General features: G+C 47.2%; 1 long non-coding RNA gene across 1 annotated transcript; it reads left to right on the forward strand.

Moving 5' to 3' along the window:
* The first annotated feature begins 22,795 nt into the window (after positions 1-22,795).
* Positions 22,796-56,391, forward strand: LOC139275797 (uncharacterized). The gene is made up of 3 exons (XR_011595757.1): positions 22,796-22,866; positions 27,316-27,372; positions 56,369-56,391. It is a non-coding gene; the product is annotated as an uncharacterized lncRNA (long non-coding RNA).
* The last annotated feature ends 15,698 nt before the right edge of the window (positions 56,392-72,089 follow it).

Here is a 72,089-nt window from a genome sequence, read left to right on the forward strand (position 1 = left end):
TAACCTGTCCTTGACGGCACCCCTTCGCTTTGGGAGAGGGGTGCACCAGGGATGCCCCATGTCCGGCCAGTTATATGCCATCTGAGTGGAGCCTTTCCTGCGCCTCCTGCGGACGAGGTTGACAGGACTGGCTCTGCAAGGGCTGGACGTGGAGGTCGTCCTCTCGGCTTACACCGATGATGTGCTCCTCGCGCTGACCTGCGGAGGATGCGTGAGTGCCAGGAGATTTACTCGGCCGCATCCTCTGCCAGGATCAACTGGGAGAAATGTTCCGGACTCCTGGTGGGTCAGTGGCGGGTGGACTCCCTGCCGGAGGAGCTCAGGCCTTTTGCCTGGAGCACGACCCATCTCCTCTTTCTGGGAGTCTACCTTAGCCCCGACGAGGAAGCCTGGCTGGCGAACTGGCAGGAGCTGGAGGCCAAGGTCGCCGCTCGCCTAGTGCGCTGGACAGGACTGCTCCGAGTGCTGTCCTACAGGGGTCGAGCGCGAGTCATAAACCAGCTGGTGGCCGCCATGTTGTGGTACCAGCTGGTCACTTTGACCCCTCCCCCTGCGTTTGTCACCAAGATACAGAAGAAGCTGGTGGACTTCTGGAACAACAGGAAGCACTGGGTCTCTGCCGCGGTCTTGAGTCTCCCGATTGGGGAAGGCGGTCAGTCGTTGGTGTGCGTCAGCACCCAGCTCGCGACTTTCCATCTTCAGACCCTGCAGAGATACCTTTACGTCGAGCCCCCTCCTAGGTGGCGTGCTCTGGCGACGTATTTCTTCCGCCAGCAGCACGGCCTCAACTACGACACGCAGCTCCTGTTTGTGAGCTTGGGGGGCATCAGGACCGCATTCCAGGAGCTGCCTGTCTTTTACAAGGTACTTATCAGGGTCTGGAACAAAGTCTCCACCAAGCGCAGCTCTCCACCGGCTGGAGTGGCGGCTGTCCTGCAGGAGCCGCTGCTCGTGAATCCGTAACTCCACGACTGAGGTTTTAGGTGGCGGTCGGACGAGAGGGCTGTGGCTGGTGAGGTGACCAGAGTCAGGGACTTGCTCGATGGTGGAGCAGCGGGCTGGATGGCGCCAGACGTGGTGGATCGGTGCCTAAATTCTGCCAACGTCCGCCGCGCGGCCGATGCCATCGAGTCGCTAAAAACAACTTTGGGCCCCGACTCCGTTAGGTGTGTCGAGGAGGCTCAAGCACGTGGGGAAATCCCATCCAAACTGACCCCCGTCCGGACGGAATTCCTCATCGGCGCCAAACCCCGGAACCTCTCTCGGGAGCCGGGGCCTCGCAACTTGAGCCGACGCGAGGAAATCCCCTCCGTGCCTTTCAGTTCCGCGCGGAGGGGTTTCCTGTACGGGCTGCTCCTGCACACTCTCAACTTTGCCATCCTCGCCGGCCGTCCGGACACGCCATGGCGTACCAGCTTGCCGTCCGGAGAAGGCGGGGCACTCTACGCGGGAGTCCTCCCACTATTTATCGGGGACTTGGCCTGGAGGGTGGTGCATGGAGCAGTGCCGTGCAATAAATTTTTTAACCGGTTCACGGGCTCCCAGGCCGCCTGCAATTTCTGCGGTCTGGAAGAGTCCGTGTTCCATGTTTTTATTGAATGCACGAGGTTGCAGCCCCTGTTTTATTATTTAAAGGGGCTGCTCCTGAAATTCTGGCTGCACTTCAGTCCCACACTCCTGATCTTTGGACACCCTGTGCGGAGGGAGTGGGTAAATCCGAGGGCCTCCTCGTAGGACTGCTCCTGGGCATGGCCAAGGGTGCCATCAGCCGGTCCAGGCAGCGGGCGGTCGAGGGGGTCATTCAGCCTGACTGCCTGCCTCTCTTCCGCGCGTACATCCGCGCCAGGGTGTCCTTGGAAATGGAGCACGCGGTGTCCACCGGTACGCTCGCGGCCTTCCGCGAGAGGTGGGCACCGGAGGGACTGGAGTGCATCATCACGCCCGGCAACCAAATTTTAATTTGATTTTATGTTTTAAAGTTTAATTTGTTTTAATTGCCAGTGTTTTTAGTGTCCCCCTCCCCTTTTATAGGGGGCACATGGAGAAAAAAAATATGATGTTAGTGCCCAAAAAAACTTTAAAAAAAACAGAAACACAAAAAACCCCCCCCAAAAAAACACAAGAAAAGGGCCTTGGAAATGTTTGGTGTGACCCCAGATCGGGGGGACATGATTTTATGATTTAATGTTTTAGTTTCCTCCCAAAAGAGTTCTGTGGACCAATGGTGGAACTTTGGAGGCGTGGCCTATTCACTTGGAGCCTGGAGCAGAGAGAGAAGGAGCTACCTGCTGTTGCTCCTGCCTGGAAAGCCTTTGTGAGACCTGTGAAACAGCCCAGGAAGAGGAGGAAGGGGCTTTCTACAATTCCAATTCATCCAGAGGGAGAGGAGGAGTGCAGAAAATTCATCAACTTTATTACTTTTACAAAGAGTTGGAGAGAGGGGGAAAAAGAACAACAACTATCCAGTGTGGAAGGAGGGAGAAACTTCATCAACCAAAGGTGGGTGTGTTTTGGTGCATTCCCCTAAAGACTTTGTTGTATCGGTGGGAGGAGGAAAGACGACCATTTCGAGGGCCGGAACATCGCGGGGTGTGTTTGTGTGTGGAAGTGTGTATGGGGGTCTTGCTAAATAACTAGGCCTCACACACCACTGAAGCACCCCTCCCCCATTGCCTAGCCTAGGATAGCTGGAGCTACCTGGCTGAAGAATGATTAATTACCCTATTTAACATCGTTGGGAGTGTGTGCCTGGGTGGCTCCAGCTACCCCAGGTGAAGAGATCTTCTCCCCCCACCCGAAGACCATCTACAAAGACTGTGTTTTTTGCCATCTGGGGAGTGCGCCCCAAGAAACACCCACCCATCGCTGTGAGGGGAGACCTGCCCTCGCAGCTTCCCTCTTTCCCACCCCCCATGCTCTCTTTCACTTTCACACTTCTCTGTCTCTCCCCTCTCTCTCTGAGAGCCCTTTCCTCCTAATTGAAAACACAATTAAGACATCTGAGCAGAGGGAGCAAGGCCCCTCCCCAATTGTCAACCAGGGGAGAGGTGTGCCTTATTGAGAGCTCCTCTGCTCATACACTTAAACGAGGCCAACTTAAGAACATTAAGGCCTGTGACTTTGGGGTGGGTGTGGCCCTTAAAGGGACCCCGTGATGGCGCCCCCATCCACGCCGGTGGCAGGGCCAGCAAAGACATATGCACAGGCGGCGTCCACATCCACAGCGCCTCCTGCGCCTCCTGCTGCTCTGCCACCTTTCAGAATAATAACAAAGAAACACGGGGTCAAGAGCTACACTCACCCCACAATGAGCATCGAGGAGTGCGTGCAGGCGATGGCTGGGGTAGTCGGCCCCTCGGCCATTGTCACAGCCTCCAAGATGTCTGGGAAGGCTGTATTCTTCCTGGGGTCGGAGCGGGTGGTGTCCCTGGCCCTTGAAAAGGGGCTTACGGTGGGCGGGACGTTCCTGCCGGTGGACCCTCTCGAGGCCACCGCGCAGAGGGTCATCCTTTCTAACGTCCCGCCCTTTGTTCCCACTGGGCTCCTCCTCCCTCACCTACACCAACTGGGGGAGGTAAGGTCAAGGATCAACCCCATACCGCTCGGCCTCAGGGAGAACAGCCTGCGCCATGTGTTCTCCTTCCGCCGCCAGCTCTTTGTCCGGCTGGCGCGGGAGGAGACGACGGAGGGTAGTTTTAATGTGGTGCACGAGGGGACTGCCTACCGCGTCTTCTGGACATCGGACGGCGTGCGGTGCCATGCCTGTAGGGAGGTGGGGCATGTTAAACCACCGAGGGCGGCCAAGGCTGGCGCCGCCTCCACCCCTCCCCCTAGTAGCATCCGCGTGCCAGGAGCTGTGGGTGCGCGGGCTTCGTCGGGGGCCTTTGTTTTCACGGCCTCCGGCGGGAGGGAGGGAGAGCGTCCGATCGGAAAGAAGGCGCGGAGGAAGGTGAAACATCTCGAGGCGGGTCCCCTCATTGCGCCAGACAATTTGATCACCGCGCTCAGCCCAACCCTGTCACCGGCGAGCGCGGGGTGCCCTGAGCCCGTGCCCGAGTCCTTGACCAATATCACAGAGGGGCTCGGGCGCGGGCAAGATAAGAAAAAGGGGGCAGTGGAGCGGGAGGGCTCGGCAGACATGGAGGTCTCCGTGCCTCCGCGCCCCCCCAGGAACAAAAGGAGGCGCTGCTCCAATGAGACGGAGGGGGAACAACATCCCTCCACGGAGGAGTCGGTGCCCGCCGCGTGTCCCGCGTCCCCTACCAGCGCCCCCAAACTGCGCTGTAGGCGAGAGGAGTCTGTCCCCGGGGAGGGTGAGAGAGTCGAGGCTGCCCAGCCTCTGCCTCCCGGGGATGGCGTGGAAGATCTGTCTGTCGTGGGGGACGTGAGGCCAGTGACGGAATGCGTAGCCGCCGGGTCGAGCGTCCCGGGGACTGAGGCGGGCGCTGCCGAAAAGGCCGAACCTGAGCCCGCCAAGCTATTAACCAACTTCCCCCGGGAGTCACTCGACCCGGAAGAAACAAAAAATGTTAACAATTTTAATGATTCTGTATACGCTGGGCTGGCGGCGGGAAGGGGGAAGAACAACAACCCTCGCTCCCTACTTTGGAGCTGGGGTACTTGGAGGACCTGGATAATTTCTTTGACCTGGTCTCTCCGTGTTCCCTGGCTCCTGGGGCGGAGGAGGAACCCCTTCCGCTGTCGCTTCCTGACCCAGCACCGCTTTTAAAAGAGCCCAGTGGGACTCCTCTGCCGACGATCCTGGGGGTGGGATCGGGGCAGAGCCAGGGTCGGATGGAGCGGCCGGGCCGTTTGCCGTACGTCGTGCGGTCAACGGGCCGGCTGCTGGCGACGACCTCCCGGAGGGGGACGGGAACTCGGTGGGGGACGAGGGAGAAGATCTCGAGTCCATCGCCAGTGAGCGGTGGATCTCCTCGTGCCCGTCGCTGAGTCTCCCCTGATTCCTGCAAAGGAACGCCGGGACTTTTTGGTCCAGAGCCAGGGTCGCCGCAACCGAGACCATCTGGCCCTGGAAAGATGGTCCGAGCCGGGGCTGCTCATCGCGTCCGTCCACGCCGCCGCTAAAACCATGGCCGCGGGCGGGCCCTTATCAAAGGCGCAAGGCCTTGAGCTGCGCCGGCTCAAAAGGTTCCTCGCTGGGCTGCTGAAGGAGTGGAGGTCAACAAACGACTCCACTCCCCCGCCACAATAGGTTAGGTAGAGGTTGCACCAAGCTTTTGTCATGAAGATAACCATAGCCAGCCTCAACATCAATGGCGGCAGAGAGGCACGCCGGAGATTTAACAATTTTTCGCTCTTGCGGGAGGGGAAATATGCGGTGTGCTTCCTGCAAGAAACCCACAGCGTTCCGGGAGACGAAGCCACGTGGCTCCTGGAATGGCAAGGAGAGGTCCGCATGAGCCACCTCACTACCACTTCTTGTGGGGTGGCCATCTTGCTGGCCCCGCATTTTCAGCCGGAGATCTTGAGGGTCGAGGAGCCCGTGCCAGGCTGCTTGCTGCACATCATGGTTCGACTGGGGGACATGCCGCTCCATCTCGTGAACGTGTACGCCCCTCAGCCCGGCCCGCAGCAAATGCGCTTCTTCGAAGAAGTGTCCACTCTTCTTGGCTCCGTCGATGTCGGCGACTGCATTGTCCTCGGGGGGGATTTTAACTGCACCCTCGAGGCGAGGGACCACTCCGGTGCCCCACAGAGCATGACGGCGATGGAGAAGTTGAGGGACCTGGTCGGGTCCTTCGACTTGGTGGACATCTGGTGAAATCTCCATCCCGACTCCAGCGCCTTTACTTGGGTGAGGCCTGGAGTAGGATGGTCCAGAGTCGACCGCCTTTACGTGTCTCGGGCGTACGTTTCCTGCATCCCGGCGGCCTCCATGCGGCCGGTGCCATGTTCGGACCACCACCTGGTGTGGGCGGAGCTCGCTTCACTCCGCACGAGGACGGGGTCCGCGTACTGGCATTTTAAAAACCAGATGCTGGAGGACGTGTGGTTCCAGGACTCGTTCCGTCGATTCTGGGCCGACTGGAGAAGGAAGCAGGGGGGCTCACGTCCGCGTCTTCTGTCAAGAGTACGCGAGGGGGTCGACCAAGAGGCGGGCGGCCAGGGTCGAGCGCCTAGAAAAAGAGGTGCTTGACCTGGAGTCCCGTCTCGGTCAAGTCGCCGAGGACCAGGCCCTGCGGACGGTGTACGAAGCGAAGAAGGCTGCGCTGAAGGACCTGCAGCTCGTCGGGTCCCGAAGCGCATTCGTGAGGTCGCGGATCCGGTTCCTGCAGGATCTGGACCGCGGCTCACCCTTCTTCCACTACCCTGGGGGGCGACTACGCGCAGGTCCTGGGGGAAAGTCTGGCGACCGGGGAGATCCCCTCTCTTGGCGCAGGGCAGTCATCGTCCTGCTGCCTAAGAAGGGCGATCTCCGCCTCCTTAAAAACTGGCGCCCGGTCTCACTCCTCAGCACGGACTACAAAATCTTCGCCAGGGCGATGTCTGCTCGCCTTGGCGCCGTGCTGGACCACATGATCTACCCCGACCAGTCCTACACGATCCCGGGCCGGACAATCCACGATAACATCAATCTGGTCCGGGACCTCATCCATCATTCCCAGGAGGCTGGTCTGTCGGTCGCCTTCCTCTCTCTCGACCAAGAGAAGGCGTTCGACAGGGTGGATCACGACTATCTGCTCGGACCTCTGTGCGCTTTCGGGTTCGGGACGCATTTCGTCGCCCAGATCCGACCTTTGTACGCCGCCGCGGAGTGTCTGATAAAGGTTAATGGGTCCTTGACGGCGCCCCTTCGCTTTGGGAGAGGGGTGCACCAGGGATGCTCCATGTCCGGCCAGTTATATGCCATCTGCATGGAGCCTTTCCTGCGCCTCCTGCGGACGAGGTTGACGGGACTGGCTCTGCAAGGGCCGGGTGTGGAGGTCGTCCTCTCGGCTTACGCTGATGACGTGCTCCTCGCGGTAGAGGATCCCGCTGACCTGCGGAGGATGCGTGAGTGCCAGGAGATTTACTCGGCCGCATCCTCTGCCAGGATCAACTGGGAGAAATGTTCCGGACTCCTGGTGGGTCAGTGGCGGGTGGACTCCCTGCCGGAGGAGCTCAGGCCTTTTGCCTGGAGCACGACCCATCTCCTCTATCTGGGAGTCTACCTTAGCCCCGACGAGGAAGCCTGGCCGGCGAACTGCAGGAGCTGGAGGCCAAGGTTGCCGCTCGCCTAGGGCACTGGACAGGACTGCTAGGAGCCGCTGCTCGGGAATCCGTACCTCCACGACCGAGGTTTTAGGTGGCGGTCGGATGAGAGGGCTGTGGCTGGTGAGGTGACCAGGGTCAGGGACCTGCTCGATGGCGGAGGAGCGAGCTGGATGGCGCCAGATGTGCTGGCGCGGCGCCTAAATTCTGCCAACGTCCGCCGCGCGGCCGATGCCATCGAGTCGCTAAAAATAGCTCTGGGCCCCGACTCTGTTTGGTGTGTCGAAGAGGCTCAAGCACGTGGGGAAATCCTGTCCGAACTGACCCCCGTCCGGACGGAATTCCTCATCGGCGCCAAACCCCGGAACCTCCCTCGGGAGCCGGCGTCTCACAACTTGAGCCGCCTCGAGGAAATCCCCTCCGTGCCTATCAGTTCCGCGCGGAGGGGTTTCCTGTACGGGCTGCTCCTGCACACTCTCAACTTTGCCATCCTCGCCTGCCATCCGGACACGCCATGGCGTACCATCTTGCCGTCCGGAGGAGGCGGGGGTCCCCGATGGAGGGCACTCTACGCGGGAGTCCTCCCACTATTTATCGGGGACTTGGCCTGGAGGGTGGTGCATGGAGCAGTGCCGTGCAATAAATTTTTAAACCGGTTTACGGGCTCCCAGGGCGCCTGCAATTTCTGCGGTCTGGAAGAGTCCGTGTTCCATGTTTTTATTGAATGCACGAGGTTGCAGCCCCTGTTTTATTATTTAAAGGGGCTGCTCCTGAAATTCTGGCTGCACTTCAGTCCCACACTCCTGATCTTTGGACACCCTGTGCGGAGGGGAGCGGGTAGGTCCGAGGGCCTCCTCGTAGGACTGCTCCTGGGCACTGCCAAGGGTGCCACCAGCCGGTCCAGGCAGCGGGCGGTCGAGGGGGTCATTCAGCCTGACTGCCTGCCTCTCTTCCGCGCGTACATCCGGTCCAGGGTGTCCTTGGAGATGGAGCACGTGGTGTCCACCAGTACGCTCGCGGCCTTCCGCGAGAGGTGGGCACCGGAGGGACTGGAGGGCATCATCATGCCCAGCAACCAAATTTTAATTTGATTTTATGTTTTAAGTTTAATTTGTTTGAATTGCCGGTGTTTTTATAGTGTCCCCCTCCCCTTTTATAGGGGGCACTTGGAGAAAAAAATATGATTTTAGTGCCCAAAAAAAAACTTAAAAAAAAAACACAAAAAACCCCCCCCAAAAAAAACAAAAAAAAAGGGCCTTGAAAATGTTTGGTGTGTCCCCCAGATCGGGGGGACACGATTTAATGATTTAATGTTTTAGTTTCCTCCCAAAAAGAGTTCTGTGGACAAGCACTCCAAGGTCCCTTTGTTCATCTACACTATTAAATGGCCTACTGCTTAATGTGTATACCCTTTCCTTATTAGCCTTCCCAAAGTGCATCACCTCACACTCCTCCAAATTAAATTTCATTTGCTACTGCTCTGCCCACCTGACCAGTAGATTGATATCCTCCTGCAGCCCATGATTTCCCTCTTCATTATCAACCATACAGCCAATTTTAGTGTCGTCTGCAAACTTCTTAATCATACTCCCTATATTCAAATCCAAATCGTTGATATATACCACAAAAAGCAAGAGACCGAATACTGAGCCCTGCGGAACCCCACTGGAAACATCCTTCCAGTCACAAAAACATCCATCAATCATTACCCTATGCTTCCTACCTCCGAGCCAATTTTGGATCTAACTTGCCACTTTGCCATGGATCCCATGGGCTTTAACCTTCATGACCAGTCTACCATGCGGGACCTTATCAAAAGCCTTGCTAAAGTTCATATATACAACATCGTATGCACTACCCTCATTGACCCTCTTGGTTACCTCCTCAAAAAATTCAATCAGGTTAGTCAAACACGATCTTCCCTTTACCAATCCGTGCTGACTGTCCCTAATTAATCCTTGCCTTTCCAAATGCAGATTTACCCTGTCTTTCAGGATTTTTTCCAATAGATTTCCCACCACTGAGGTTAGGCTGACAGGCCTGTAACTACTTGGCCTATCCCTTTTTCCCTTCTTAAACAAGGGTACTACATTAACAGTCCTCCAATCCTCCGAAACCATGCCCATATCCAAAGAAGACTGGAAAATGATGGTCAAGGCCTCTGCTATTTCCTCTTTTACTTCGCTCAACAGCCTGGGATGCATTTCATCCGGGCCTGGGGACTTATCTACTTTCAAAGCTGCTAAACCCCTTAATACTTCCCTCTCACTATATTCATTTCATCCAGAATATCACACTCCTCCTCGATAGCAGTATCTGCATTACCTCTTTCCTTTGTGAAAACAGATGGAAAGTATTTGTTAAGAACCCTCTCAACATCTTCCACCTCCACACAAAGATTACCCTCATGGTCTCTAATAGGCCCTATCCTTTCTTTAATTACCCTTAATATATTTATAAAACATCTTAAGGTTTTCCTTAATTTTACTGGCCAAGAATTTCTCGTGCTCTCTCTCAGCATTCTTAATATCCTTTTTAATTTTGCCTCTTAACTTTCTACATTCCTCTAAAGATTCTCAAGTATTTAGCTGTTAATATATGACATAAGCGTCCCTTTTTTTCTTAATCCTCCCCTGTAAGTCCCTAGACATCCAGGAGGTTCTCGAATAATTTTTCCCAGCCTTTTTCTTTAAGGGCACATGTTTGGCCTGAGCCTTCCGGATCTCCTCCTTGAATGCCTCCCACTGTTCCGACACTGATTTACCCACAAGTAGCTGTTTCCAGTCCACTATGGCCAAATCATTCCTTAACTTAGCAAAATTAGCTTTACCCCAATTCGGAACTTTTATTCCAGGCCTATTCTTGTCCTATTACATAACCAACTTGAATCTGACTGAATTATGGTCTCTGGCACCCAAGTGCTCCCCCACTAATACCCCTTCAACCTGCCCAGCTTCATTCCGCAAAACTAAATCCAAGACCATCCTCTCTTGTGTTGGGCTTGCTGCATACTGACTAAAAAAATTATTTTGAATGCATCTCAAGAATTCCACATCCTCTATACCCTTCACACTAAATTTGTCCCAATCAATATTTGGTTAGTTAAAATCCCCTACTATTACTACCCTATGGTTTTTAGACTGCACAGCAATTTGCCTACATATTTGCTCCTCTAACTCCCTCCCACTGTTTGGGGGCCTGTAGTACATGCCCAGCAGTGTGATCACCCCTTTTTTATTTTTCAATTCGACCCATATGGCCTCATTTGATGATCCCTCTAACATATCATCCCTCCTCATCGCTGTAATAGTTTCTTTAATCGGTACCACAACCCCGCCCCCCTTTTTACCTCCCTCTCTATCTTCTTTAAAAATCCTGTAACCAGGAATATTGATCTACCAAACCTGCCCCTCTTTCAGCCATGTTTCTGTAATGGCTATAATGTCATACTCCCAAGTGTCGACCTGTGCTCTGAGCTCATCCGCCTTATTCGCTATACTCCTTGCATTAAAGTATATGCCATTCAGCACAGGCAGATCTCCTTGCTTACTACACTCTAAGCCCTGTTTCCTCTGTGTTACAGATTCGCTTTCTAGATTCTTGCTATCCAACTTCTGCTTTACTTCCCTCCCTTTTGAATTCGTTCTCAGGTTTCCATCCCCCTGCCAAGCTAGTTTAAACGGTCCCCAACAGCACTAGGAAAACTCCCCGCGAGGATATTGGTCCCAGCGCTGTTGAGATGCAACCCGTCCGGTTTGTACATATCCCATCTTCCCCAGAAGCGATCCCAATGGCTCAAGAATTTAAAGCACTCCCTCCTACACCAATTTTCCAGCCACGTGTTCATCCTCTCTATCCTTCTATTCTTGTAGTCTTTAGCACGTGGCACCGGTAGTAACCCGGAGATTACTACCTTTGAGGTCCGACCCTTTAATTTTCTTCCTAGCTCCCTAAATTCTTCCTGTAGAACCTCATCCCTCATTTTACCTATGTCGTTGGTCCCGATATGGGCCACGACCTGTAGCTGTTTACCCTCCCCTCCCTCACCCCCCAGGATGCCCTGTGCCCGCTCTGTGACATCTTTGACCCTGGCACCAGGGAGGCACAAAACCATTCGGGAGTCACGTCTGCGGCTGCAGAAACCCCTGTCTGTTCCTGTAACTATAGAATCCCCTATCACTAGGGCTTTTTTGTTCTTTGTTCCTCCCCCCCATACAGCTGAGCCACCCGTGGTGCCTTGGATATGGCAGGATTGCAAAACTTTGATCTGATCCGTTGATTGTGGGATCACTTAGCTCTGTCTATAGCATGCTGCTTCCACTGCTTCCATGCATGTAGTCCTGTGTTGCAGCTTCCCAAGATTGGCACATCATTTTTAGGCATGCCTAGTACTGCTCCTGGCATGCTCTTCTACACTCTTCATTGAACCAGGGTTGGTCCCTCACTCTACCATGGTAATGGTAGAATAGGGATATACCAAGCCATGAGTTTACAATTCTGCTGCTGCTGGCCCACAATGCCTCATGGATGCCCAGTTCTGAGCTGCTAGACCTTTTCTGAATCTATAAGAACTTAAGAACATAAGAAATAGAAGCAGGAGTAGGCCATTTGGACCCTCGAACCTGCTCCACCATTCAATAAGATCATGGCTGATCTGATTTTGGGCTCAGCTCCACTTTCCTCCTGCTCCCCATAACCTTTCACTCACTTATCGCTCAGAAATCTGTCTATCTCCAGCTTAAATATATTCAATGACCCAGCCTCCACAGCTCTCTGGGGCAGATAATTCCACAGATTTACAACCCTCTGAGAGAAAAAATTGCTCCTCATATCAGTTTTAAATAGGCGACCCCTTATTCTGAAACTATGCCCTCTAGTTCTAGATTATCCTACGAGGGGAAATATCCTCCCTGCATCTACCTTGTTGAGTCCCCTCAATATCTTATATGTTTCAATAAGATCACCTCCCATTCTTCTAATCTCCAATGAGTATAGGTCCAACCTACTCAACATTACTTCATAAGTCAACCTCTTCATCTCAGGAATCAACCTAGTGAACCTTCTCTGAACTGCCTTCAATGTAAGTGCATCCTTCCTTAAATAAGGAGATCAAAACTGTATGGAGTACTCTAGGTGTGGCCTCATCAATACCCTGTACAGTTGTAGCAGGACTTCTCTGCTTTTATACTCCATCCCCTTTGCAATAAAGGCCAATATTCCATTTGCCTTCCTGATTACTTGCTCTACCTGCATACTAACTGCTATGTATTCTACATGGCTACTGTTGGTACTATCTCAAGGTGTGCCAGCAGAGGGCACAGCAGTGGGAGACTCATAGGTTACCTGTACAGGTGTGCCTGGCCTAGTATAAAAGGCAGGCCACCAGGTGTGATCCTCACTCTGGCGTTAACTAATAAAGGACTAAGGTCACTACAGTTTAAGTATAACACACTGCTTCATGGAGTTATTGTGAGAGCATCTAAGGACACAACAACTGGCGATGAGATTACAAACTTTCACGCGGAAATGACTACCCTTGGTACGTTGCAGCAGTTCGCCGATGGTGATGATTGGGACGCCTTTGTGGAGAGGCTAGAACACTTTTTCACAACAAACGACCTGGCAGGAGACGACCCGGCCACACTAGCTGATAAGCACCACGCTATCCTGCTAACCAGTTGTGGGCCCAACGTCTATGGCCTCGTCAGGGATTTTCTGGCACCAGCGAAGACAATGACCAAGTCATACAAGGAGCTCGTACCCCTGATCCGGGAGCAACTCAAGCCCAAGGAGAGCATCCTCACAGCCAGACACCGGTTCTGTACCCTCCGATGGCTCGAAGGCCAGGAAGTCATGAAGTACGCCGCAGACCTCAGGAGGCTGGTGTCACCGTGCGAGTTCACCACCCATCTCATCGAAGTGCTGCGGGACATTTTTGTCATTGGAATCGGCCATGAGGGCCTTCTTCATAAGCTACTGTCGGCGGATACCGCAGTCACACTGCAGAAGGCCATCTCTGTGAGCCAGCCATTCATGACCTCGACCTACGGCTCTAGGCAGATGTCTCATCCTCAGGACTCAAACCCGACAGGTACTGTGCATAGAGTGGCACCGTTCAGGAGCTGGACTGTAGAATGCGAATCCTCTCAGGCAAGAGAACAGGCCACCGAGTCCCTTAACTCAGAGTCCGCCGAGGGGGGCTAATCAAGTAGCACCATGCTGGCGATGCGGAGGGAATCACAGGACTCACCAGTGCCATTTTAAAGATTATGTTTGCAAAGGCTGCAGCACAAAGGGCCACCTCCAGCGAATGTGTAAGCGAAATAGGACTCACTGTGTCGATGAGGAGTCCGCAGATGGCCATGAATCCAGCATGGATTATGAATTGTTAGACAGAGAGGCAACCCAGTCTCACGGGGAGGTACACAGCATGTTTGCCTGCACCATCGAGTGCTCCCCGCTGAAGATGGAAGTTGAGATAGAGGGAAGTCCAGTCTTCATGGAAGTGGCCATGGGGCGAGCCAGTCAGTGATGAATCAAGGAGCCTTTGAGAGGCTATGGGACAATCCGGCTGAATGACTCGAGTTGGCCCCAGTTCAGGCAAAGCTGCACATCAACACCAATGAAAGCATCCTAGTTGTTGGTAGCGTGAATGTAAAGGTACTCCATGTTGGCGCGGTGCACAAGTTACCTCTGTGGATTGTTGCAGGTGATGGACCAATGCAGAATGTGGATGGAGAAGATCCATTGGAAGTGGGAAGACTTCACCCCTCCAGCGATCGAAGCCCTCTGCGCTCAGAGGCAAAGCAAGCCCTCACCTGAGAGTGGACCCGGCACCAGAGAGCAGACCAGCACGGCACCCGAGACACAGACTGCTCAGCACGACTGCATGGAGATGATCCAGCTGAGACGACCTGAATGCACCCTCCAGGCTCCAGTGGCAGGACTCCGGAGGAAGAAAATCGGATCCAGACGCGACTTCCCAACTGTGGAGGCAGAACCCGGGGAGAAGAGGATCACCGCAGTCGACATCGTGGACGAAGAAAAGATGGCGCCCGAACCACGAGGTGATGCGCTGAAGACAAAGATGGCCGCAGCCAGACCACGAGGTGCAGCGCTGATGGAGCAACACGTGGCACCAAACGGAGAAGAGGATTGGAGTAAAGCAAGCAAGGCTCTCTTAAAGGAGGCCCTCAACCCACTTCAATTAAAGGGACAGTTCCACACATTTAAGCAATGTAACAGTAATTGTAAGCTAGAGACAAAAGGTGCAATGGATTATGTAAAGTGTGTAACTGATCATGTAAAATGTGTAACTGATAATCGGAATTGTATACATGCAACCAGCGAGGAAAAATTGCGCGATCGTGATCGGACCCCTAGAGTCTCCATCATAAGTAAGGAAAAGCTGTGCGATGCAAGATTTCCACTGCACGCAGCCAATGCAGCAGGCAGACACCCATCGAGTGCACACAGGTCCAGCAAGCTACCCAATGCTGTAGCCTGCATCCCGGGGACCAGAATCATGCACCACGAAGTGTGGCCATAAGCAGCCAACACACACAAGCTGTGGAGCGAGCGACCTCAACAGGGCAATAGCAACGGTATTGATATCATGCCCTGGGTCGGCTCCATCTCTCAGGCAACCAATGGCACCAACTGCCATGAGCCTGAAGGTGCAGACTGTACCAAGGCCACACCCCTAGATGTAGGGTCACCCACCACTGTTCCCCCGAAGGAAACAGGCACCAGCCAGGATTCCAAACCAAATGGCGCTCAGGCCAGCGAGTCAGCAGTTCCCTGTGCACTGCGAGACGACAGCTCCTCAGGGAGCAGCTGCGACCCAGGGTGTAAAGAAAGGTCAGGGGGTCACAGACATCTGTGAACCTGCCCGACCCTAGGGACCACGGCAACAGCCCTGAGAGCAGGCTACGCGAGCCAACCGGGTTCCCACTGCCAGCACCGGGCACTGAGCCGCCATCAGACTGCAGGGACACAACCTAGCAGTTCCGGAACTAGCTTGTCCTCACACACCGGTCACCGGATCGACAAGGCATCTAACATACTTGTCGCACCACGGAACCACAAAAAAAAAAGAAAAAACGCAAAACCCACTTACCTGAACTTGAATGTACATGAATGTCAGGAGCCCCCGCCACATCAGTGTGGGAGGGGGGTGGGGGGGAGAATGGAATGGTTAGGAACACACACACACACACAAACAGCAACCACCAGCACGTTACTGCACCAACTACCCACCCAAGATTGAGCTGGCCTGCCAGAGGTCAATCAGACAAAACCCACATAGAGCTAAACCAAGAGCACAGTCAATGCATGAGGGTTCAGGGGGGAGTGATGTCATGTATTCTACATGGCTACTGTTGGTACTATCTCAAGGTGTGCCACCAGAGGAAACAGCAGTGGGAGACTCATAGGTTACCTGTACAGGTGTGCCTGGCCTAGTGTTTTCTGTGCCCTTGCTACTCAGTAATTCTTTTAAGTGGTGTTCAACACAGAGGAGTAGTGATTCATCAGCTGAGGGTGGGCGGTAAGTGGTATTCAGCAGGAGGTTACCTTGCTGATGCTTTACCTGAAGCCATGAGACTTCATGGGGTCAAGTGTCAATGTTGACGATACCCAGACCACTCCCTCCCTCCCATATGCCAATCATTAAATCCTCAGGGCATCACTACCAGAGTTTCACAGATACAGGAGTAGACCATTCAGCCCTTCAAGCCTGTAACACTATTCAATTAGATCATGGCTGATCTGAACTTCAATTCCATTTACCCGCCTTTGTTCCATGTCCCTTGATACCCTTACTCAACAAAAATATAGCAATCTCAGGCATGAACATTTCTATTGACTCAGCATTCATAGCCTTTAGGGAGTTCCAGATTTCCACTCCCCTTTGTGCTTCCTGATTTCACTTCTAAATGGCTTAGCTCTAATTTTAAGGCTATGTCCTCTTGTTTTGGATCCCCCCCAGCAGAGGAAATAGTTTCTCTGTATCTACCCTATCAAATCCCTTTATCATTTTAAACACCTCGATTAGATCATCCCTCAACCACCTAAACTCAAGGGACTAAAACCCAAGTTTATGCAAGCTGGCCTCATAATTTAACCCTGTAAACCCTAGTAAATCTGCGCTGTACTCTTTCCAATGCCAATATATCTTTCTCAGGGAAGCATCTTTGGCCAAACCAACTTCAGCTGCTTCATCAATGACACCTCTGTGTCATAAGACAGGAGTGAGGCTGATGATTCCACAATGTTTAGCTCCATTCAACTCCTCTGATAATGATGCAGCCTAGGCCAGCCTATAGCATCATTTGATAACATTTAGACCAAGTAATATTTACACGACATAACTGCCACTATCTAGTCATAGTTACTATCTTGACCAAGAGAGAGTACAACCACCTCCCATGATCTTCAATGGTGCCACCATCGCCAAATCTCCCACCATCATCATCTTGGGGGTCATATACATATTCTTGTTCTTTGTGTTTGCGCATCTCCTTATGCTTTACTATTCATTGACGATGATGAGATCCAACACTGCCTCCAGTGCGCCAGTGCAGCCTTCGGCCACCTGAGGAAGAGTGTTTGAAGACCAGGCCCTCAAATCTGCCACCAAGCTCATGGTCTACAGGGCTGTAGTAATACTCGCCCTCCTGTATGGCTCAGAGACATGGACCATGTACAGGAGACACTTCAAGTCGCTGGAGAAATACCACCAACGATGTCTCCGCAAGATCCTACAAATCCCCTGGGAGGTCAGATGCACCAACGTTAGCGTTCTCGACCAGGCCAACATCCCCAGCATTGAAGTACTGACCACACTTCATCAGCTCCGCTGTGCAGGCCACATTGTTCGCATGCCAGACACGAGATTCCCATAGCAAGTGTTCTACTTGGAGCTCCTTCATGGCAAACGAGCCAAAGGTGTGCAGAGGAAATGTCACAAGGACACCCTTAAAGCCTCCCTGATAAAGTGCAACATCCCCACTGACACCTGGGAGTCCCTGGCCAAAGACCGCCCTAAGTGGAGGAAGTGCATCCGGGAGGGCACTGATCACCTCGAGTCTCATCGCCGAGAGTGTAAAGTCCTTACTCTACAGTATGAAACCACACAAGGCACATTCTGGGGACAAGGTCACTCTGTGATCTTAACTCTTTATTCACAGGACTCCAAAGACGATGTCCCTGCGTGGGACCTCCATTTTTATACCTGTGTGATCAAGTTCGCCCCTTGTGTTCAAGGTGTGCATCTAGGTTGAGTGTATACAGTAATACAGTGGTGTTACATTGTGGTTACATACATGACATCACCTCCCCCCACCAAAGGTCTTATTGGGATCATAGGTTTAGTCTTTCAGGTGGTCTACGCTCCCTCGTGGAGCGTCGCAGTTAGGGCTCTGGTTGTTGGACACTGACGTGAGTGTCTGTCATCTGTGGTAATTCCGGCCTGTCCGGGCTGACCGCAGGGACTGTGCATTCTTCTGATTGCTCTTGTTGCTCGTTCACTGGCGGTAGTGTGAGCTCCATCTCATGGTCTTCTTCAGGTACCTCCGTGTCGATGCTGAACCTTTTTTTTTTACTTGGTCCAGATGCTTATGGCATATCTGACCATTGTTGAGTTTTACCACAATGACCCTATTCCCCTCTTTGTCAATTACAGTGCCCTCAAGCCATTTGGGCCCCATGGCGTGATTGAGGACGAATACAGGATCATTTATTTCTATACATCTCCCCCTCGAATTACAGTCATGGTACTCATTTTGTGATTTGCGCTTGCCCTCAACTATGTCAGTCAGGACTGGGTGAATGAGGGACAACCGAGTTTTGAGTGTCTGTTTCATTAGTAGCTCTGCGGGCGGGACCCCCATGAGAGAGTGCGGTCGGGATCTAGAGGCCAGCAGGAGACGCGATAGGTGGCATTGTAGGGAGGGTCCTTGAATCATGAGCATACCTTGCTTAATGATTTGGACCGCACGTTCCGCCTGGCCATTGGAGGCTGGCTTGAACAGCGCAGTCCTGACGTGGTTGATGCCATTGCCCGACATAAACTCTCGGAATTCGTAACTTGTGAAACATGTGCCATTATCACTAACCAGGATGTCCGACAGGCCATGAGTTGCAAAGATCGCACGTAGGCTTTCCACGGTGGTGGATGACGTGCATGAATTCAGAATGATGCACTCGATCCATTTCGAGTACGCATCTACCACAACAAGGAATATCTTACCCGCGTAGTCAACATGAATGCGTGACCATTGCCTGGTAGGCCAGGTGGGCTGGGCACACGTCGTGTTCCTGGCAGTGTTCCAGGTCTGAATCAATTCCAGGCCACCAAACGTGTGACCGGGCAATGGCCTTCATCAGCACAATGCCTGGGTGCTCGCTGTGGAGTTCCCTGGTGAATGCCTCCCTGCCCTTCTGGGGCATAACTACCCGGCTGCCCCATAGTAGGCAGTCGGCTTGGATGGAGAGCTCATCCAACCGTCTGTGGAACGGTCTGACCTCCTCAGGGCATGCTCCATGTGCGGGCGCCCAATCCCCAGTCAGGGCACATTTCTTAAGCAGGGATAGGAGGGGATCTCTGTTTGTCCAGATTTTGATCTGGCAGGCTGTGATGGGGGAGTCTGTGCTGTCAAAGGCATCGACAGCCATAACCATCTCGGCGCGTTGCTCCACTGCCCCCTCAGTGGTGGCCAGTGGAAGCCTGCTGAGCGCGTCAGTGCCGGGCCGGTGCCGGATGGAATAGTCATAAGCAGCCAGCGTGAGAGCCCATCGCTGTATGCGAGCTGATGCGTTGGCATTGACAGCCTTGCTGTCTGACAACAGGGATGTTAATGGCTTGTGGTCCGTCTCTAATTCAAATTTCCTACCAAAGAGGTACAGATGCATTTTTTTTACACCATAAACACATGCAAGCGCTTCCTTCTCGATCATGCCATATCCCCGTTCTGCTTGAGAGCGCGACCTGGAGGCATAAGCCACAGGTTGTAGTTAACCCTCAGCATTGTCCTGCTGCAACACACACCCAACCCCTTAGGACGATGCATCACATGTCAAAACCAATTTTTTACAGGGGTCGTACAGGGTCAACAACTTGTTTGAAGAAAGTAGGTTTCCCGCCCGATCAAAAGCCCGTTCCTGACAGTCCCCCCAAAACCAATCGCAACCCTTACACAGGAGCACGTGTGGCAGCTCCAACAACGTGCTCAAGTTTGGCAGAAAGTTCCCGAAATAGTTCAACAGTCCCAAGAATGAACGCAACTCCGATGTGTTGCAGGGCCTGGGTGCTCGTCGAATCGCCTTTGTTTTGGATTCGGTGGGCCGAATCCCATCTGCAGCCACCCTCCTGCCCAGAAACTCAACCTCAGGAGCTATGAACACACATTTAGACTTCTTGAGTCGCAGGCCTACCCAGTCCAGTCGGTGTAGCACCTCCTCCAGGTTGTGGAGGTGTTCCTTGGTGTCTCGACCCGTGATGAGGATGTCGTCCTGGAATACGATCGTTCCAGGAATGGATTTGAGCAGGCTTTCCATGTTTCGTTGAAAAATCGCAGCCATTGATCGAATGCCAAACGGGCACCTGTTATAAACGAACAGTCCCTTGTGCGTGGTGATGGTGGTCAGTAGTTTAGATTCGTCGGCCAGTTCCTGGGTCATATAGGCTGAAGTGAGGTCCAACTTGGTGAACAGCTTGCCGCCTGCCAGTGTGGCGAAGAAGTCCTCCGCTCCCGGGAGCAGGTATTGATCTTGTAGGGTCATCCGATTGATGGTGGCCTTGTAGTTGCCACAGATCCTGACAGAGCCATCCGCTTTTAGGACGGAAACGATGGGGCTCGCCCAGTCGCTGAATTCAACAGGCGAGATGATGCCCTCTCTCAACAGCTGGTCCAATTCGCTCTCAATCTTTTCCCGCATCATATACGGCACCACTCTGGTTTTGTGGTGCACTGGCCTGGCTTCCGGGGTGATGTGTATCACTACTTTAGTGCCTTTGAAAATCCCGACGCCAGATTGGAATAGTGAATCGAATTGTTGTAGGACTTGTGAGCACGAACTTCGCTCCATAGATGACATTGCGTGAACATCCCCCTATTTCCAGTTCATCTCGACTAACCAGTTCCTCCCCAATAATGCGGGACCATTTCCCGGGATAATCCAGAGCGGCAGCCGATTCACTAACCCATTGTGTGTGACAGCCAACAATGCACTGCCTAGCACCAGAATGATTTCTTTAGTGTAAGTCTGTAATTCTGTCTCAACACGTGCTAATTTGGGTCTACTGGCTTTAAGTGGCCATAGCTTCTCAAATTGCTGAACGCCGATGAGTGACTGGCTAGCCCCAGTGTCCAGCTCCATGTGTACTGGGATACCGTTTAATAAAACCCTCATCATCATTGGTGGCGTTTTGGTGTATGAATTGTGAATATTCACCCCATGGGCCCGCTGAACCTCGGCGTCCATCGATTTGCCCCAAAAGTAATTCTGCCTCAAAGAACCCTCTTCTGGTCCATCCGCCTCATATATTAGTCTGGTTGTAGACTTCCTGCACATTCGAGCTAAGTGACCACTGAGATTGCAATTCCTGCAGACAAACTGTTGAAATCTGCAAGATCTAGCTGAGTGTTTTCCCCCACACCTCCAGCATGAGTTAAAGTTTCCATTGTTGGGAACAAAGGAACTATGGCCAGGCATTCCGCGCTGACTGTCCCTTTGACTGCTCTTAAGTACCCAATTGGTGGGTGTCAATGGCCCCATCCCGGGCCGCATTGTCCACTGTGATGGCGTGAATGTCTGTTCAGCCTGCCATTGTCTCTGTTGAAGTCCTACTCTGGGGTCTATTGCTGCCTGGGGAGTGTCGGACTGCCCCGCCTGCCTGCGGGGCTCTGAGTCACATTGATGATGTTGACTCCCTGATCCATCGCCGCGTTAGAGCCAGAATTGCGCGCGTATATTATTTTTGTCTCTTCCTCCCCGCCATGAAAGTTTGAGCTATCAACGCCGCCGCTTCCAAGGTCAAATCCTTGGTCTCAATTAGTTTGCGGAAAATTCCCGCATGACCAATGCCCTCAATAAAGAAGTCCCTTAGCATCTCCCCCTTGCATGCATCTGTGAACTTACAGAGGCTGGCCAAACGCCTGAGGTCCGCTACGAAGTCCGGTATGCTCCGTCCTTCACGACGTCGGTGGGTGTAGAATCTGTGTCAGGCCATATGTATGCTACTCGCTGGTTTGAGGTGCTCCCCGATCAATTTGCTAAGTTCTTCAAAGGTTTTGTCCATCGGCTTTTCGGGTGCTAGTAAGTCGTTCATGAGTGCGTAAGTCTTTGGTCCGCAGCTGGTCAAAAGATGAGCCCTTTGCTTGTCGGCTGCTGCATCCCCCAGCCATTCTTTCGTAATGAAGCTTTGCTGAAGCCTCTCGGCAAAATCGTCCCAGTCTTCCCCAACACAGTATCGTTCCTCTGTGCTACCGGTGACCGTTCTCGTGGGTCGTGAATTCCCATTTCTCGTCGCCAATGTACGATCCTTACTCTACAGTGTGAAACCACACGAGGCAGATTCTGGGGACAAGGTCACTCTGTGACTTTCTCTTTATTCACAGGACTCCAAAGACCATGACCCTGTGTGGGACCTCCCTTTTCATACCTGTGTGATCAGGTAAGGAGTGTCTCCCACAAGTTCACCCCCGTGTGGTCAAGGTGTGCATCTAGGTTGAGTGTATACAGTAATAGTGGTGTTACATTGTGGTTACATACATGACAGAGAGGATGCAGAAATCAAGTGCAGGCAGCAGAAAGAGCGTGCAGCAAACCTGTCCCACCCACCCTTTCCCTCAAGGACTATCTGTTCCACCTGTGACAGGGACTGTGGTTCTCCTTTTGGACTGTTCAGCCATTTAAAGACTCATTTTTAGAGTGGAAGCAAGTCTTCCTCGATTCCGAGGGATTGCCTATATCATTCTATATCATTCGATCTTTTATAATTTAAGTTAGATTTCTTGATTTAATATCAATATCGAAAAGCGAATATATATTTACAATATAAAGATGGCAAACATTAATTTTCCACCTGCTTGCTGAATGCGTTAATCGCTGTTTATAAAGTGAAATAATAAAGTATGCTCTACACACAGATGTAAATTTAAACCGTGGAATTTTGTACATAATACAAAATATTATCACGTCCTTAAATGGCTATGACTGAATACCGTTTTTTAAAATCAAGATCTGAAGAACAATTTGTACAAAAACATTCAAGGAACGAAAATAAACATTGTTATGACTGGGGAAGAGTGCGCTTGGATCAGGATCTGGGATATGAAGAAGGGAATATGGATAAGATAGCGGGCAAGTTGAGAATACTTTGGAATTGCACTTGGGCCAAACCCAATGAAGTGCCGAGCTGAGGAGATAACTCGCTTGCTCCAACCAATTGCAAGTGCCTTACCTGACGTCATGGCGTGAAGCCCCGCCCATAAAGAAGGGGAGACGCCAGGCAACTTTCTGGCGAGGAAAATGTGGCAAGTTGAGAGAAAGTTGAGAAATGTTCTGCTCGTCGTTACCTCACTCGGCTTTTGCCAGCTTGCGTGTGGCGACTTCAAGAACATGTGTCATGAAAGCTGCAACAATAGTGTGGTGAGTTAACATTGTCAGGAACCTTGCACCTGACTGAAGCTGGAACCTGGAGAGAGAGAGAGAGAGAGATGGACAGGCGTGGGTTGGAGGCAAATCAGTCTGAGGGAGAGGGGAAGGGGCAGCGCATGGTAGCACTCGATGATGTTCACTGTGGGACTGAATAAACATTTAGTTGACAGTTGTTTGTATTGTCAACTCTGTGTATATATTTCAATGTGTAAATATATCACAAAAGCAAAATACTGCGAATGCTGGAAATCTGAAATAGAAAATGCTGGAAATACTCAGCAGGTCAGGCAACGTCCTGCAGAGAGAGAAACCGAGTTAAGGTTTTAACAAATACTGCCTGACCTGCTGAATATTTCCAGCATTTTCTGTTTTTGTGGCACCTGTTCTTACCAAATAACCATGGCCAATTAAACCTCAGTATTTAGCCTTAGCAATTTATATGAATTTGACGGACGTTATATTTCCTGTTAATAAAATATTTGTCTAACTTCTTCCCACCCCCTTGTTCCCAATGAAGACCAGGAGAAAAGCTCCGGAGCAACGCTATGTAAAGGCGGAAGGCTCGGAATTAAGAAGCCGCAGCCCCACAGTGACTCATTTTGCTTAGCACTGGGTCACCCCATGTGGGTCTGTGTGGTAACGAAATTAATTCGGTGAAGAATTTAATTTTGAAAGCCATTTATTTCTGGTGTGGGAGGGCAGGCACCAGCTCCCCGTCTTTTAATTATTTTGAACAACGGGGAGGTATTTAAAATGCGCGAAGGTATTGGTGTTCACTCACTAAAGTGGTGCGTAAATCGTTGGGCGAGCAACAATTTCAAGCATCTAGATTATTTTTAAATTAAAGTCATCTTCGGGTGGTTGTTTGTGTAGTTCTGCCGATTTAAAAAAAATGTGGACCAAAATCCAGCGGGTGGGGGGGAGACCTTTACAGTTAGACTGGAGTGGGATAAATCTGGTTGTGTCCTCTTTTACCATGTTAAACTCTGCCCTCTAACCAATTACTAATATTGGATGATTTTTAGTTCCTCATTTTTTCTTCTTCATTTTCCTCCTTTTCTTGAAGGCATTTCCTCCCAACTAATGTCTACCCCGGATCATTTCATTGCGATTGGAATGGTCTTATCTGTGTACTTAGGCAGTGAGTACCATTAGCGTCTGGAACCATGCATTCCAGCAGCCAAGGAGTGAAATGTGGCTGCACAAATTAAATCGTAGCAGCTTACCATCCAGAAAAAGACGTTCAATAGGCCTCACTTTTTTTTTAGGCTTTGCTCATATACAAGATTCAAACTGTTATATGCTGGAGTGTGAAAGGACAATGCTGGAGTATATCCAGTTTAAAAGACATTTTTAACTATTAAAAGGACATAAATGATATAGGCTAAATCTCACATATCCCACTTGTAGGGTGATTAGGACAGAAGTGGGAGAACGGCAATAGCCCTTTTCTACATCATTTTGATGAATTAGCACAGTAATATAAACAGAATGATTTTACCAACAGGAGATATCTCTGGAATGTGACGGCACATTCTGTGCAGTTCTGCAGCATAACTGGGATATAAATGTAGCTGATGTTGATTCATCGTCCTCACCCTGCCACACTTGGTAACTCCTTAAGCTGATTTATCCCGATTTAAAGATGTTCAAGAAAATTAACAAAATAAAAAAGGATCCAAAAGATTTATGTGGGTAAAATACCTTTTTGAGTAGTTGAGTCACTTTTTATGTTTTGTTTTGGACTGCACAGAAGTGTATTGGTTTCAGATTAAGTGAAGCTCACCAGATTTTATTGCTCCAAATTCTAAACAAAGCTGCTGAAACTCTATCTGAAACAATACAATACGTGCCATGCATTTTGTTTTATTTGTAATGGAAAAAGTGGAGACATATGTTTGTGTAATAAAAAAAAAAATAGGTGAGTTAATCAATTTATGAAGAGTTTAGACAGCGTGGAGAGAAACATTTGCAATTGGTGGAAGGGTCGAGAGCTAGATGACACAGACTTAAGGTGATTGGCAGAAGAACCAAAGGCGACATGCGGTAAAACTTTTTTACGCAGCGAGTGGTTAAGATCTGGAATTCACTGCCTGAAAGGGTGGTGGAGACAGATTCAATTGTGACTTTCAAAAGAGAATTGGATAAGTACCTGAAGGGAAAAAATTTGCATGGCTATGGGGAAAGGGTGGGGGAGTGGGACTAGCTAAAGGCCTCTTGCAGAGAGACGGTATGGGCACGACTGGCTGAATGACCTGTGCTGTAACCATTCTAAGATTCTATGGCCTAGAAATTGGATCGTTTGCACCTCCCATTAGCACCCCCCTGGGGGCTAACGTGGCACAAATGACTTTTTAACCTGGGCGCGGCGCTGGTAATTTTGTACTCCACTTCCCCTCGGGGACAGTAACCCGAATTTAGCTAGTGGGACGGGACTTGCGAACCTGGCGCCAAATATCCCGTCTCCCGGATGTTACCGTCCCCAAACGGGGGACAGTGGAATTTCACTCCCTATGATTCTAATTGTGGTGGCGGTTGGTACCTGTGCTTTTACTACCACACCATCTGTTGTCGTGTTAAAATGTGTTTACTTAAGTTAAGTGCAAAGTTGCTTGTTCAGGATCTCCTTGTTGAATACCGGGGCCCTGAAATTCCATAATTTCAGCAGGAGAGCAGCAAAACCTGCAGTAGAACAGCATAAATGGCCAATTTCATCCATTATTATTGTTTCCCAGTGGGGGGGTGGTGTTGGTCTCGTGCTGGTCTGTTGGTGCCCCACTAGGGTTAAGGTGGGAGCCCAGTAGAATCCCGACGGAATTTTAGGGCTGTTAATTAATGTAATTGTGGATGGTGATGCTTTGCCCTGTGGTTTCATCCTAAAGAACACTGTATTGTTCACGAATGATGGAGAGAGCACTTAGTACATTATTAATACTCAAGCACAGTTATTCATTTGGGTTTTGTACTTTAATTACAAACTATGTAGCAGTTTTGTGTGTATATTATATATATATAATTGTATGTGGGCATGTTGATGTAACACAGTTCATTCTTCATTCTTTCACATGGTGTAGATAATACATTATTTGATTAAAATAGCACACTAGGTGCTGGGATATGGAATCTAGGTGGGTAATTGGAGTTAAGATACAGATCAACCACGATCGAATTGAATGGCGGAATAGACTCGAGGGGCTGAATGGCCGACTAATGTTCCTATGTTCCTATTGTACAATTTGCTCCTCATGGTCAATTAAAGGCTTCTGCCACATTGCTCACTACCTATACCATTTCTTGCCCTTATTTTCAATCCAAGTTTGATCTCTAGATATAGGAGGAGGTTAATATGAATTATGGTTATTTGTTGCAGCGGTATACTTCGTTTACCACCCTTTCTTCTTTACCTAATTTGCATCAGTTTGCTATTGAATTTGTGCTACCTTACTTGCAAGTTACAATATATTTTTTAAGGTTGTTTTGAGTACATTGCTTCTGGCATATGTCTGCAACAACTTCCATTTTTAATTCTCCCCCATAAATATCCTTCAGTTCCCTTTTAAGGATTATTGAGTTGGCATCTGGAAATATATTCATTTATATGAATACTGCTTTCTTTCCCTGTTAATACTTTTAACAATTGGCATTTTAATGGATCACCTATAGCTTCTCTATATTATGATGCTTAATCTTGGTGCTCTTTCTGAAGATGCGAAGTTCGTAGATCTTCACAGTGGTTAATACTGAGTTAGAATCATAGAATGGTTACAGCACAGAAAGAAGCCATTTGGCCCATTGAACCCGTACTGCCTCTCCAAGAACACTTCAGCTCGTCCCACTTCCCCGCCCTTTCCCCATAGCCCTGCAAATTTTTCATATTCAGGTACTTACCCAATTCCCTTTTGAAAGCCACGATTGAGTCTGCTGCCACCACCCTTTCAGGCAGTGCATTCCAGATCATAACTACTTACTGCGTAAAAAAAGTTTTTCCTCATGTTGCCTTTGGTTCTTCTGCCAATCACTTTAAATCTGTGTCCTCTAGTTCTGGTACCATATTGGGCCAAAACGTGTGACCAACTCTAATTTGTGATTTCCGGTAGTTATTACTCCAGACAGACCTCTATATACCTATCAGTGAAATTAGATTTCATAAATCTGTTTCATATTTTGTGAATTCCACAACTGGAGGAACAGAATACTAATTATTTACGTTGCTTGAGTAGTATGTAGGGTATTATTCTCTGTGCTTTTCTTCCAGATAACACACTCATCTGCAGTAAAATGATATAAGCTTACCATTTTTACTTTGAATAGTTAAGTTGTACAACATAGAAGTTTAGCCATTTATTCACAAAAATGAGAAAAAGTAGCCCATAAAATTAAATCATTGTATACATTATACTTGACAGATTTATCAGCTAATGAACACTTTTCCTTTTACAGGAACTTAATTCCATAGACTTGCACTGGGGATGCAACATTGAAAGAAAACTCTCTGTGGTGAGTTGAAATGAACAACGTTTAGCAGTTCAACCTATAAAGAGAAACTTAGACAATGTAAGCAATAGCAATGTGTTCAGATTGAGAGAAGAAAGACTTGGTTTCAAGTCTGCAATGGTGGCATTACTTTACTTTACTTTAAAACGTGTCCTAGTAAGCACTGGCTCAACAGCTTAGTAGACATTGAAGTCACATTATGATTAAAAGGCTTAACATAACCACATAAGCTGTTATGGAATGATGAAAATTGTTGTAACATCTTTTCCCCCATTTCTCCTCTGAATGCAGCTGGAGGTGAGGGTTTGGTTATGGTGTTGTTTTATTTTACCTTAATTTATTTTAAATTTAGATTTTAGCCCAATGTGTCTGACACTGGGACTGGAATTTTACTTAACTTGGTGGGTCTGGTGCGGCCAGTGTCCGTGGCGGATCCCGACCCCACTGCTGGCTCCATCCTGCTGTCGAAAAATGAACTTGCCTTAATGGGGCCTATTAAATGCGCCCAGCATATTACCGGCCCAATGAGAGGGAGAGGGAGAGGGAGAGGGAGAGGGAGAGGGAGAGGGAGAGGGAGAGGGAGGGGGAGGGGGAGGGGGAGGGGGAGGGGGAGAGGGTCTGGTGATGTCATTCATGACATGATTTAAGCTGGGATCCTTAAAGGGACCATGACCGCATTAAATTTTAACTTTAATCAACATACTGGGTGTTGAATCTTTACTGTACAATAATATAATAAGTTATATATGAATGACATTTAAATTTAATTATCATTAAGTAAAATTATTCCATCTACAAATACGATCAAGTACGTTAATTGGAAAGTTATTGGTGCTTTAGTCACAAATCTACAGACTTTTGTATCAGTAACTGGTACAAATAAAGGATGTGTGTATAAGTAATACATAAAATTAAGTAGATTTTAAAAGTAATTGTAAAGGAGTAGATTTACAATTTTATGCAAGCTCAGTGGAAGAGCTGCGGAATCCCTATACAAGTGGTGCTTACAATATGTTTCTGGGATTTCTGCAACTCTTCTGTTGAAGTTAACAATAGACAAATGAGAGCACCTCTGCAGAAATTAACCCTAAAGTCTCAGACTGAAAAATTGAATTAGTCATGTTCAGGGACTGAAAGCAAATTGAGTGATGAGAATGATATTGTTACGGTTGATTACTTGATTTAATGTGTAACTGGACAATCACAGTACAACAACAAAAACCGCCTTTAACATAGTGAAACGCCCCAAGATTCTTCACAGGAGTATTATGAGATTAAAAAATTTGACACTGCGCCGCACAAGTATAATTTAGCGCAGGTGACCAAAAGCTTGATCAAAGAGGTATGTTTCAAGGAGTGTCTTGAAGGAGGAAAGAGAGGTAGAGAAGCAGAGAGGTTTAGGCAGGGAGTTCTAGAGCTTGGGGCCTAGGCAACAGAAGGTATAGCCACCAATGATTGAGTGGTTATAATCAGGGATGCTCAAGAGGGCAGAATTAGAAGTGCGTAACTTGGAATTGTCCATACAGATCTTCAGTACGGTCTTAAATTCCCCTTTAACTGGTGTGTTTTCCGTGTCAAAGTTAAAGTTACTAAACACACAGGCCGAGATTTTCTGGGGAATCAGCGGGCATGATCGGTAGAGGGTCGGGTGGGAAAGTGTGTTTTTTTTTCTGTGTGTGGTGATCCTGCTGTGAACCTGATGTCACACGCCTTCCCCAATGTTGGGTCTGTCAACGCTGAGCAGACCCGACATGCAGCGGCGGGGGACCCAATTCAGGTAATTATGACCTTTTTTAGAGACCATTAAAAATACATTTGAGCTCACTTTTTGAATTTACGTGCTCGCCCATGGGGTCCACGCTGCTCGGGCATCACGCCTGTCGAGCTGAGGCGGGAGTTCAGTGGCCATTGAATCAGCAGTTGAGTTGACGGCTTCAAATTACATCTTCCCTCAGCCACAAGCTCTTCCTCACTGCATTTCCACTACTGATTCACCATGCTGCAAATCTTTACACAAGTCTCCATCCAGTCTGACCTCATTACCTCTCACCATTGATCGATCGCTTCAGTCATCTCTATTTCAGATGCCATCTATTCCATCAGCATGGGTGCTCTTAATACTCTCTTAACTTGGTCTTCAGAATCCCACCATGATCAACCTCAACACCAGCAGCACCAGCAACAACTCTGCAACAATCAGATGCTGCACAGGACACAGGGCATCAGCACCCGACCACATTGCTGCCCGGGAGGCCAAAGATGGCCTCACCATGGGCAGATTTACATCATTTGACACTGTACACCCTGGCTGCCACATGGTGCACCAGATTGGCATCACCCCCCACCAACACCCTATAATCATCCCGACAATGCCCAACCCATTCCTTTCACGCTCATCACCATTGTGGGGGATACTGTTATGTCTCACCATTCGCTGCAAGTCCAAAGGTGAACACACATCTGTCCAAGAATGCAAAGTGTTGAAAATAAAGGTTTCAATGTTTGACAGCACATTAACAGAACCTTTACATGAACATTAAATAAAATGCTCAAGTGCCTACCCTTGTGGTCTGTTGGTTGGTATGATTGCACTAGGAAGAGGGTGAGTGTGAGCGGTGGCTAGTGCAATGGGGATTTGATAATATAGATAGAGAGGGATGGGTGGAGGTGCAAGGTAAATTGATGTGAGAAGGATGTCCAGAAGTAGGGTAGGGAAGGCAGAGTGATGGGGATGTAATGAGAGGCTCAGCAGGATGAGGTTGAGTGTGGCTTTGTACTAACGCTTCGTGATCTACTGAGATCAATGAAGCATTTGCGGCACTGCACCGAAATCCTCCTGACCACATCGCTGCTTGTGCCCTCCTCTGCAATGTGCATTCAGACCTGGGGAGGTGTCTTCTGCCCATCGAAAGGGAAGAGGACCTCCCTGCGTGCTGTGACTATCTCATAAGCCTATGTAGGGAGTCATGGGAGAACCTGGGTCCAGCCCTGTGCATCTGTGCTGTGCGTGTCAGTGTTTGCATCACCTCAATGCTGTAGAACACTGACAGCACAAATGTCACGATAAATTTAGACATGGTCCCTTTTAAGGAAACTGGCTGATGTCACGTCATGAAATGACATCACCAGACCCCCTTCCTCTAATTGGACTGGCAAATGTGCTGGGCTGGCTTAACAAACCCTTATCAATGGAAAATCATTTTCCAGAGTGGGACAGAGCCAGCAGCGGGGTTGTGACCCGCAACCGAAATCACCTGATTTGAATGGTCTTTTGATTGACAGAATATGGTCCCATTGTGTATCCTAGATCAGCCATGATCTTATTGAATGGCGGAGCAGGCTCGAGGGGCCAAATGGCCTACTCCTGCTCCTATTTCTTAAATTCTTATGTTCTATGAGGACTGAACCTGTCTGTAGACACTGGATGTAAGTACACTTTGCTGGTATGATTGAGAGTATTTGCTACCTTTTTTAAAGCTTCACTGCTAATTTTGTTGTGTAGTTTAAGAAATAAAGCAAGAAACAAGAATTTAACAGTTCAAAAAAAGATTCTTTTGAACATTTTTTTTCAGTGTCTCTAAAGGAAGCCTTGGCTTGAACAAATAGCAAGTTTTATTAACAAACTCGCTCAGGAAAAGAAATCTTTGCCCTGAAATTACGTACGACGTCTTCCCGCACTACCCTGCTGCTGCTGCGACTGTCAGAACTTCTGAGCCTGAGGCGACTGCGCGCGCAGCTCGTGCACGTGGGGACGTGCGCAGGGCGGGATCTAGTGACAGCAGCCAATCAGGTACAGTTTAGTTTCTCATTCATAGCAATAGGAGTTCTGTAAGTATGGAACTCCTATTGCTATGAATGAGAACCCCCCCCCCCCCCACCCCGCCCAAACACTTAAAAACCAATAAAAAATAGAAAATAAAGTACACAATTAACATGCATTTAAATTAAAGTTGTTAAAAAAAAAAAGTTTGCCGATTTAAAAAAAAAACTTTTATTAATACTTAAAATAAATTTACCGTAGTAGGAGGGTTTTTAAACGCAAAAAGTGCTTTTATAACTTTTTATTTTTTATTTGTATGTGTATTTTTAACCACTTGCACCTGTAAAAGTAGGCTATACACCTGCTTTTTCTGGCACAGGATTTTAAAGGACATTTGCAGGGCAAGATATTCGTAAATATTGGAAATCTTACCCTGCAAGTGCCCTAGCTCTTAAGATGCGGCCATCTGTCAAGACCATAAACTTGACCGATCGGAAATGTTGGTTTCCAGCGAGCGGCTTTTCCGATGCCTTCCCGGGTCCGTAGGAACTTCTTTCGGACCTGGAACATCGGAATTTCAGGGCCCTCATTTTTTTTCTTGTTGTCTTGCATGAGCCCAACTGATCAGACGTCTGTTGCTTATAGTTAAAGATGTTTCTGTTCTTTTAAGCTTTCACACAAATACAGCATTAGTCTGCTGCATGAAATAGTTGACTCGAAGTTCATTGTGTGAAAAATATTCTCAGTGTTTAAGCTTTCTGGAATCAACTGCCATTGGTATTTAAACCCATTTGCTATTCAGATAACTGTGAGGAACAGCACTCATACACTGTAAAATAAATCATTTTGATGTTTAGCAGGGAATCTCTTGCTCCCTATAGTAACAGGCAATGATTGGTGATCCTACAATAGTTTTTCTGTTTGTTAGGCACTTAATTTTTTTTAGAAATAAGATTGGGAGAATTCTGAATAATTAGAAGATAATTCAACTTTTTTGAAAAATTTAAAATGTGTTTCCTGTTGGTGTGTTTTTCTTAAAATATAGAAGCTGAATGATAACTTTAGATGTGATGCAAGCTTGGCTGTTTACTGCTCACAGAAATTATTAATGGGTGCACTATGATTTATGAAGGAGGCTTTTCCTCTTGTGAAGGAATAGTAAAGCATTTGCTTTTATATAATACAGGTCTTCAACATATCCCAGTGGTTCAAATATGTTGGTGTAGTTGATTTACGAAGGCACTGGGAGAACCCCTCTCTTTAAAAAGGTGCAATAGATCTTCCACGTCAACCTGGACAGGCAGATGGAGCTTTGGTTTATGTTATTTCTGTAAAATTGCTTTGTTTTAATGTCATACCTGGAAAACTGTTTGACATTGTAGCACACCCCAGTAATGCACTGAAATGTTAGCCTGGAGTATGGCTTGAACCCATGATCTCTGACTAAAATGAAAGTGCTACCACTAGCCTAGTAAACACTGGGAGGGACGGTAAGCACTTATCCATACATAATTCCCAGTCAACATCATTTTTATTGAGGTGATTCTGCTTTTTAAAAAATGCTCTTTTAGGGGCGCTATTGATAAGTGGATAAGAATCATGGTAACGTCTTTACCTTGCTGGCATCAGATGATCAGGCCATTTACATATTTCTGAATGCGTTCTGCAAATAGACTGATCACAAATGTTCACAGGATGCCATGTTTTTCAATCCCAGTTTATGTGTTTACTATTTTAGCAACTATTTTAGAGGAGAGTTTAAAAAAAAACCCTGGTGTTTGTGGAACCAACCAGGGAGCAGCTATCTCGATCTGGTACTGTGTAATGAGACAGGATTAATAAATGATCTCTCAGTAAATGATCCTCTAGGGAAGAGTGATCATAGTGTCATGTATGTATGCTTGGGGTTACTAGCCACCAGGTGGTGCCACTGTTGGAGGTCATTGGGCTGTACACGTGTGTGTGCTGCCCAGGTATAAAAGGTAAGCCATCATGTAATGTGATCACTTTGGGCCCTAATAAAGCAGAGCCAGGTTTGTACCTGTGTTAATTTACAGTATTCAGTCTATCGAGTTATTACATACATAAAACACAGCATGGTTGAATTTCAAATTCAGTTGGAGGGTGAGAAAGTTGGATCTCAAACCAATGTCCCAAGCTTAAATAGAGGAGACTACACCGGTATGAAGACAGAGTTGGCTAAAGTGGACTAGAAAAATAGATTAAAGTGTAAGATGGTTGATGAGCAGTGGTGGACATTTAAGGAGATATTTCATAACTCAAATATATTTTTGTTGAATGAAAAGGAAAGACTTTAAGAGTAGGGATAACAATCCATGGCTAACTAAGGAAATAAAGGATGGTATCAAATTGAAAACAATGGCCTATAAAGTGGCCAAGATTAGTGGGAGGCCACAGGATTGGAAAAACTTTTTAAAAACCAGCAAAGAACGACTAAAAAAAATAATAGAGGGAAGATAGATGATGAAAGTAAACTAGCAAGAAATATAAAAACAGATGGTAAGAGTTTCTACAGGTATATAAAAAGGAAGAGAGTGGCTAAAGTAAATGTTGGTCCCTTGGAGGATGAGACTGGGGAATTAATAATGGGGATCAGGGAAATGGCAGAGACTTTGAACAAATATTTTGCATCGGTCTTCACGGTAGAAGACACTAAAAACATCCCAATAATGGGTAATCAAGGGGCTATAAGAGAGTGAGGAACTAAAAACAATCACTGTCACTAAAGACGAAGCACTCAGTAAAATAATGGGACTAAAGGTGGAGTCTTAGGGTCTTAAAAGAAGTGGCTGCAGATGACAACCAATGCATCCACTAACATTTCCTAGATTCTGGGGAGGTCCCAGCGGATTGGAAAACTGCAAATGTAACGCCCCTATTTTTAAAGAAAAAGGAGGCAGGCAGAAAGCAGGAAACTATAGACCAGTTAGCCTAACCTCTGTAATTGGGAAAATGCTGCAGTTGATTATTAAGGAAGCAGTAGCAGGACATTTGGAAAAGCATAATTTAGTCAAGCAGAGTGGTCATGGTTTTATGGAAGGGAAATCATGTTTGACAAATTTTCTGGAGTTCTTTGAGGATGCAATGAGCAGGGTGGATAAGGGGGAACCAGTGGATGCGGTGTATTTGGATTTCCAGAAGGCATTCGATAAGGTGCCACATAAAAGGTTACGGCACAAGATGAAAGTTCACGGGATTGGGGGTAATATATTAGCATGGATAACGGATTGGCTAACTAACAGAAATCAGAGAGTCGGGATAAATGGGTCATTTTCCGGCTGGCAAACAATAACTAGTGGGTTGCCGCAGGGATCGGTGCTGGGGCCTTTGCAGACGGAATCAGGTGAATTTATAATGGGGAACGAAGAAATGGCAGACCAATTGAACAAATACTTTGGATCTGTCTTCATTAAGAAAGACACAAATAACCTTCCGGAAATACTAGGGGTTCAAGGGTCTAGCGAAAAGAAGGAACTGAAGGAAATCCTTATTAGTCAGGAAATTGTGTTAGGGAAATTGATGGGGATTGAAGGCCGATAGATCCCCAGGGCCTGATGGGCTGCATCCCAGAGTACTTAAGGAAGTGGCCCTAGAAATAGTGGATGCATTGATGATCATTTTCCAACAGTCTATTGACTCTGGATTAGTTCATATGTACTGGAGCGTAGTTAATGTAACACCACTTTTTAAAAAGAGGAGAGAGAAAATGGGTAATTATAGACTGGTTAGCCTGACATCAGTAGTGGGGAAAATATTGGAATCAATTATTAAAGATGAAATAGCAACGCATTTGGAAAGCAGTGACCGGATCGATTCAAGTCAGCATGGATTTATGAAAGGGAAATCATGCTTGACAAATCTTCTAGAATCTTTTGAGGGTGTAACTGGTAGAGTGGACCAGGGAGAACCAGTGGATGTGGTATATTTGGACTTTCAAAAGGCTTTTGACAAGGTCCCACACAAGAGATTGGTGTGCAAAATCAAAGCACATGGTATGAGTACTCTTACACATAGCAGGCCAGGCAGCAGGTTGATTTTGAAGGGCCACAATGCATTTTCAGGACTTTCCCTCTCCCTCGCGTGTGGGCCCAGCTTGTGCAGTACTGATTGCGTTTCTCCAGGTACGACTCATCAAAGCAGCGACCCACTGTTCCAAGGGTGTCAGTGGATGCAGCTTTGGCCCGTCTCCTCCTATTCGAGTTCTTTCCCTTTTGTCGTGGGCCACTTTCTTCTGCAAAGATTAAAATATAACTTTTTACGGAGTGTGTCTTTCTGCAGGGTGGGACATATACAGATGGTCACATTTACAATTGCGATTCCATTGAAAAATGAAAATATTACTTACATTAACCACTTGACCAAGGTTGTGCCATTTCTTTTTACATTGGCTTCCAGATCTCATGGTATGCACCATTGCGCAGTAATCTTCTGCAACTAGGTTCCAGCGTTTCTTCATTTCTTTGTGCGACCTCTGTTGCTGGTATCCAGCTCCTGCCATCTCTGCTCAATCACATTAACTAGTGTCTCCACTTCCTCATGCAAGAAATTCTTCGTTCGTCGTGGACGTTGTTCCATTGCTCTATTGAATTGAAACTCTGATTTTTCAAAACACACAGTCCTTATTTTGCATGCACCTATGCAGCACTTGTTCTGGAAGTTTAGCAGCAACAAACAGCACTCACTGATTCCAGCAGCTGATTTCTTCCACAGTACTGCTAACAGCACTCCTTCAGGCGCAAAAAATCAGTCAGAAGGCTTTGCACAGCTCCACACATCCAAAAATCACTTTTCTGCATGACCCTTTAAAGAAGGCTGATTGCCAATGTTTGTGTGCCATTGCACATGCGCGCACGCTCCAACGCTCATGTGCAACGCTGCCGGCACTCAAAATGACGCTGGGCCCTAGCCCCGCCCCCCTGCCGGCACTGCTTGCTCAGAACGGCGTTTGCTCCGCCCAGAGCAGCTCCTGCTGCGCCGCGCTGAGCTGGAAATGGGCCTACAGATATCGGAGAATCGCGAGGTAAGTTTTGGGCGCTTTTTGAGTTCTAGAAAATAGGCAGGCCTCTCTGAGGTGCGCCGCTCTACCGGAGATCCGAAACTTGGGCCAAATGAGGGGGCTCGACAAGGTAGATGCAGAGAGGATGTTTTCACTCATGGGGGAATCTAGAACTAGGGGGCATTGTTTTGGAAGTGAGATGAGGTGGAATTTCATGAGGGTTGTAAATCTGTGGAATTCTCTGCCCCAGAGAGATGGGTCATTGAATATATTTAAGGTGGAGGCAGACAGAATTTTGAGTGGTAAGGGAGTAAAGGTTTATGGAGAGTGGGCAGGGAATTGGAGCTGAGCCCATGATCAGACCATCAGATAAAAGACAGAAAGAATCATTTATTTCAAATGTTTTTTAATCCCCAACAATAATTAAAATCTGAAGGAATGAGACTTCATACTTGTAAAAATACACTTTCATTGCCAGAGAGTTTAATTAATACTTATCATGACAACTTGAATGACAGGCCCTAACTTTTTCTGGCTTGTTTAGTGGCGATCTACTGCATCTTCATGCCCTTCATGTGATTGACTGCTGAATCTCTCGACAAGGTACCAGTGTGGTGAAGCTAGTGGAGGAGCAGGGGAAAAAAATTGGACAGCAACTTCCTGATTTCCATGTGAAACTCTTATTGAATGGCGGAGCAGGCTCGAGCCGTATGGCCTACTCCTGCTCCTAATTCTTATGTTCTTATGGTGTATTTACACATGAAACATAAGCACAGGATTAGGCCATACGGCCCCTTGAGCCTGCTCTGCCATTCAATATGATCATGGCTGTTCTGATCATGGACTCAGCTCCACTTCCCCGCCCGCTCCCCATAACCCCTTATCCCCTTATCGTTTAAGGAACTGTTTATTTCTGTCTTAAATTTATTCAATGTCCCAGCTTCCACAGCTCTGAGGCAACGAATGCCACAGATTTACAACCCTCAGAAGAAATTTCTCCTCATCTGTTTTAAATGGGGCGGCCCCTTATTCTAAGGTCATGCCCTCTAGTTCTAGTCTCCCCCATCAGTGGAAACATCATCTCTGCATCCACCTTGTCAAGCCCCTTCATAACCTTATACATTTTGATAAGATCACCTCTCATTCTTCTGAATTCCAATGAGTAGAGGCCCAACCTATTCAACCTTTCCTCATAAGTCAAATTCCTCATCCTCAGAATCAACCTAGTGAACCTTCTCTGAACTGCCTCCAAAGTAAGTATATCCTTTCGTAAATATGGAAACCAAAACTGCACGCAGTATTCCAGGTGTGGCCTTACCAATACCTTGTATAGCTGTAGCAAGACTTCCCTGCTTTTATACTCCATCCCCTTTGCAATGAAGGCCAAGATACTATTGGTCTTCCTGATCACTTGCTATACATGGATACTATTCTTTTGTGTTTCATGTACAAGTACCCCTACGTCCCGCTGTACTGCGGCACTTTGCAATCTTTCTCCATTTAAATAATAACCTGCTCTTTGATTTTTTTTCTGCCAAAGTGCATGACCTCACACTTTCCAACATTATACTCCATCTGCCAAATTTTTGCCTATTCACTTAGCCTGTCTGTGTCCTTTTGCAGATTTTTGTGTCCTCCTCACACATTACTTTTCCTCCAATCTTTGTATTGTCAGCAAACTTGGCTACGTTACACTCTGTCCCTTCTTCCAAGTCATTAATATAGATTGTAAATAGTTGGGGTCCCAGCACTGATCCAAGCAGCACCCCACTAGTTACTGGTTGCCAACCAGAGAATGAACCATTTATCCCCACTCTCTGTTCTTTGTTAGTTAGGCAATCCTCTATCCATGCTAATATATTACCCCCAACCCTGTGAACTTTTATCTCGTACAGTAACCTTTTATGGATGTTCATAAGGGTAGCTCCAACATCCTCCCCCACCCCCTCCAATCGTGGCCTTGACCATGCCCTCACCCCAGTCGGTGTTGCTACTATTCCCAATATCTGCCGACTGGTACCAACCCTTCCACCCATTTTTGGTGCATTCGAATTTCTCAGCCACGATGTAAATGTACTTTCTAATAGGTTTGCTCAATTTTGGTAATTAAAAGCTAAAAAGAGGTTTGTGTTGAATAGCTTTGAGTGAAGAATATTTTATATTAATACACTGTTAACTGCTGCGTGTACTCAACATTGTGGAAATAAACTTTGGCCTGGGTTTTGCAGTAAGAATAACCATGTGCCTATCAGCTGTCACTGTTAATAAGGAGTAAATTGGACAGCAGCTTCTGGAGTCGACACATGCACAGTTAAGTGTCGAAATCCTGAAATTGCTGTGCAATTTTTTTTTTCTCTGCTCCTCCGCAAGCTTCGCCACACTGGTACCTTGTCGAAAGATTCAGCATTGAATCACATGAAGATGTGGTATTTCCCCACTAAAAAGCCAGACAAAGTTAGGGCTTGTCATTCAAGTTGCCATGATAAGTCTTAATTAATACCAAACAACCTCTCTGGCACTGAAAATTTGTTTTTACAAGTATGAAGTCTCATTCCTTCAGATTTTAATTATTGTTGGGGATTAAACAAAATTAAAAATGAAAATAAATGATTCTGTCTTATCTCTCCTTTTTCTCTTATTTTGCTTTCTGTCCATGATTTTACATTGGTTTAAATATTCTAACTTGCAATCCTGGTTTAGACTCTGCACGGCTCAGGTAAGGATTCTTCAGTCTGATCGGTGGAGGAGATACATTGTTGCTTAACCTGCTTACACAGGTCCCTCATCTCCTGTAGAGGGCGCCGCACTGTTGGATTCCCAATGACTAAGTTGCCGCTCGAAAGTTCACAAAGTCTGTGGACAGCTATAAGTATAATGAACGGCAAGCACTGTTCGTTCACCGCTGACCGCAAAATCTGGGCCAGTAAGAAGTATGTATATGGAGCACTGAGTCTCAAAGCGATGGTGAAGATGCAAGGTGCCTGCAGTAGAGAGTGGCTGATGAAATTTGCTTATGGAGCTTGAGCTTGTGGATTGGTAAAAGATAGTTTGAAATTGGAAGAGATGACCAACATGACAGTTAGTCAGATACAGGTGCAGAATTATCATAGGCAGTCCCTTGAAATCGAGGAAGACTTGCTTCCACTCTAAAAGTGAGTTCTTAGATGACTGAACAGTCCAATACGGGAATTACAGTCTCTGTCACAGAAAGGGTAGGTGGGGAGTCTGGTTTGCCGCACGCTGCTTCCGCTGTCTTTACTTGCTTTCTGCATGCTCTTGGCGACGAGACTCAAGGTGCTCGGCGCCCTCCTGGATGCTCTTCCTCCACTTAGGGCGGTCTTTGGCCAGGGACTCCCAGATATCGGTGGGGATTTGCATTTTATCAAGGAGGCTTTGAGGGCGTCCTTGAAACGTTTCCTCTGCCCACCTTGGGCTCATTTGCCGTGTAGGAGTTCTGAGTAGAGCGCTTGCTTTGTGAGTCTCGTGTCTGGCATGTGAACAATGCGGCCCACCCAACGGAGCTGATTTAGAATGTGGTCAGTGCTTCGATGCTGGGGATGTTGGCCTGATCGAGGAGACTAATGTTGGTGCGTCTGTCCTCCCAGCGGATTTGCAGGATCTTGCGCAGACACTGGTGGAGTGCCCTCCTTCGTTTCAGCTGCCCCCAAAAGTTTGTCGCCATCCTCCGCCTGCTCCATGACGACATGCAAGCTGTGATCCTGACCAACTGATCCACCACGGACCCAATCCATGTCCGGACCGGGGTCAAGCAGGGCTATGTTATGGCGCCAACCCTCTTCTTGATCTTCCTTGCTGCAATGCTCCACCTCGCACTCAACAAGCTCCCCGCTGGAGTGGAACTAAACTATAGAACCAGTGGGAATCTGTTCAACCTTTGTCGTCTCCAGGCCAGATCCAAGACCATCCCATCCTCTCGTCAAGCTACAGTACACTGATGACATTCAGAGACTGAACTCCAAGTCAAAGTCAACATCTTCACTGAGGTGTATGAAAGCATAGGCCTTACACTGAACATCCAGAAGACAAAGGTCCTCCACCAACCTGACCCCGCCACACAACACTGCCCCCAAGTCATCAGGTGTAGAAAGGGAAATTATGAATCACCTTTCTGCTTCACTGGGTCCATCAGGTTGAAGAGGAGCCTGCCCTGATGATTTGCTCTGGCCATGGAAGGAAGGAGTGTTTAATAATTAAATATGCATGCAAAAATTATGATTGCATCAAAAAGCCTCTGAGTAGCTGATGAAAATAAAGCAATTATAAAAATCCAAACACTTTACGTTGAATCTGGTCATATTCCTAAGGGGAGAAAATAGTGGGCTCAGTTTTCCCCAGTTATCTGCGCTGCTTTTTTTGGCCTAAATGAAAATATCCAAGTTTCTCCAAAAATTGTGTGCCAGCGTAACTCAATTAGTTACAAATTTTTTAGGTTATTTTTTTTTTGTCATGGGGGTGTAACCTGATGTCTGCGCCACTTTTTCACATTTATGCAAGTTTGACCAACTTATATTTTTCCTAGGATGGCATTTGTGACCACTCCATAAAAACCTTCTGGGCATTTAAGAAAAAGCAGCACACATTAAAAATCAGCGCAGAAAGACGCCATTGATTTTATGCGAAGTTTTGGAGAGAGTCAAGAGCACATTAAATATGCATCATGAAGCCTCACTTTTTCAAACTTAAAATGCAGAAAATGGAAGTCTAATGCAAATCTTTAATTTTGGACTTTTTTCAAAGTGTCACGCCACCACTGAAAGACTCCAAACCGGGTTCAAGGGTCGGAACGTTGGCTGGCAGAATCGGTCCCTCGCCCGGACACAGGCTCGGGGCTCTGCTTCAAAAGAAACCTGGGGAGGGGGGTATGGAAGCGGAACTGAAGGGAGGAGAACCCTGACACTATACAGCAGCATCAAAAGAAGCCCACGTGGGGCGGGGGTGGAGTGGCTATGGAAGCCAAACTAAATGGATGAGAACCCTTACACCATGCAGCAGCATCAAAAGAAGCCTGAGGGAGGGCTGTTTGCCGGGCGAGGGAGCGATTCTGCCGGCCAACCCTCGAGCCTGATGAGGAGACATTTGGTCGGTGGTGGAGTGATACTTTGAAAGAAATCTAAAATTAAAGATTTGCATTGGACTTTGTTGCCACAAATGTCCTCATTGGAATGCCTAGCTTCCCGTTCTAAGCAAGCCTATTGCGCATGCGCAGACCTGGGTGTGGTTCGTACTAGGGCATCAACCTTTGGGAGAGTGAGAACAAAAAAGCTTTAACTCCTTGACCTGCTGTTTTGAGCTTATTGCAAAGGTACAATTTATAATCATGGGGGCAATACTGACAGTGCCATATCTCGTGGAAGCCTTCTGCATGACGGTGCTGTGGAGGCGATGATTGATTCAACGTCATCGCATGAGGAACCTCAGAGCACGTAGGATAATGGTCTTACCTACTTCGGGTATATCGAGACAGGTGTTCATACCTGCACCTGAGTGATGCAGACTGTGTGAGAAGACTGCGTTTCCACAAAGAAGTGGTAACCGAGATCTGAGAGTTAGTAAGACCAGCAACTTAGAAGCGTCAGGAGGATTGCTTTGTCAGTTGAAGTGAAGGTTACAGCTGCACTTTCATTTTATGCATCTGGATCATTCTAGGCCACAACTGTGGATGTGTGTGCCATTTCTCAACATGTAACACATATCTGCATTCAGCAGGTGACTGCTGTACTATATGCCCGGAGGAATGACTACATAAAGTTCCCCATGACCGCCCAGGCCATGTGTGAAAGGGCTGTGGGCTTCTCCAGGATTGCTGGCTTCCCAAAGGTACAGAGCTGCATTGTTTGTACCCACATCGCCTTGTGAGCACCTTTTGGAGGATTCCGAGACGTACAGCTCGTATGATGCACCGCATCATGTTAGTTGATGCGAGATACCCAGGGAACACCCATAATCCTACGCGAGAGCGCTGTATCTGCCATGTTTCAGCAACAGCCAGAAGGCCTCGCCACCTGGCTCATAATGTCCCTACGTGTAACCCGGATGGAAGCTGACCGGGAATACAACATGTCGCACATTGCAACGTGCAGCCTAATATAGAGGGCCATTGGCATCTTGAAACAGCGTTTCCGATGCCTGGACAATTCCGGAGGCTACTTGCAATACTCCCCTGAGATTGTCAGTCAGTTCACTGTTGTGTGCTGCATGCTGCATAACTTAGCCATCATGAGGCAGCAGCAGCTGGTAGTAGAAGACCCACCTGAGGTGAGCATGGCTGATGAGGAAGAAGATGCAGATGACAAAGAGGAGAAGGATGAGGAAGCCATGCAATTACCTGAACCCTGAGCACGATGACAGAGGGCGTGCCGTCATGCTCCTTTAATGATTGCTCAAGCCTTGCGCCAGCAGTTCATCCGTGAACGCTTTGCAGCCTGAAGGCTCAGCGGCAACTATTCCAAATGGACCATGTTTACTGTTTGGACCTGTTCCGTAATGTTATATTGTGTTAATGGAACAAATAATGGAAATTATTCTTCCTTACTTCAAATAGTTGTGTTAATAATGGAAATGATTCAGTTATAATTTAAAATTTATTTTATTCAAAAGTTTAACACTGGTTTGTGTTACGTCCATAATAAAGTAATGTGATTTGAGTACTGCAGACGTGAGTAAGTGTGACCTTAGTCTCTTTATTCTAACTCCAGAGTGTTAGTACAGTATGGGAGGCCTGCTTATATACAGTGCTCCCAAGGGATGCTGGGATCCCTCGGAACTCCAACAGAAACGCCCTCTGGTGGCGGTAGAATACTCGTTACATAGGGTTACATACATAACATCACTTCCTCTCAAAGTCAATAGTACACTTATTTACAGGGTGAGACGATCTGGGGCCTTTCGCTCCCTAGTCGATGGTCTCTGTAAAAATGCAGGTGTCGGTGAGTTGGTTGGTTCTTCGCTGGGCTGCTGCATAGCTGGCCTTGCTGGGCTGCTGGGGATGATGAGTTCAGCTTTGTGGTCAACCGTGATGTTGGTTGCCGTGTGTGTGTGTGTGTGTCGGAGGGTCGAAGTTGGTGGTGTTCTCTTCAGGTTGCTCGTGGCAGTCTGTGAATCACAGTTTGGTTTGGTCCAAATGCTTTCTGCAAGTTTGTCAATTTGCGAGTTTGACATGAAACACCCTACTCCCTTCTTTGGCTATGACAGTGCCAGCAAGCCATTTGGGACCATGTCCATAGTTGAGTACAAATATAGGGTCATTGACATCAATATCGCGTGACAAATTGTCATGGTACATGTTTTGTTGATGCCGCCTGCCCACGACGTGATCAGTGTGGATGAGAGAGAGCCTTGCTTTGAGTGCCCTTTTCATGAGCAGCTTGGCTGAGGAAACCCCGGTGAGCGAGTGGGGTCTGGTGCGGTAGCTGAGCAGGACTCTGGACAGGCGCGTCTGCAGGGAGCCTTCCGACCTGCGCTTCAAGCTTTGATGATTTGGACTGCCCGTTCTGCCTGGCCATTGAATGGGGCAGATGTGACGTGCTTGATCCCATTGCGAGTCATGAATTCCTTGAATTCAGTGCTGGTGAAGCACAGCCCATTATCACTGACGAGGACATCAGGCAGGCTATGCGTGGCAAACGTGGCTCATAGGCTTTCGTTGGTGGCAGTGGATGTGCTTACAGACATTATTACACACTCCATCCAGTTTGAATAAGCATCCACAACAACCAAAAACATTTTGCATGGAAATGGGCCAGCAAAGTCAACGTGGATCCTAGACCACGGTTTGGAGGGCCATGACCACAAACTTAGCGGTGCCTCCCTGGGTGCTTTGCTTAGTTGAGCACAAGTGTTGCATTGGCACACGCAAGACTCCAAATCGGAGTCGATGCTGGGCCACCACACATGGAATCTAGCTATAGCTTTCATCATTACTATGCCTGGGTGGGTACTGTGTAGGTTGCGTATGAATGTTTCCCTGCCTTAGACAAAACCATGCAATTACCCCACAAAAGACATTCCAACTTTCGTCTTTGCGCCACTGGAATGGCTTGATCTCTTCTTGCATCTCTGCTGGGATGCTGGACCAGCTCCCATGGAGGAAACAGTTTTTTACCAGGGAAAGTAAAGGATCCTGGCTGGTCCAGGTCCTGATGTGGCGGGCGTAATGGGTGACTTTTAATTTTCAAATGCATCATCACCAAGAGCAAGACTGTAGGCTGTGCCATTTCCACCCCGGTGGTGGGCAATGGTAGCCGACTGAGCATCAGCGCAGTTCTCTGTGCCTGGTCTGTGGCGAATTACATAGTTATATGCCGACAGCATGAGTGCCCATCTTTGGCTGCAAGCAGAGGCATTGGTATTAAAACCTTTGCTCTCTGAGAATAGCGATATGAGCAGCTTACGGTCAGTTTCTAACTCTAACTTGAGCACAAACAGATACTGGTGCATTTTTTTTTTTTACCCCGTAAACACATTCCAGAGCTTCTTTTTCAATCTTACTGTAGGCTCTTTTGGCCTTGGACAAACTCCTGGACGCACAAGCGACCGGATGCTATGCTCCCGATTCATTAGCTTGCTGTAACACACGCCCGACCCCGTACAAGACGCATCGCAAGCTAGCACTAAACGTTTACATGGGTCATACAGAACAAGCAGCTTGTTGGAACATAACAGATTTCTGGCTTTCTCAAAAGCAGCCTCTTGTGATTTCCCTCATACCCAGTCATCTCCCTTGCGTAGCAACACATGTAGAGGTTCTAGCAAGGTGCTTAACCCGGGTAGGAAATTACCAAAATAATTGAGAAGTCCTAGGAGCGACCGCAGCTCCATCACATTCTGTGGTCTCAGTGCATTCTTGATGCCCTCCGCCTTGGCGTCGGTGGGTCTGATGCCAGCTGCCGCGATTCTTCTCCCTAAGAACTCGACCTCTGGCGCCAGGAAAACATACTTCGAGTGTTTTAACCTGAGTGCCACACGATCTAGCAGACTTCGAACCTCTTCCAGGTTTTTCAAGTGTTTGATGGTGTCCCGACCTGTGATCAATATGTCGTCCTGGAAAACCATGGTGCGCAGAACCGACTTTAGCAGGCTCTCTGTTCCTTTGAAAAATAGCCACGGCCGATCAAATCCCAAACGAGCATCTATTGTAGATGAACAGACCTTTGTGCGTGTTGATTCAGGTGAGGCCATTCGAAGATTCTGCCAGTTCCTGCGTCATGCAGCCCGAGGTCAGGTCCAACTTGGTGAATGTCTTTCCTCCAGCCAGGGTCGCAAATAGGTCGTCTGCCTTGGGTAGCGGGTACTGGTCCTGTAACGGAAAACGGTTAATCGTTACTTTATAAGTCCCCACAAATTCTGACCGTGGCATCGCCCTTGAGAACCGGAACAATCGGACTGGCACACTCGGTGAACTCAACCGACGCGATGATGCCCTCTCGTTGCAGCCTGTCCAGCTCGATCTCCACTTTCTCTCGCGTCATGTACGGCACCGCACGTGCCTTGTGGTGGATGGATCATGTACCGGGAATCAAGTGGATCTGCACCTTGCCCCCGAGAAACTTATAAGAACATAAAAATTAGGAACAGGAGTAGGCCATCTAGTTCCTCGAGCCTGCTCCGCCATTCAACAAGATCATGGCTGATCTGGCCGTGGACTCAGCTCCACTTACCCGCCCGCTCTCCATAACCCTTAATTCCCTTATTGGTTAAAAATCTATCATTCTGTGATTTGAATACATTCAATGAGCTAGCCTCAACTGCTTTCTTGGCAGAGAATTCCACAGATTCACAACCCTCTGGGAGAAGAAAATCCTTCTCAACTCGGTTTTAAATTGGCTCCTAGTTCTAGTCTCCCCGACCAGTGGAAACAACCTCTCTGCCACTATCTTGTCTATCCCTTTCATTATTTTAAATGTTTCTACAAGATCACCCCTCATCCTTCTAAACTCCAACGAGTAAAGACCCAGTCTACTCAATCTATCATCATAAGGTAACCCCCTCATCTCCGGAATCAGCCTAGTGATGTCTGGCCCAAACAATGACACAAACTTGCTCAGAATCTGGGCACATGAGGCATCGTCGACAGATGAAAGTGCTCTGATGTCGTCCCAGTACCAGCGGATTTTTTCCAGCCAACTTCTGCCGAACAGTGTGGGGCCATCTCCTGGTACTATCCATAGTGGTAGTTCTTGCATTGCTCCGTCATAGGAGACTTTTCCTGCTGCGCTGCCAACAACAGGGATCAGCTCTTTGGTGTAAGTTCTCAGCTTGGTGTGAATAGGGCTCAGCTTGGGCCTGTGTGCCTTGTTGCACCACAGCCTGTCGAAGGCATTTTTGCTCATGATAGTGACTCGCACCCGTGTCCAGTTCCATGAATTCTGGAATTCTGTTCAGTTCGACTTTTAACATGATCGGTGGATATTTCGTGGTGAAGGTGTGTACCCCGTACACTTCTGCCTCCTGGTTCAGTTTGATCCACCATGGATCGATCTTCCTCTGCAACGTCGTGGTCTGCAGGGTTTGCAGCTCGTCTGCACCTTCACTGGAGGTGTCCTATTGTTCCACAGCCTTTGCACGCATAGTGTTTGCAGCGGCATTGATGGGCTCAATGATCACCTCCGCAGCGCCAACAAGGTGTTAACTGCCTCGCATTCACACTTGATGGCAGACTCTGAGTCAACTGAGGTCGTGCAGCTACAGGCATGTACACTTTGCCATTTGCATTCCTGCCTGAAAACAACGTTACTTTGTATACAATATTTGCCGAAATATCTTTATGCTGCAAAATTTATTTGCTGTTCTCACTGGTGGCCATAAATGGCCAGGCTATTGTTATGGCTTTGCTCAGGTTCGGTGTTTCAACAGTCAATAGTTTGCGAAGGATAATCTCATGGTCAACGCCAAGCACAAAAAAGTCTCTTAGCATTTGCACCAGGAATCCATCAAATTCGCAATGTCCTGCAAGGCTCCTTAGTACGGCGACGTAGCACGCCACTTCCTGGCCTTCAGACCATTGACATGTATAAAATCGATATCTTGCCATCAGAACGCTGTCCTTCGGATTTAGGTGCTCCCAGACCAGCGTACACAGTTCTTCATACGATTTGGTTGTTGGTTTCACTGGAGTGAGAAAATTCTTCATGAGGCCATAGGTTGTTGCCCCGCCGACTGTGAGGAGGATCGCCCTTCATTTGGCAGCGTTTTCATTCCCTTCCAGCTCGTTGGCCACGAAGAATTGGTCAAGTCGTTCCACGAAGGCCTCCCCATTCATCCCCTTCTGAGAATTTCTCCAGAATACCAACAGTTCTCTGCATTTTCACGTGATGGTTCGTTATCTCGTCACCAGTTGTTACGCCCATAATAAAGTAATGTGATTGAGTACTGCAGACGTGAGTAAGTGTGACCTTAGTCTCTTTGGCCCCAAGTTTCGGCCCGCGCCGAAAATGGCGCGCCTCCGAGCTGGACGCCTGTTCTTCGCGCCTAAAAGTGCGCCAGAAAAAAACTTCGATATTCTCCGGCTCCTCGGAGCTTGATCTCAGCTTGGCGCGTCGCGCTCTTTACAGTGGAGGGTGGAGCCAAACACTCGCGCCGATTCTGTAAGTAGTGGGGGGGCGGGTCCAATTTAAATGAGCCAACGTGGTGCCGGCAACCCTGCGCGTGCGTGTTGGAGCGTGCGCGCACGCGCAGTGTCAAACAAACATTGGCACTCGGCCATTTTTAAAAGGACTCTGCTGCCGTCGAGCCACTGACTCCGCCCCTTAAGCGTGGCCGAATGGCCTCAACCCCCTTGGAAAGCTGCGTGCGTCTGGTGTTGATCCTTCGGCTGCCGGCCAGCCACTGATGCCGCTCCTATCCCATGGCCGAATGGCCTCAACCCCCTTGGAAAGCTGCGTGCGTCTGGTGTTGATCCTTCGGCTGCCGGCCAGCCACTGATGCCGCTCCTATCCCATGGCCGAATGGCCTCAACCCCCTTGAAAAGCTGCGTGCGTCTGGTGTTGATCCTTCGGCTGCCGGCCAGCCACTAACAGAATGAAGGCCTGCCTGCAGCACAGCAGCTCAGCTCGAAGGCTGCTTGCTGCCGCTGTTGGGGCTGCCGTCGAGACACTGACACCACACCCCTGCCTGTCTCCAACATGAAAGGCCTGCCTGAAGCACTTTCACACAGGTAGGAACATGGTTTATTTAATCTTTTCTTTGCTTATAAATTTTTATTCAGGTTGGATTTATTTGTATAATATTTGTATAAGTATAACTAAGGATTGATTGTAGAATTTAATGACTTTCCCCCCCCCTCCCCCCGCCCCCCACGCCTAATTTGTAACCTACGCCTGATTTTCTAAAGTGTAGACAAGGTTTTTTCGAGCGTACAAAAATCTTCACTTACTCCATTCTAAGTTAGTTTGGAGTAAGTTTTCACTGCCGAAACTTTGAAAACAGGCGTAAGTGGCCGGACAGGCCCCTTTTTGGAAAAAAAAATTCTGTTCCAAAGTGAAACTGTTTTACCTGACTAGTACTGGAGCAAACTAAATGCCGAGAATTTGAATTTCTAAGATACTCCATTCTACACCAGATGCTCTAAAAAATCAGGAGCAACTGAGGCCGAAACTTGGGCCCTTTATTCTAACTGGTACAGCATGGGAGGCCTGCTTATATACAGTGCTCCCAAGGGATGCTGGGATCCCTTGGAACTCTAACAGATACGCCCCCTAGTAGCGGTAGAATACTGGTTACATAGGGTTGCATACATAACAGTTTGAATTTAGCTTAACTTTAATAAAAATATCCTTGTATCAAACTTTAAAATTTTTAGTTAAGATCACTTACAAACTTTAAGATCACTTCCAAACTTTTTAAACTTATAAATTTACATAACTTACAAAAAACCTTTCAATTTAAGCACAGTAACAACAATAATAATGACGACAACATTAGCAGCAAAGAAAGGCTGTACCCATCTCTCCTCCACCTTATTCTAAGACCGCCCGCTGCGCTTGATCATGGTGACTTCATCTTTGCCCGCAGGCGATGGCGCAGCGTTTCTCTGGTTGGTACCAAGCTTATTCTTTCAAGTGTGGTCAGTGCTTCGATGCTGGGGATGTTGGCCTGATTGAGAACACTGACGTTGGTGCATCTATCCTATCCAGTGGATTTGCAGGACCTTGCAGAGGCAGCACTGGTGGTACTTGTCCAGTGCTTTGAGGTGTCTGCTGTATATAGTTCGTCTCTGAGCCATATAGGAGGACGGGTATCCATATAGGAGGATGGCCCTGCAGACCATAAGTTTGATGCCAGATTTGAGGTCCTGGTCTTCAAACACACTCTTCCTCAGGCGACCGAAGGCGGCGCTGGCTCACTGGAGGTGGTGTTGGATCTCGTCATCGATGTCTGCCCCCGCTGACAGCAGGCTCCCCAGGTATGGAAAATGGTCCACATTGTCCAAGGCCGAGCCGTGGGCTTTCAAGGGCGGGCCACATCATCCGCATACCCAACATGAGACTCCCTAAGCAAGTGCTCTACTCTGAACTCCTACACAGCAAGCGAGCCTCAGGTGGGCAGAGGAAACTATTCAAGAACACCCTCAAAGCCTTCTTGATAAAGTGTAACATCCCCACCGGCACCTGGGAATCCCTGGCACAAGTCCAAAATACAGGAAACAAAAATGTAAGGAGCAGTTTGTTCTTCTGGTCAAATCTAATGCATAGCAGTCACGTCAAAAACATCCTTATTTTTTCGTGCATGCGCAGAAGTGCGATTTTGGGGGGGGGGGGAGGGGCATCGTTTTTTTCAGTGCAGACATTCGGCTCCACCCCCTCAAAGCTAAAGGACCGGTTGTGCGGCACCAATTTAAAAAAAATAGAACGGGGAAACTTGCTAGTTTTCTTTGGAGTAGTCAGGGCCATAAAAACGGGCGTAACTCTTGCAATATGCCAAAAAATGGCATTGGGGAAAATTGAGCCCAGTGTTTCTCATTATAGTCAAAACATTAATGCATTAGATTTGACCTTCAGAAGAACAAACTGCTCCTTACATTTTTGTTTCCTGTATTTTGGACTTGTGTCTAAAAATGTTGGTTTTTGTTGCTAGTGTAGAGTTTCTAAAAGCGCTTTTCCACCACCGTAGCAGTTTTGGAGCAGCATGAAATTATTGCGAACCTGGGGCAGATTAACCCCAGCTACTATCTGAGCCTGAGATTGAGCTGAACTTTGAATCCAAATAGTTTATTGATTTTAAATACCCATCATCAACATAGGCAGTCCCTCGGAATCGAAGAAGACTTGCTTCCACTCCTGAAGTGAGTTCTTTGGTGGATGAACAGTCCAATACGAGAACCACTGTCCCTGTCACAGGTGGGACAGATAGTCATTGAGGGAAGGGGTGGGTGGGAATGGTTTGTCGCACGCTCTTTCCACTGCCCGAGCTTGCTTTCTGTATGCTCTCGGCGTTGAGACTCGAAGTGCTCAACGCCCACTCAGCTGCACTTTCTCCACTTAGGGCGGTCATCGGCCAGGGACTCCCAGGTGTCAATGGTGATGTCGCATTTTTTCAGGGAGGCTTTGAGGGTGTCCTTGTATTGTTTCCGCTGCCCAGCTTTGGCTCGTTTGCTGTGAAGGAGCTCCGCATAGAGCACTTGCTTTGGGAGTCTCCTGTCTGGCATGCAAACTATGTGGCCTGCCCAGCGAAGCTGATCGAGTGTGGTCAATGCTTCAATGCTGGGGATGTTAGCCTGGACGAGGACACTGATGTTGGTGAGCCTGTCCTCCCAGGGGATTTGTAGGATCTTGCGGAGACATCATTGGCGATATATCTCCAGCGCCTTGAGGTGTCTTCTATGCGTACGCCCCAATACTCGATGCAACGGATGAGATCAAAGAGGGTTTTTATTCCAACCTCGAAACATCCTTGTCCCGTGTCTGTCTAGCATATCTTTATGTCTTTTAAAAAGTGTGTATTGGACACCCAGGTTAGTGTAGCAGGTAAAAGCCTGGTAGGTGCAGCTCTATGTCATACAAACAAAGACTTCAATTTGATTCCCAGTCTATGGTGATCTGATGCGGCAAAGAGGGGGGAAAAAAATCTGACAGGGTTCTCACTTTTCATCACTGTTTACTGACTCCTGGTGAAAAGTGTGCATATAGAAATATAGGAACAGTGCCATTCAGCCCTCGCACTTATTCCACCTTTCAATTATATTGTGATTTATAACTTTGACAGTTTTTATTTTTATATCTACAGCATAGAGGAGATGAGCATCACCCTGCATTGCCATACAGATAAATGTAAGGTCGTTTTTATGTTACTCCATAATGCTCATGCATTTGGTTCAGCAGTAGGATTTTTTTTGCTGAGTTTCTGCTGGAACCATTGCAATAATTTCACTGAAGCGCAGAGTGACTATGAACAATAGTTAATGGAAAAATTAAGCCCTCATTATAAGCTCGTAGGTTTAATTTTCAGTTAATCTCTGCTCATTTGTTTTTTATTATCTGTATAACATTGAGCATTTCTATCTTGTTAGATCAGGTAGGAGTTAGAATAGTGGCATTATTTCAGTATTGTAAATTTGTGTCAGGCTGACAGTACAGCAAATGGTCAGAGAATGAGGTTGGGAACGGAACACTGAACCTGTTTTTAGCTGAGTGATGTGCATACTTGGAATGTTGATTGAAAGCTGCCAAGAGAACTTCTGTTTCTTTGAGGCAACTGCAATTGCAGTTGGTGATGTGTCACGCAGTTCACTTTGTGACCTCTGCATTTTAATGATAAAAAAGATTAGCTCGTTAGATTCCACTTTTAACCACATTTCCTGAAGGAATCTTGCAAACACATGTTGAGAGACCAATAAAAGTATATCGCAGGACAGAATCCTGTTTTTTTTAAACTTAAGTTTATTATTTGTGTTGGTAAGTGTGAAATAATATTGCATAAATTAGATCTAAAACACACACGTAAACACTAATATATGCTGTTAATTCTTTAAAAGATATGACAAATTGTATTTATAAAGTGCAAGGATCATCTCCTCAGCTCTTTTAATGGGGGAGAGGTGGATACAGAATAAGGGATTTTGAGGGGTGGGAAGAAACCAAAGGTACAATTAAAGAGATATGTTTTAAGGAGACTTCTGTAGGTGGGAAGCGAGGCAGCAAGGTAAGGTAGTTTTGGAAGAGTATTTCACAGGACCGGGCTCCATTAGCTGAAATGATGAATTGATGATGAGGTGGAGGTCAAGCTGTAATCCCACGTCAGAAGAATGAAGCTGGAATGTTTGGCTGGAGAATATTGCCCAAATAGGGTGGGGTGAGTCTGTGGAAGAATTTAAATCAAGAATGAAGATTTCAATCTTGATTCACTGGGTCACAGAGCCATTGGAGCAGGGCAAGGATGGATGTGTTGCAGGAGAGAACGCAGGCGACAGACGCCTGGATTTGCTGGAGCTTATGAAGGCTAGAGACGGGTGAGGAGATTAATGAAACGATAAAGGCATGCATGAGTGTTGTGGCATTGGAGAGGATGTGGTGAGGTCATACATGGACCATATTCTGGAGGTGGAGAAAGGCACTCTTTGGAATGAGGGGAACAAATCTTGGTTCCGGGTCAAATGGAATTCTGAGGTTGTGTACCACTGAGTTTGGCTGAGCAAATAGCCAGGGAGGTCGTTGAAATTGGTACCAAAAGTACATTGGGACCGGAAAGAACAAACAAGATGGCTTCATTTCAGTTGAGTCATACAATTTAACTGTAGTGATAACCTCTCCAATTTAAAGGAAGAGTGCAACCCTCTATTGCATTTTCTCCCCAAACTCCTGTGTCCAAAAATTCAAAGCTAGCGTGTTTCAGTGGGTCTATGCCCTTACCAAATTATTTGTGTTCTGTGTACCACCATGTTGATTCCATCATAACTTTATACTTCAGGATGTTCTTTTTAAAAAGTTACTTCTCAAATTTTCTTTATCATTTTATTGTTTTAAAGGCATAATTTTATTCTGCAGAGCCTTGGTGTTATTTATACTTGTACTATTCTATTGCTAAGTCTGTTGTCATTTGTGATTATATGAAACTTTATCAATCAATGTGACCATCTTCCACATGAAAACTGCAAATATTTAATAACCAACCAGAATAGCTGAGAAATGAGAGGTTGAAGCAAATTGATGATTAAAGTCACTTTGGAAGAACTCTCTGGATTTATATATTTTTTAAATTTCTTTCAATTACTTGGAACTAATCAGAATTGGATGAAACATGAATGAGAGAATGTTATTCTATGGCCTGCAGGAATAGTTGCAGCACTTAACTTCACTTACTTAGACTGGATGTGGGTAAAACAAACAGCGGGCACCCCAGTGCCTCCTCAGCATGTGCCTCTACTTTGGGGCATGTAGAGCTGAGATTGTGAGACAGTTAATTTAGGGTGTTTGATGATTCAAAGTGCAATGCAACACTGTTGTTACAATATCAACCTCCCACAGATTTTAATAAGTGGGAAATGTGGAGGGTGAGAAAGATTAGCAAATTAACACAGTGATCCTCTCTAAGAAAGTCTAGTTTTTGTCAATTCTTTAAAGATGGGAGTTTGTTATTGAAGCCTCCATCTCGTGATGTGTAATCTAACAACATATTTAGCAAGCTCCCGAACTTGACAGATTGATCTGATGTTTGGTGGTTATGGTTGTCATTTTTATCATTCTTTATTTTATTGTCTCCTCAAATTATTCACTGTTATTTAAAGTGTGACTTGTGGATTGTATTGTATTGTATTGGGTGGAAGAGGGGAAAATGCCTGCTCTTCCATTGTGTAGTACTTAAGTGCATTCATAAAACCAGGCATTCCACATCATTTACTATAGATTGAAAATCATGACAGAGTCAGTAAATAAGAAATAGTGGTCACTTAATACATCAGAAACTTGTAATGCTGTATATTCTACAAAACAAAATTAAACATGCTAATGTTTAAACTGTCCTTACATATTTTTCTATAAAGTTATACAGTGAAACCGCTATTATCCACCTTCCTGATTAATCCCCCAGAGTTTTCACATGACAAAACCTTACCTGAGATATCATTGCTTCTTAAAACAGCCTGCTAATACCAACCTACTCCTGTCTGATACAAGTCAATGTTACAGCTGAAAGGTCAAATTCAATTCATGTTAAATGTATTGTAGTTGTCTTCATTCCCAGCTAAAGTAGTGCTGTATAGTATGTGTAAGATTTGGGAACTATCAGTTGACTACCAATTTCTATTATCCACTGGTTATAATGGAGGTTCCATTGTATATTCAAACCAAACTTTAAATTCATTGGGCCCAAGTTTTGGACCGCGCCTAGAACGGCGCAGCCCCGACCTGGACGCCTGTTTTTCGCGCCACAAAGTGCGCCTAAAAAATACTTAGATTCTCCGGCTCCCTGCTGGTCCTCTGGAGTCGGGCGCGGCGCAGCAGGAGCTGTAGGGGGCGGAGCTAGGTCCCTGCGCTGAAAACAGTACCGGGACCTCTGCACATGCACGCTACAGTGGGCGCGCATGTGCAGTAGCGCCAGGCGCCCAAAACTGTGTGGGAGGGGCCCGAAGCACACAGCCCCTAGCCCTGGCCGAATGGCCTCACTGGGGCTGCGTGCATAAGGCTGCCTCCCATGCCCAGCTCCTGCTTCCTCCTGACCTGACTCAACTCCCGTTTTCCCCAGACCGGACCCGACCCGCGCCCCCCCCCCACCCCACACCTGACCTGACCTCCTCCCCCCTCCCCCCCAACCCGAACTGAACCAACCTCCCTCCCCCCCCCCCCCCCGACCCGCGCTCCCGACCCCGGACCCCGACCCGACGCCACCTACCTGTAAATCTGGTGCTGGGGACGGGCCCTGCCCGAAGTCTTGGGCCCGGCCGGGCCCGACCCGTTCAGCCTCCCTCCCCCTTCTCCTCCCCCCCTTCCCCTTCTCCTCCTCACCCCCCCCTTCTCCTCATCCCCACCCCTTCCCCTTCTCCTCATCCCCCACCCCTTCCCCTTCTCCTCCTCCCCCACCCCTTCCCCTTCTCCTCCTCCCCACCCCTTCCCCTTCTCCTCCTCCCCCACCCTTCCCCTTCTCCTCCCCCTTCCCCTTCTCCTCCTCCTCCCCCCCCCCTTCCCCTTCTCCTTCTCCTTCTCCCCCTTCTCCCCCATCCCTCCCCCTCTGCCTTTTGAATTTCTAAGATACTCTGTTCTACACCAGTTGCTCCAAAAAATCAGGAGCAACTGAGGCCGAAACTTGGGCCCTTAGTAGCTAACTGTGTAAGTGTTGTATTTATTTTAATTGTCCTGTAGTGTTGCTCACAGTCAGGATTTACAAGAAGGAGATGTTATCTCAAGTAGTGGTATCAGGGACACTGATTTATCAGCACTGAGGGCAACCTCGGGATCTAGCAGCAGCGCAAAGGGGCCCCAAAGTCTAAGTGGGGCCCCCCACTGTCTGGAATTACTTGGAGAGAAGTCCTGGACCCATGGGGCAGGAATATCTCCTGATCTGGGAGCATTAAAAGAAGGGATATGGGAGGGAGGTCTAAGAGTTTGAAAACACCTGAGGGAGGAAACCTGGGGGCATCCAGGAAGGTTAGGGGAATTCTGAGGGGTGGGTCTAGAGTACTATATTAATAACTCCAATAATGAAGTCATTCTTGCTGCGCTATTGCTCCGTATTCTCCAAGTTGAATTGCTGTGAAGATTCTCTGCCTGTTCCTTATCAGCTCTGGTCAAGTGACACACAATAGTCATTTATTTTGATTTCCTGGACTGACCTGCCATCTACATCCAGCTTTGTTTCATGTATGGGCTAAATTAATTGGTTTAATTGCTGTAACCGTAATAGTTTTGGTGGAATAGTGCTGATAGTTGGGTTTGGCATGGGTTCACACCTGCAGTTACCAACATGATTCCCTGATACCTGTACCACCTGTTTTATTGGCTGGAGACTGGCCTTCAGAGACTCTTATCTCAAACAGTGCCATTTACAGAGCCCTGGGAATATGATGATTGGTTTCCTCATAGCAGATACTGTTCCCAGCGGATTGTAAACCCAATGTTGAGGAAGGGAATAAAATAAATATTATACATCAAAACATTTTTAAAAATTACATTAAAGATGTTTTATAAATGTGGTTTATTTTAAGAGATATTTGTTTTTAGAAAAATTATTAAGCATATTTGTCAGGAATATAATAAAGTTGTTTTCACTTTCCACAGTGTACTGAAGTATGCAACCATTGGAACTACACAATATTTCACAATTGTTTCAGTATATGTGTAAGTAATTTTTCTGTTTATAATACATGGACTGTAGAGCTGCTTTGCTGATTTGCAGAATTTTGCACATAAACAACATTCTGTTCTAATTTTACAAACATTTTATTAGTAGGAACTGATTTGTCATGTTTTAGAATTTGTTATTAACCCCATTAATTTTGAAACTAGCCTAGTGCTATTTACTGGCATCTCTGGCTCCGAACAATGGGCTCAATTTTCCCCGGTCATTTGCGCTGTCTTTTTGGTGCATGCCGTTTTTCTGGCGTATTTTTTTTCAAACTTTCCTCCTGCGATCCCGCCGGTGTAACTGAGTTAGTTACGATTTTTCTAGGCCAGTTTTGTTTTGATGTCATGCGGGCTTCATGTCTGTGCCGGTTTTTTCAATTGTTCGCAGTTTGGCCAACATTTTTTTCTCTTAGGTTAGCGTATCTGGACACTCCCGAAAAACCTTCCGGTAAGTTAAGAAAACCAGCGCACATTCACAAATCTGTGCTGAAAGACACCATTGTTTTTAAATCGAAGCTTTTGGGGGGGAGTCACGAACACTGTCAAAATCAATAAGAAAGTTCAACTTTTTTTTAACCTGTCAACATAGAATTGTAAATTTGTTGGATTTCACAAGTTTTCTCTTTTTTCTTTACTCACTCACACGCCATCAGTGAACATCTTGAAGGCCTGGAGGGTTGTAGGCTTGGCCTGCAGAATCGGCCTCCTGCCCGGACATGGGCTCGGGGTTCGGCTCCAAAACGAGCTGTGAGGAGGAGCGGAAGAGGGAGGGGGAGGGATTTGACAACAGTTACAACAGTAACAATAATAATAACAGCAGCAAAGAAAGGCTGCACCCATCTCTCATCCCCTTTATTCTAAGACCGCCCGCTGCGCTTAGTTTTGGACACTCCAGCACCCCTGCCCGCAGGCGGTGGCGCAGTGTTTCTAGGTTTGATACCAAACTTATTCTTTCTAACATCTCGGGTACTGCGCATCTCTTGAGGGTGGAGGGCATCAGCATCAAGTTGGAGGGCCCGGCTGGCTCTTCAGAGGCTGGTGTGGGGATTGCAGTGGGAGTGGCAGTTGATTCTGTCAGTGGGCGCGGGGTCTGGTCGTGTTCCCTTATTGCAGCAGCTAACTTCAACATGCCATCCCTCATGCACCCTGACAGTGTCTCAACGGCCTGAGACAGTGTCTCAACATTCCCTCCCTCATGGCCAGTGATGTGGTTTGCACTACCTCTGACATTCCCTCCCTCATGGCCACTATTCCCTCACTGATGGTCCCGGATATCATTCCCATTTCTCGTGAGAGTGTTGTTACTTCTCCCGACAGTCCCGATACCTCATCACTCACCCCACTGATGGTGTTCAGGAGTGATCATGTAAGGTCAATGCTCTCTGCACTCAATGACATCATCTGAATCACACCTGTTGCATCCTGCACCCCAGGAGAGCATGGTCGAGCTCTCCTTCCCTTCCTCCCCAAGGGTGTGGCTCACACCACACCACTGGAACCCACAGCCTGGGATGATGGGGCCCTGCGTGTGCTTCGCTGCACCACACCACTGGGACCCGCAACCTTGAAGGTGTGAAACCATGGAATGTCCCACCAATATTCAAACCACTAGTCACGGAAGGGGCTGTCACCTCCATGAGTGGCACCTCCTCCAATGTCAGTACAACAGTGGGAGCTACATTCCCTCCCCCTCTCCGCCATGGATGGATTGGAAGATATTCTCCTCTTCTGGCTCGTCCATGTCTGAACCACCTTCTGCATCGTCGGGGTTGGCCTCAAGTTCTGAAAAATATAACCGAACAGTCAAATGGTTAGTAGCAGAGGAGGGGGCAGGATGGGTGGCATGAGTAGGCTCACACGTCACAGGCCAGGCAGCAGGTTGATTTGAAGGGCCACAATGAATTTTCAGGACTTGCCCTCTCCCTCGAATGTGGGTCCAGCTTGTGCAATGGTGGTTGCTTTTTACCAGGCAGGACCCATCAAAGCAGTGACCCTCTCTTCCAAGGGTGTCAGTGGGTGCAGATTTGCCAGGCCTCCTCCTGTTCGAGTTCTTTCCCTTTTGTTGTGTGCCAGTTTCCTTTGCAAAGATGAAAACGCAACTTTTTAGCGAGGGTGTCTTTCTGCTGGATGGGACATATACAGCTGGTCATATTTACAATCGCATTGAATAAATGAAAATATTACTTGCACTAACTACTTGACCAAGGTCCTGCCATTTCTTTTTACACTGGCCTCCAGATCTCATGGTGTTCACCACTGCGCAGTAATCTTCTGCAACTTGATTCCAGCGTTTCTTTATTGCTTTTGGTGAAACTTTTATGTGACCTCTGCTGGTGTCCAGCTTCTGCCATCTGTTCTCAATCACAGTAACTAGTGCCTCCACTTCTTCCTGTAAGAAATTCTTGATCCTTGCACTGCGTTGCATCTTTTATAGCTGCAGCTGTGATTTTTCCAGTGCTCTCACGCAGCACATGTAACACACACAACTGGCTCTTTAAAAATGGCCGATTGCCAAATCCAAGCTGTACTGAGCATGCGCGTCCATTGAAACGACGTCAAAAACGTGACTTTTTTTTTTTTTTCCCGTGCATGCACAGAAGGTGCGGCATTGTTTTTGGCGCAAACAGCAGACTCCACCCCCCGAGTCAACTGGACATGCTGTGCAGTGCCAAATTTGAATTGTACATCGGGGAAACTTTGGCAAAATATTTCTGGCCTGGAAAAACTGGCATAACTCTGGCAATACACCAGAAAATGAGCTTGGAGAAAATTGAGCCCAATATTTTTTTTTTCCTACTTTATATTTTTTGTCTCTCGTATGTTCCCCTCCCAGAATCTCCCCACACCACACACCACCTCTGATTAAGCAGATATAATTAAGACTGTTCACAGAACTCAGTTAGTTCGGCTTTCTAACTAGTTAGTAGGAAATATATGGGAACGATCGGGGTGATTTGATTTTTTTTTTTGTTCACTCTGTACGTGCAGAGAAGCACCTGGCATGTGTTCAGCTTCATAATACATAAAGTAAGGGTGGAAGTCGTAAGGACAGACCTTTGCCCCACCACTATGTGATGGAGGTCCATTGTGCTGCCACAAGATACGCAATGTATATGATATCAGTCTTGTTTGGTATAAATCTGGACTGTTGATAATTTAGCTGGAAGCTATTGAAAGTTTTGTCCTTCAAATCAAGGCATTCATAATTACAGATCACATTCAAAATTATATTCAAAATATTGAAGGGCTAACATGTACATACTGCACTACAACCAGCACATCTACAGTAAATATTCACACATTGCATTATTTCATAAACAAGTGACATAATCTGTATTAATTTACTGTCAAGCAACACTTTTACTTGCAATTGTACAGCCTCTTGACTCCGATGCAAAATGTGTTTAACCTACAGTCTAAACACATCCATGCGTTAATGCAATTGGAACTGATTAGTCACACTGCTGCCGGTAAGTTGGATACCAGTGTAGTTACATCATAATGAGCACATCAGTGGGTATTCTTTTTACTTTGTGATTTATAGGATTAAATAGGGTGTTATGACTTTCTGCTAGAAGTCCTTATGCAGTGAATGTTATAATGCAGCTAAAGTGAAAGGGCTGGAGGTACTCTTTGGAAAAAAATATCCTTGTAGCTGATTTTAAAATAAGCAGCATTGCATAGGGGCATTGTGTTCAAGATATCCAATTTCACAATGAATGCAAGTAACAGTACGAAGGTATTGATCAATGGCGAAGCCAGAATTTGAGTTTTTTTTTTGAGCCAATACAATTAAAATGTGACATTGGGTTACCGAGGGGCATTACTTCCTCTGTCAACTATGTTCCTGATATTCAAAAATAATGATTAGATAGATGAATTATATTGATCATGAGTATTGGCTACTGCAAAGGGATCCTTAATGTATCTGACCTTTATGCTAGGCGCTCTTCTTTAAATTGACATGGCATTGATTCTAAATGCAAAACCTTAGATTCAGTATTTCATTCTTTCTATGACTGTCAGTGTCAGCCGTGGCTCAGTGGGTAGCACACTCGTCCTAAAGAAAAAAATCACAACATTTTGGCTGACACTCCAGTGCAGAGGGAGTGCTGCAGTCAGAGGTGCCGTCTTTCGGATGAGACGTTAAATCGAGATCCCATCTGCCCTCTCAGGTGGACGTAAAAGATCCCATGACACTATGTCGAAGCAGAGCAAGGGAGTTATCCCCGATGTCCTGGCTAATATTTATCCCCCAATCAACATAACAAAAACAGATTATCTCGTCGTTATCACATTGCTGTTTGTGGGAGTTGCTGTGTGCAAGTTGGCTGCTGCGTTTCCCACATTACAACAGTGACTACACTCCAAAAGTACTTAATTGGCTGTAAAGTGCTTTGAGACGTCCAGTGGTTGTGAAAGGCGCTATATAAACACAAGTCTGTCTTTTTAAATTTAATTTTCAGGATAATTTATTGCAGGCAAATGGTGTTCAATGCAATACTTTTCTATCTGTGTACAGCTCTTCCATAATATTTGTTTCATGCTTAATTCGGTATTTTTTCTTTGTTTAAATTTAGCTTTGTTAAATCCATAGTTTTATTGCTCTCCAGATAGCTGGTGCTTGTACAGCTGTGCTTGGCATGCTTCCCAGTAGCTTTTCATGCCTAAACAATGCAGTGCAGTGAGAAGTTGTTGATGCACAGTCGCAGGGGCCAGTAAGTTCTTGCTAAATCCATGATCTTCAGCGATTTTTAAGAAATGGGGACAACCAAAGTCTACCATTTACCTCTTGCAGAGACAGACCTTGTGCTCCTCCAACAAATGGGGTACTTGGTAGCAGAGTTTAAAAAAAAAAATCTGTGTTATCCTTTATTGATTCCTTGGGTGGTTGGAGAAACCCCAGTATTGTAAGGTCATGGGATCAATGATTATAAAAAGCCCTGTCCTCATTGACCTACACTATTCTAATGCTCTCCTGGTCAGCTTCACATTTTCCACCCTCCATAAACTTGAACTCATCCAAAACGCTGCTGGCCATATCCTAATTCGCACCAAGTCCCGTTCATCCATTACCCCTGTGCTCGCTGACGCCTGGTTCAGCAATGCCTCAAATTTAAAATTCTCACCATTGTGTTCAAATCCCTCCATGGCCTCACCTCTCGCTATCTCAGTAACCTCCTCCAGCCCTACAACCTTCTGAGAATTCTGTGTTCCTCCAATTCTGGCCTCTTGTGCACCCCAACTTCCATTGCCTCACTATTAGCGGCCGTGCCTTCAGCTGTCTAGGCCCTAAACTCTGGAATTTTCTCTGTAATCCTCTCTGATTTTCCACCTCTCTCCTTTAAGACACTCCTTAAAACCTACCTCTTCAGTAAAAGTAGTCATAATATCTCTTTCTTTAGCTCGGTGTCATTTTTATTGTCTGATATCGCTCCAGTGAAATACCTTGGGGTGGTTTACTATGTTAAAGGTGCTATATAAATGCAAGTTATTGTTATTGGCTCTTACTTTAAAATTCTCTTTGTGTTGAAATCCTGTTGCGGCCTTGCTTCCCCCTATCTCTAAAACTCTCCAGCCCTATGCCCTCTCCCCTGAACTCTGTTTCATTACTGTGGCCTTTTGTGCATCTCCTCCTTTTCTCCATTATTGGCGGTTGTACCTTCAGCTGTCTAGGCCCAATTCTTTGAAGTTCCTAAACCCCACCAGCTTTCCATCTGCATCTCCTCCTTTAAGACCCTCCTCACAACACATCTCCTTGACCACATTTTTGGCCCCACACCCCAAAACCGCCTCCTTTGGCTCAGCGTCCATTTTTGTCTGATTGCACCTGTGTGAAGTGCCTTGGGCAATGTTTCTATGTTACAAATGCACGTGGTTATCACCACCTCAGGCTACGGATACATTGCTTATTTCTTGCAGCAGTTCAGCATAAAATTTATAAAAGAAAGAAAGACTTGCATTTATATAGCATCTTTCATGACCACTGGACGTCTCAAAGCACTTTACAGCCAATGAAGTACTTTTTGGAGAGTAGTCACTGTTGTAATGTGGGGAAATGTGGCAGCCAATTTGCGCACCAGCAAGCTCGCACAAACAGCAATGTAACAATGACCAAATAATTTGTTTTTGTTATGTTGATTGAAGGATAAATATTGGCCAGGGCACTGGGAATAACTCCCCTGCTCTTCAAAATAGTGCCATGGGATCTTTTACGTCCACTTGAGAGAGCAGACAGGGCCTCATAAAACTATGGAAAAAAAAAATGGAGAGATTGCCATTAGCATAACATTTAGGTTAATTGCATTTCCTGTTTCATGAGAAACTGTAACTATTTCAATTTGACAGAATGCACACAGTTGTCACTTAAAATGCTGACTATCATTTTGTGTGGACAATGTGGAACCTCAACCTCCAACTGTAATCCCAATAAGCATATCTGTGGGTTACTATTAAGGCTAAGTCAGCAACCTTTTTGGTGTACAATTATGTCCATTTTCATGTAGACCTTAGCAGAACAGGCTGGTTTAGGAATAGGATTGAGAAAAGGTAAATCTTTCATTGCCAAACATGTGCCACTTTATTAACCTAAGGTTGGTGCTACAAAATCTATGTACCATTGAGTCGATCAGTAGCAAAAAGAGTTTTTCCTCTTCATCTATTTTCTGGCAAAGTGAGAGAGCCATGTTTTTATTAGTCAAATCTGTCATTAGGGGAATGGGAACTACATCATCTCATAAAAACATAAGAAATAGGAGCAGGAGTAGGCCATTTGGCCCCTCGAGCCTGCTCCGCCATTCATTATCATCATAGGCAGTCTCTCTGAATTGAGGAAGACTTGCTTCCACTCTAAAAATGAGTCCTTAAGTGGCTGAACAGTCCAACACGAGAACCACAGTCCCTGTCACCAGGTGGGACAGATAGTCATTGAGGGAAGGGGTGGGTGGGACTGGTTTGCTGCACGCTCTTTCCGCTGCCTGTGCTTGATTTCTGCATGCTCTCGGCGATGAGACTCGAGGTGCTCAGCGCCCTCCCGGATGCACTTCCTCCACTTAAGTTGGTCTTTGGCCAGGGACTCCCAGGTATCAGTGGGGATGTTGTACTTTATCAGGGAGGCTTTGAGGGTGTCCCTGTAACGTTTCCTCTGCCCAGTTTTGGCTCATTTGCCGTGAAGGAGTGCCGAGTAGAGTGCTTGCTTTGGGAGTCTTGTATCTGGCATGCGAACATTGTGGCCTGCCCAGTGGAGCTGATCAAGTGTGGTCAGTGCTTCAACGCTGGGGATGTTGGCCTGGTCGAGGACGTTAACGTTGATGCGTCTGTCCTCTCGGGATTTGTAGGATCTTCCGGAGACATTGTTGGTGGTATTTCTCCAGCGACTTGAGATGTCTACTGTACATGGTTCATGTCTCTGAGCCATACAGGAGGGTGGGTATTACTACAGCCCTGTAGACCATGAGCTTGATGGCAGAGTTGAGGGATTGGTCTTCAAATAACACTTTTCCTCAGGCTGCCAAAGGCTGCACTGGAGGCGGTGTTGAACCTTGTCGTCAATGTCTGCTCTTGTTAAAAGGCTCCTGAGGTATGGGAAGTGGTCCACGTTGTCCAGGGCCACGCCATGGATCTTGATGACTGGGGGGCAGTGCTGTGCAGCAAGGACAGGCTGGTGAAGGACCTTTTGTCTTACGGATGTTTAGCGTAAGGTCCATGCTTTTGTTCGCCTCAGTAAATACGTTGACTATGACTTGGAGTTCAGCCTCTGTATGTGCGCAGACGCATGCGTCGTCTGCGTACTGTAGCTCGACAACAGAAGTTGAGTGGTCTTGGACCTATCCTGGAGACGACGAAGGTTGAACAGGTTCCCACTGGTTCTGTAGTCTAGTTCCACTCCAGCGGAGAGCTTGTTGACTTATTGTTGCCATTCAATAAGATCATGGCTGATCTGATCATGGACTCGGCTCCACTTCCCTGCCTGCTCCCCATAACCCTTTACTCTCATCGGTCAAAAATGTTCCAATCTCCACCTTAAATATATTCAATGACTCAGCCTCCACAGCTTTCTGGGGCAGAGAATTCCATAGATTTACAACCATCTGAGAGAAGAAATTTCTCCTCATCTCAGTTTTAAATGGGCGGCCCCTTATTCTGAGACTATGGGCTCGAACCTCCACTTTTGTGGTTATCACCCCAAAATGGGTGATATTTCCGGTGTGGGTGTTAAAGGATTTTCAGATCGCCGGCTTCTCGGCCATTCTCAAAGCACCTAGTCTCCACTTTTGAGACCCCAAGGTGCTGTACCTCCATTGCCAACCACACATGAGAGCCAGCAGCAACATCTTACTTCTGGCTCGGAGCATGTTCCCACCTCGGGACCATCCTCTCCCGTATCCGTCCAAGCAGCGTTTCCGCTGTCGCCCACCCCACCCCCGCCTCCCCGTGAAGCTCCTTGGCCAGGCGGCTTGGAGTCAGGAGGGGAAGGGGACGGGGCAGAGGTGGGGAGGAGAAGTGGGGGGGGGGGGGGGGGGGAAGGGTTGGTTTGTACAGAAATACTGATGATTTCAGACTAATGTTTGGTTTAAATATTTTTTATTAAACAAAACCTTGTAATGCATTGGCTCAGATAGCTGCACCATTACACGTGGTGATTCCTTAACATCAAAGTGTATAATTACATTTAACTTCAATCAACTTAAACTTTAACTGTCACCAAGATGATGCCCACCATTGATGTATGACCTGCACACCCAGCAGTGTGTCATTCTTGTAAATAACACCAATGTTCTTTCAGGCAAAGCGATCATTGATGAACTCCTGACATAAGGCTCTTGCAGCTATCATGCCACCATGGGCCCTTTCATGCGGTCTACAGGGGGGCGGGGCATGGCTTCAGCGTCAGCCTGATTGTCTGGGCCGATGTCAGCGTCCACCTCCTCATCGTCCTTTTCCTCTCTCTGGTGAGGTGGACTGTCAGAATCATCAGGCAATTCTTGTCCCCACCTGATAACCAAGTTGTGCAGCATGGAGCACACCACCACGAATTGAGCTACCTGCTCAGGGTGGTATTGGAGCTTGATTCCTGAATGGTCCAGGCATCTAAAGTGCTGCTTCAGCACTCCAATGGTTTTCTCCACGATATTGCGAGTTGCTCTTTGGCTCTCGAATCGCCTCTCGGCTTCGGTGTGGGTGTCACGCAGGGGGGCATCAACCAGGTGGCGAGGCCATATCCTTTGTCCCCAAGCATCCAGCATTGACCTTGTGGCTGACTGGTAAACAAGTCAGATACAGTGCTCTCACGCAGGATGTGAGCATCATGGATGCTGCCCGGAAATTGAGCATTCACTGCCAGTATAATTTGCTGGTGGTCGACAACCAGTTGGACACTCGGGAAGTGAAATCCCTTGCGCTTCCTGAAAACCTCAGCATCCTGAAAAGGTGCTCGCATCGTGATGTGCATACAGTCTTATTGCTCCCTGCAACTTGGGGAAGTTTGCAATTCTGGAGAATCCTACAGCCCTCTCACTCTGTCCCTCCCTGGTCACAGGGAAGCTGATCAAGTCCCTCCTGTGTGCATACAGGGCTACAGTGACCTGTCTAATGCAGCGATGTGTGGTATGCTGAGAAAGCCCGCAACTGTCTCCAGCTGTAGCCTGAAAAGAACCCGAGGCGTAGAACAACAGTGCCGCGGTGACTTTGACCTCGACGGACAGATGGTGCTGACAGGCTGCAGATCTGCCCTTATCAGCTGGCGTACCTCAGTGATAACCTCTTGTGGTAGCGCAGTCTCCGAAGGCAGGTGGTGTCGGGCAAGTCGAGGTAAGAATGCTTCTCCCTGCACTTGCAGAGGATGTAATGTCTGGTCCTTCTCATCAGTCTGTCACGTCTTACATTGGGCACATAATGCAGTGGAGCGTTCCTTCAGCGATGTTGAGCCTGCTCCATATAATTGGTCACCGAGAGGGTGAGAAAGGACAGGCCCCATTGTAATAGCTCTCTGTTTTCCACCGATTGGTCACAAACAAGGAATGTCCTGACGAAGACACCTATTCAATTCCAATTGGTCACTCTACGGTCAAGATGGTTTTACAGATGTTCACATCAACTCCAACGACCTGCAGAGTACATCCAAACTCCGCCGAGGTTGAAAGACAGCAGCCTTTTAAAGGACGCGATATGTGATCTACAACATGGCGTCCATAATGCTGTGGTTCGTTCTACTTTTTCTGGGCGAGCGATATTGTGGGCGATATATGTGCGAGGTAGTGAAATTGACGCTGGGCAATCTCATGGCCGCTAGTTTCGGTAAATATGCTCTTTAAAACAAAAAAAAGTGGGCGGTCCTTAATATTTTTTCTCGCCGTTAAGTACATAGGGAAAGTAACGCTCAGCGATAAGTTTCCTAAAAAAGAGGAGGCGGCGGGGGGGTGGGGGGGAGAAAAGAAGAGAGAGGGGGGGCGAAGAAGAGACGGGGGGGGGGGGAAAGAAGAGAGGGGGGGGGAAGAAGGGGGGGAGTTGAGAGAGAGAGGGAGGGAGGTGGAGGGAGGAGAGAGGGAGGGAGGGATGGAGGGGGGAGAGGGAGGGAGGGATGGAGGGGGGAAGAGAGGGATGGAGGTGGAGGGGGGAGAGAGGGAGGGAGATGGAGGGGGAGAAGAGGGGTGGGAGGAGAGAGAGAGACAGACTAGGAGAGGGATGGGGGAGGATGGGGAGAGCGAGTGGGTGGTAACGTTAAACATACGAGCCTGCCTAGGTCCCATCCTACTCGGGGGACCAGATCACTGAGGCCGTGACTGCTAGCAGTATTGCCCGCGCAGGGAAGTGGAGCTGAGTCCATGATCAGATCAGCCATGATCTTATTGAATGGCAGAGCAGGCTCGAGGGGCCGTGTGGCCTATTCCTGTTCCTATTTCTTATGTTCTTATGACCTGAATCCAGTGCCCAAAGATGCTTCATGTCCTCAGACCAGTGGTCAAGCTCAGTGAATGCTCTTTAAAAGCTGTCGCCTACCAACTGCATCACAAGCCTCACGCACTTCTCAGTGGATGACACAGCCCCCGCCGCCCCCCCCCGCCCCCCGATCACTCACCTGCCTACCAAACATGATGCACACCTCCTATTCCTAGCTTCACTTCATTCCCTTAGAGGAGATGGTGCAGGCCATTCTTGGCAGGGGCATGACTGAACCCCTGGCCTTTGGTGGGGCTGAAAGGATACAAGATACTGGTATCCTCATATGTTATCCTCCTTCTGGCATGCACCTCTTGCTTTCCCGCCCTCCCCTCACCACAATTCCACCCTTGTGCCTTCCTCATTTCACATACCCAAAAATGCAGCTTACCCAGCCAGTGGTTGACCAAAAAGAGGGAGAGAGAGTGAAGAAGAAACTCCTCGATTTCACAGTCCCAGCCACCAGTTCCTGAAGGTAATTTGCAGTGTCCCCCACTGAGTCAGCAGCCTTCCACCGGCCATGCCGCAGCCACTGGGGCAGCACTGCATGACATCAGTAGGATAGGCAAAGACGCACACAAGATAGTCACTAAGGAAATGCACAAGGGTGATGAATTGATTTCTTGATGTCATATTGGATGGATAGATGTATAATGTTGGCTTGGAAGGTTTGCTTTGTGGTGGCTTTTATTTCGGCATTGTGGCCAAGAGGATGTTGTGATGGTCAGTAAAAGAGAGAAGGTAAGGTGTAGGACAAATGTTGAACGGGAAATTGAGGTTATGATCACTGGTACCACAGGCGGATGATTTGATCCCGTATATCCCAGCCAAGAAGAGGCTGTCTTGATTCATCCTTTCTTCTGCTTCCTCCTCTGCTGTGTCTTCCTCTTCCCCTTGCAAGCGGATGCTGCAAATCTGAAATAAAATTAGAAAATGCTGGAAATACTCACAGGTCAGGCAGCATCTTGACCTGAGACATGAACTCTAGTTCTCTCTCCACAGCATCTTCTATCTTAGAGGCCTTCCTTTAACATCTGAGGTCTTGCAAGAGCACTCCCTGCATACGTATATAGTATTTTAACATCTATTGCACCGTCACTACAATAAAATATTAAACATTTTCAAAGCTGATATGCAAATTTCCTGAAAGATGCGCCTTTAAGAAGTGCTGAAAGCATCTCTGTCGGTTTACTGCGCGCTCGCTTTTCATAGCGAGCTTAAGACTCAGCGCTAAACTCAACGCAAAAGTCCAAGTTCGCAGAGCGTGGCGTTAAGTCTGTGACCATTTCATTTATGGGAAGTCTCCATTGTTGTGTTCATACTCTATTTGTTGGTTACATGAACCCTCACTAGATGGGCATTAGGACGCTGCGGGGGCTATTCATGCCTGCTGTAAATATGCTGGTTTTGGATGCCATTTTTGAGAGTTGCAGTTAAGGACACCATTAGTTACACTACTCCTGTTTCAGTTAGTCTATTTATTTACGTATACAACATAATTTGGCGACGAGGATTAATCAAATTAAACTCACTACTCCCCCGGCTTTCCTCTCCACACCTGAGGACCCTCCAATCCCATGGCCGAGATGGATAAAAAGCTTTTCTACGTACATCACAGCAAGTGGGTTAGACGGTGACAATGTGCAATACTTATCCACTGTCTCAGCACCGAAGGCCAATGCATTTTTGGCCAAATTGAAGACATGGAGTCCTACAACAAAGCGGTAAGCACCCTAGAGAAATATTGAGATACAAATTTCATCAAAGGGAGCAAGGGAATGGTGAACCAATCAAACAGTATATCATTTCATTAACTGAACTGGCCGCTACATGTAACTTTGGAGCACTGACAGAGGAAATGATCAGGGATAAAATTATTGAGAAAATAACGATCCCCTGCATTCGGGAACACTTGCTAATGGAGGATGACAAATTGACATTGGACAAAGCAACTAATTTGGCATTCTAAATTGAATCAGTGCTTTCTGATTCAAAAGCAATCAGATCCCCTGCTCGCCCTGTGCAGCAGACTTCAGCTGCAGCCCATGTGCAAGGCGTTCGTCCAAAGCGGAAATCACTGCAGAGATCTAGGGCTAGTAATAAGCCACCCATTACGGATTGTGGGCCTAACTTCCACTGCTTTAACTGTGGGGACAAATCACATTCATCAAAGAGTTCTAACTGCCCTGCACGTCAGAAGAAATGCTCTGCATGTGGTAAAATTAACCATTTTGCTAGTGACCGTCACTCATTGCAGCATATTCGACATGTGGATAACCCTGACAATGATGAGCCCAGTATGGTTTACACCGTTAGTGACATTTCGCACATCGGTTCGGGCAAATTCAAATACTATGAGGTAAAGATTGACAGCATGCCCATCTGCCTCCTCATTCACCTTGGAGCCAAAGTCTCCATATTGAGCGAGGATGTGTACAAAACCCACTTCACACACTGTCAACTGCAGCCCGCAACTTCCACTCTACCTGCGAACTCCGACTCCAAAATTGAAGTACTTGGGGTCATATCTGTCTCAATATACTACAAGGACATAACATTGGAGAACTTTTCTTTTCATGTTGCGAAGGGACGAAGCCTCATAGATGTTGACCTTTTTGACAAGCTTCGGTTCAAAGTTTATGACCCAACCGGCACACCTGTGTACACGGTGGACTTTGACAAGCACTATCCCTCAATCTTCACAGGGTTTGGAGTGACAACAAAATTCTGCCATCGTCCCCGCGTTGACCCTTCCGTCAAACTGGTTATGCAGCGACTTTGCCGTCTCCTATTCGCGGTTTGTGACCAAATATCCACAGAATTAACGTGACTCGAATCTCAGAATCATTGAGAGCATCGATTCCTCACCCTGAATCTCGAACTTAGTCATTGCTTGGTGTAAAAATGGGGAGATCGACTATGCATCGATCTGAAAGAGGTCAACAAGGCCATCATCCCCGACAAGTACCCTCTTCCTACCATTGACGAACTATCTTCAGAATTCCATGGTTCAATAGTTTTTACAAAACTCGACATGCGCTGCAGTCACCTGCAAATACCCTAGCGGAGGACAGCAAACCGCTCACGGCATTCACGATGCATAATAGTCTGTATCAGTATCGATGCATGCCTTACGGACAATCTTCTGCACCAAGTGCATTTCAGAAGATTGTCACTACTCTGCTAGCAGGCTTAGAGGGAGCCCTCAATCTGCTTGACGTCCATGGACGGATAATGGAAGAACATGACCAGCGACTTCATGCAGTTATGGCTAGACTTGCTACACATAACATAATGAGAAGGGACTAATTAGCAATCTTGTTGTGCGAGGCCCCTTGGGGAAAAGTGACCATAATATGGTAGAATTCCTTATTAAGATGGAAAGTGACAAAGTTAATTTGGAAACTAGGGTCCTGAACTTAAGGAAAGGTAACTTCGATGGTATGAGGCGTGAATTGGCAAACGATACTCAAAGGGTTGACGGTGAATAGGCAATAGCAAATATTTAAAGATCACATGGATGAACTTCAGCAAATGTACATCCCTGTCTGGAGTAAAAATAAAACTGGGAAGGTGGCTCAATCATGGCTAACAAAGGAAATTAAGGATAGTGTTAAAGGCAAGGAAGAGGCATATAAATTGGCTAGAAAAGGCAACAAACCTGAGGACTGGGAGAAATTTAGAATTCAACAGAGGAGGACTACGGGTTTAATTAAGAGAGGGAAAATAAGAGTACGAGAGGAAGCTTGCAGGGAATATAAAAATTGACTGCAAAAGCTTCTATAAATATGTGAAGAGAAAAAGATTAGTAAAGACAAATGTAGTTCCCTTGCAGTCAGATTCAGGTGAAATTATAATGGGGAACAAAGAAATGGCAGACCAATTGAACCAATACTTCGGTTCATTCTTCACGAAGGAAGATACAAATAACCTTCCGAAGATACTAGGGGACAGTGGCTCTAGTGAGAAGGAGGAACTGAAGGATATCCTTATTAGGCGGGAAATTGTGTTAGGGAAATTGATGGGATTGAAGGCCGATAAATCCCCAGGGTCTGATAGTCTGCATCCCAGAGTGCTCAAGGAAGTGGCCCTGGAAATAGTGGATGCATTGGTGATCATTTTCCAGCAGTCTATCGACTCTGGATCTGTTCTCATGGACTGGAGGGTAGCTAATGTAACACCACTTTTTAAAAAAGGAGGGAGAGAGAAAATGGGTAATTATAGACCGGTTAGCTTGACATCAGTAGTGGGGAAAATGTTGGAATCAATCACGAAGGATGAAATAGCAGCGCATTTGGAAAGCAGGATTGGACCAAGTCAGCATGGATTTATGAAAGGGAAATCATGCTTGATGAATCTTCTGGAATTTTTTGAGGATATAACTAGCAGAGTGGACAAGGGAGAACCAGTGGATGTGGTGCATTTGGACTTTCAAAAGGCTTTTGACAAGGTCCTGCACAAGAGATTGTTGTGCAAAATCAAAGCACATGGTATTGGGGGTAATGTACTGACGTAGATAGGGAACTGGTTGGCAGACAGGAAGCAGAGAGTCGGGATAAACGGGTCCTTTTCAGAATGGCAGGCAGTAACTAGTGGAGTGCCGCAGGGCTCAGTGCTGGGACCTCAGCTCTTTACAATATACATTAACGATTTGGATGAAGGAATAGAGTGTAATATCTCCAAGTTTGCAGATGACACTAAACTGGGTGGTGGTGTG

This window comes from Pristiophorus japonicus, chromosome 11 (genome assembly GCF_044704955.1).
Source record: "Pristiophorus japonicus isolate sPriJap1 chromosome 11, sPriJap1.hap1, whole genome shotgun sequence".
In the NCBI taxonomy this organism is placed as follows: domain Eukaryota; kingdom Metazoa; phylum Chordata; class Chondrichthyes; family Pristiophoridae; genus Pristiophorus; species Pristiophorus japonicus.